Below are 71,518 nucleotides of genomic sequence, written 5' to 3' on the forward strand. Positions count from 1 at the left end.
AAACGGAATTCCTTCAGAATTCTCTGTTAACAAATGAACAGATGAGACTACTACAAAATATCTTTCTAATACTTCACCAGACGCGCAAGCAAACACACAATATTTACATATTTGTTCAGATAATGATTACTAAAGAGATAACATATGCCTCTGAAAAAGAGAATAATTACAGTACCTGCCTGCCTTGGCTGCCATCTGAGAAGTCCCATATCTTTGATTTCTTAAGGGCCAACTAAGTTCTAGCACAAACTGATGAAAAGACAACGACTATAACTATACATCAGCTAAATTACATCCTCAACTTAAGGGCCAAAATAGTGAGAGCAACTAACAAATAAAGTTTATATTAATGATGTTCTATATGTACAATGTTTAGTATTTATTTACAATGACATAAAAAATAGATAAATTACATCTTTCTGGAAATGAAGACCTTGATCAAAACTCAAAAGCTGTCATTACCTTAATAACAAAAGTTCACCTCTAAAAGGACAAAAGTTCATTAGATACTGATATCTGACAAAATATAACTGAACTTATAATTAGTTGTGACTGAAGAAGGTAGTTCACTAAGTGAGTGAAACCCTGGATGATCAATGTTCTTTTTTTTCCATTAGTCTATTTACATAGTTATATACTTGCAGCCTGAGTTTCATTGTTGTTCCCCTGGATGCCGCACTGTCATTTGAGAATTGTAAAGATGAGTTCTCAGATTCATAATATACTTGCGGATGCGGTGCTGATTAGAAGGAGAAAGGGAAAATGGTGGATTTAATGGAAGTGATGCTGCTTCTACCAAAATAAATGTGAGCAAGGTGATTGCTTTTGAGTATGATGTAATTGCTCCATTCCACTGCCTCATTAGCTCATAAACCTGAAAAGAAGTCGATGGTAATAAGAGAAACATGAAACCAACTAGAAATGCCAAAAGTTTTACTTGATATTTAGCTTTAAACAGAATATAGAATAAAAAGTTTAGAAAGGAAGAAAACTGTACTGGATTACTTTTGGCCTTCTTTAGATCTAGTTTGCTCATTTACTTGGATGTATTGTCACAGTTTCCAATAAACAGTGTTTCAAGTAACTAAGCAGCAAACCAGTCGTTCGGACCAATTACCAATAGGTCATACATGAGTTTACTTCTCGGTATTGTTACATGTGGAAGCTATTTTCATTTATGACTACCAGCCCTATCCAAGTGCCATAAATTGAAGCAATGCGACCCTTTTGTCAGAAGTGGACTATCATTTGGTCATACAAACATTTGGTCATACAAACATAACCATATTATAACCCTTTGTCTGTTCATTACTCTCAAAGTTGGAAAATTCAATTAATTTTCAGAAAACTTCTAATAGTGACTACGACATATTGGAATAATATCGATGCAGCAAATAATGGCATACCAAGATAGTGGGATGACTTTTTTCAGGCAAAAACTAATTTCTGAAAAGAACAGTGATGATTCTATCAACCCAAGACAATTATAATGACACATCTCTTATCTGCACATTGACATAGCAAGACAGCTGACTTCCAAGTAATGTGTGCATCTCTAATTACAAGGTCCATTGTAAGTGCATAATCAACTTCATAAGAAAATGTAGCAGAATAATGGTCTCTACATATGGGATATAAGCTATATTAGTGTGGCTGTGTAGCTGAAGTTACAACATAACAAGACAGGACACTAAGACTTGGGCTCATATTTTGAGCTCAAAATTTGTAAGTCATATTATTCCGAGTGTTTACTTTGATGCAATCATTGATATACTATCACAATTTGTCTCTTCAAGTTTCAAGTATCCAACCAAGCCTCATTTACATGTTGAGCATGGCTTGCAGTAAACAACTAAACCTGAACTACTAACTAGCTAGTCAAGCCTGACTGAATCAAGAATAAATTCATACTTCACTGTGCCAATGTGTAGAATAAGCACTAAAAAAGAGGAGGATAGATTCTCACCGCACCACTTTTCCCAGCTGCTAAAGCTGCTTGATAAATGATCTCCATTGCATCCGGCATCACCACATTATCTGGAACAAAAAAGTTCATTCCACTTGAGAATATGTACCATGGAATTTTTAAAATTGACATGAAGGCAGAAATCATCAGTTATTGGCCAAACCATTAATTCCCGGTGAGTTACTGGATATTTCCTCCGCCCGATCATATGCACTAATAAACCCTCTTTCTGCCCAAGAGCAAACAGACAATGGCCTTGTGAAATCTATTCCTTCTACTACGCCCTCAGGCACGTGGTCTTTTGGGTGAAACAAGTTTTCATCAGTAGAAGTAATGAAAGCATCTTTGGCCATGGAGGCCGCCCATAGATTACATATATGAAGTGCCTCTTTCCATAGAGCTAAACTCATGAGTTCAATGGAAAATGATTCCAGATGTGATCCTGCAAAAAGCTGTAGCAAACATATATCTTAGAAGTTTTCAAAGATGCATCTCCGCAAAATCATCTATTTACACATTAGACCATGCAAAATCTGGATTTTCAAATGTATCCCTCAAAGCGTAGTTCCTTACAAAGTTGCCCCTCTCCAGTTGGGGAGTCACCTTCATGGTGGGAAGTTGTTTTGTATTAGAATTAATATTTTTCAAGAGCAGCATTTTTTAAAATATAGGATATTTATGTAAAAAATATTTTTTAAGGCGAGTGAGAACTCAATTGTACATGGGTATAATCTGTAGATTAGGATGATTTTGCAGGGGTATATACATAAATATCTCAATAGTTTATCAGCAGAAAGCTTTTAGGAAGTGATCCATTTGAGAAATTCCAAAACTCAAACAATAGAAAGGATAACAAACTCTATTACCTTTTCCCGAGCTAGTTCTGTCAAAGTATTAATATAGTGATTCAGTAGTTGAAGCCTAGTGGCCGGATGAAATGGCTCCCCCTGTATGTCTTCTGTAGCAACAGATGATCGAGGTAGACAAATAGGAGTGAAAACACAGTTCCCACTGCCCTCCAAGCCACAAACTGGATCACCAGCTTGTAATGGACCAGGCCAGCTCTTGCCAGTAGTCTGTGCATAGCTAGCAACTCTAGTTATAGAACTATCTCGCATTGATGCCTCAAGTGAGGATAATGTCTCTGTTGAAGCAAAATTTGCATGAACAAGAACGTATTCTTTTTCAATCGAGTCCAGCGAATCAGAAACTGCATTGACAAGAATCAATTAAGTTACGGATTCATTTCCACTGCAAAAAATCTCATGCCGAGGATAAGAATGGACCTTTTGAAGTACTTGCATATGAAATGGGCCTAATCATGCTTCCAGTCTTCTTATGCACATCAGAAGAAGCTGATGGATTGCGATCTCCAAAGTCGACATCTACAGAAGTTTGGCACCCAAGAGCCTTTGTAGTAATGCTGCAAAACTAACATTAGATTGTCAAGACTTTCCCATATAATATGCTTCTATGAGGGCAAAATACATCTATCACTAAAGCTGCACTGATGCTTCAATCATCATCAAAGTAGCAATTGTAAAACCTTGATGCCTACCGTAAAAAACTACGTAACAGATCCAGGGAAAAGGGGAAAAGAAAAACTCAATCAAACTCTGTCGTTTCTGCAACTGTGAATATATATTTGATCAAATTTAACTGAACGTAATGGAGATAAAAAAAAAAAAAAAACCTTGTGGCTGCCATGAACTTGTGGTTGAAGAACTCTTCAAATGATAGTCTCTCCACTGCAAAATTACAAATTTTTTTCTGTTGAATGAATTTTTCCTGTCGAGTGCAGAATTTCTAGACTGAGACAGCAAAAGAACTTAGATTAAACCAACACATCGATTTTCTTTCATTATTTTTAAATAAGATTTATAAAAAGATCTCACGGCACTGCACGAATAGAATATTACAAATTTAGAATGTTACAGAAAGTACATGCTCAAGAAATGCAAGCATGCTCCAAAAGAATACAGCCAACATTACTAACATTATTTTCATTTTATGGCTTTAGCAATTAAGCATGTATTTATCCATCCTGCTGGCACTACACTTGGCATAGGCTCGAAATGGAAAAAAGATTACCTCCTTATTCAGTGATCATCCTGATTAAGTATTTAACTGGTTCTACTCTAAAACCAATCAAACAACTAAAAAGAAAGGTGGTTAAATCAACTAAACTAGTAAAACATCCTGGTTATTATCAACTAAGTGGACTATCATCAACAAACTGAAAATGCAATCATGGACTGCAATGGTGTGCATTCACCAAATAGAGCTTACTAGTTAGTAGGTCTGAATTAATCTCGTAGGCAAGATAAAGAGTCTCATTGTATTAACTGAATAGAATGTTCCGCAGATATCATAGTAGACCAGTAAGAAAGGGAAAACATAAAAGGCCTCACACTCCCAAGTGTTGGGAAATATCAGCTTGGACCAGCGAATATGATATTCAAGTAGACAGAAATAAATTACATGGTACACAAGAAACTTAAGTGCATAACAAACTTCACCTGGATTTCGACAGAGAAGTCTTCTGCAGAGGTCAATACAATCAGGATGCAAATTCACCAAAACTTCTGGTGGAAAATGAAGATCACTAGATGCCATTATGTTCTGGAAAAGCTGTTATCAGAAGAAAGCATTATATAAATGTACCAATAGCGAAAGAATAAACTACAAAGATATAAAATGACCGTCAAAACCTGATAATGAGTACTGCCATCAAAAGGTAACTTCCCAGTGACTAGCTGGAAAAGAATAGCTCCAACACTCCACAAGTCAGCCTGCACTAATTTATCAAAAAGTAAAATATAGAGAAAATATAACTGGTACTAAGACGAACAAAAAGAACAATTCTAACTTTGGCATCATATTGCTTATCCTGCATAATTTCCGGAGCCATGTACAGAGGAGAACCACAAAGCGTGTCGGCTAACCCATGAGGCGTCAGATACCTGCCAAAGTTAACTTCCATAAGAAGTTTATATAAACCATCATACAAGAACAGACACAACAACGTGACCAGTTTAATCCACCCACAAGTACTTTTCCTTTGGATCCAGAAGGACAGTTTTGATTAGTAAATAAAACCTAGCGTGGGAATGGCACTGGATCTAAAAGTAATTTAAGTCGGAAACTTATATTCATTCAGCTCACAAAACTAAGCCACATCCTTCAAATGACTGTGAATATGTTTCCAAAAAAAAGATAAAATATAACTGAATATCTATATAATCCTGAACTCATAGAAAATCAAAATCAAACATTTGGAATTTTTTTAACTAAGGCACCAACTGGTCCTAAAATAGACGAAGTAAACTGGCAGTATAGAATTGATTAAAATGGTTAAAATTTATGAGTATCCAAATAAGTTGAATCTTATGTTGGCTCCTTCTTAAGATCTTCAACCTAATATCTTTAAGATTCTCAACTAATATAAGCAGGATATAACCACAAATTCTGTACAGATTATCCAGCTCAAGTATACAACTAAACATCTGCAAAAGAAGGAAATATCCACATACCCATTGAATTGGTGTAAAATACAGCAATTCCTTAGGACACAAATTGATCATCAAGTGCTTATCAAATAATGTTTTTTGCAGTCGTCATAGTCATTAAAAGATTTTTTTTCTTTTTCATTTGTCCATGGTGAAAGAAGGCATGGACGATTTGTCAGGTCACGAAGCCCAAATCCTAAAACAACATACTACTGGGCTTGCATGTAAAAAAACATATCTACAATAATCCATCTGCTAAAAAGGTTATCAAAGAAAACAGAACAACCAGAACAAAAGCCAAATAATATATCTCCTTTTTGCAATATGGTGGAGTAATATAAAAAAAAAGACAAAAGACGGCTCTTCGTCTGAGAAGAGAAAGTAAAATAAATAAATAAATTCTAGTCATCTACTGATGGAGGAAGAGAAAACAAAGGAAAAAAAAGAAAAAAGATTTAGCTTTTCACCTTGCAAATCCAAAATCTCCAATCTTCAAAACAGGTGCTTCATCACTAGTTGACAGTAAAAGATTCTGCCAGTTTAAATAGAGGAAAGTTAGATTCCAGAATCAATTAATTCAATATTAAATAAATATAAGCTGTACATGTAAAATACTCAAAAAATGATATCCTGCATCTGAGCTTGAATGAAAATTTTCCAGTAGATGTAATGCATCAGGAAGTATCGTATTGACAAGAGAAAATATGCATGAGCAAATGCCAAATTAATGTATTACAACAAAAAAATTATAATTACGTGGGCGGGAAATATAATTTTAGGGTGCGTTTGGTTCGCATTATGAAAGATTACTAGGAATGAAAAGATGTCCGAGAATCTTATTCCTATTCATCCTATTACTAAGAATGTGGAATTTCTGTGTTTGGTTCGCACGGTAATATTATTTAGCCATATTATTTAATATTACAAAAAATATACAATTATTTATTTATTTTTAATTAATTTTAGATAATGCTACTAAAAGTTTCAACATCTTTTTAGAAAAAAGGGAGAGAGAGCATAATTTAGAGAGAGAGAGAGAACATAATTAAAAAAATAGAAAAAGATATAGAGTCGAAATTAGAGGGAGTAAGAGAGTTGAGATTTTAGAAAGAGAGAGAAAAAGCTTAGTTTAGAGAGAGAAAAAAAAGTTAAATTTTAGAGAGAGATAAATTTAGAGAGAGATATGAGATTAGAGTGTAAAGAAAAATAATATCAATTAGCCGGCGGATAGGGAGAAAGAAAGAGATTAGACATATTATAATTACCCAAATCCATTAATATGAGGATACCCATCCTCCCTCAAGGGAATGAGATTAGTACTTTGGGGTGAATCTTATTCCCAAGTGAATCCAATATTACCAACTAGATTACTTAGTGCGTTTAGCCAAACACCGTCATATTTTTTTATTCCTATTGGATTACTAGGAATCTTTAAAAGATAGCGCGAACCAAACGCACCCTTAAGGTTAAAAATTTAGGTAAGTTTGGAAATCTCAATCAAGAAAAAAGAGAGATCAAGAAGAGATCTTGCTAAGTGAGAATAAACAACATCTAATTATAATCAGATAAATCCAGAAACATTGATGCAATGTCTATAGGAATATTAAAGATTGATGAGAACAGGACATTGTCTGCCCTAAAAGCAAAATTTACAAAACATGACCAAACACAATGGCATTAAGAAAGCCAATTAAAACCAAATTTTTGACTCAATTTTGACCGACAGATGCATATCCTTATCCATTGAGCCACACAAAATCCATGTCAATTTCAACTATGCAACTTCTATGCCGCGGGGCATACAATGCAGCATTCCAATATTTGCACGAGCTTATGCCAACAAATATGATTTATTTGCATCTACAATCATGACAGATTTATTCAAATGAGAACCCACCTGTGGCTTCAGGTCTCTGTGGATGAGATTATTCTCCCGCAATGCTTGCAGTCCACCAGCTATATAAAACCCACAAAATTCTCAATCAAATCAACAAGAAACAACCAGCAAAAGAAAGGAATTAACGAATTAAAACAGCAAAATGGTTACAAAATCAATCATTGCGAACGCAATTCGACCACGAAGCTGATCGAAGCCCCACCTAGCTGCCTCATGAAGTGCCGCGCGACGGCCTCCGAGACCCTGCCGCGGTAGCCGTGCTGCTGAATGTAACCGGCGAGATCGCCCCCGGTGCAGTACTCCAACACGAGAAATATCCTATCCTCGGTCTAATTCAAGTATAAACAAAACAAGATCGTAAGCGAGAGCATTAAAGAAACCAAAAGATCGAGAAAGAAAATGAGATGCGGAGGGGACCTGGATAGCTTGGTAGAGGCGGACGATGTTGGGGTGGGAGATGTTGCGGAGAATGGTGATCTCCTTGAGGAGCCCCTCCCTGAACTTGCCATCGACCTTCATCTTGTCGATCTCCTTCACCGCCACCTCCGCCCCGCTCTGCCGATGCCGTGCCCTCCACACCACCGCAAACGACCCCGACCCGATCCTCTCCCCGAGCATGTAATCCCCCACCACCCTCCCTCTCTCCTCCATCGTCGTCACCCTCCTCCGCTACCTCTCTCTCCTCTCTGCACCACCGAGGTGATAGATTAGGGTTTTGGAGTTGGTGGAGAAGGGGTTGATGGAGGGAGAAAGATATCAGAGAGCGTCGTACGATGTTCTTGATCTGAGACGAGAGTGAGGAGGAAGACGACTAAACTATTATTATAGGAAATGAAGGGCGAAAAAAAAAAAGGAAAAAATAAAAAGATAGACGATGAAAGAGGAGGAAGTTGTGGGAGAGGGAATTCGAGGAGAAGAAGGAAAAAGGGGCGTGAGTGTGGGCCCCACAGAGCGTTTAGGATTAGGAGTCGTTGGATGTTACACGTGTCGTGCACAAAGAGAATTCCAAGTGAGAAATTATGAGCACCGGGTTTTATAGATCAGAGGTCCTTCGCTTTGGTTCGGTCCACGCTCAGGGCATGTTTGTTTCAACGTAGGTAGATTTGGGGTGAAATTGGACTTTGGGTTGAAGTGAAATTTAGATAAAAATTAATTCATTTTCACTATTTATTTTTAACTGTGAAAGTACAGTTCTGTAAGTTCTGTTGTTTGTTTGGTAGAAAGTAGATGACGTAAAAAGTGTAGCTCTCCACCCCTGATATACTTACCTCCGAAGTGATATTATTGTTTATTTTGTAACTTAGTGAATAATAAATTATAGTAAATAAAAATTAATATAATTATATATGTATATAATTATATATATGTATAATTATAAAATAAAATTTTAAAAAATTATATTATTTGTTTGCATATAAATTATAATAATGCAACAAATAAAATTCTAAAGTTTAAAAATTTTATAATATAATTATATATGTATATAATTATATATATGTATAATTATAAAATAAAATTTTAAAAAATTATATTATTTGTTTGCATATAAATTATAATAATGCAACAAATAAAATTCTAAAGTTAAAAAATTATTAACATTTAACAAATTTATTTTTCATCATTTTCTAAATATACAAATTAGACAAAAAATATATTAAAACTTACCTAATCAAATTTGATTACATTACCTAACCAAATTTAACAAGCTCCTTTGCCTCTTTGTACTTCACCGGAATTGACTTCGCCCCGTGGGAGGGTGAAATCAATTACCCTATTTGGATAAACTGGACTTTCGGCCGTAATAAAATTACAACAAAACAAGCAACGGAAATGATAGTTTACGGCGTAAACAACTTCCCCGCACGGAAATTAATTTTTTTTTTATATACCATATGTCACAATATAATTTTTTTCGCTTATTTTTTCTTTATATTTAATTTTTTATCTATTATTTTTGTTCAAATATTGCATAAATGAAAGAATCGGATTTTTTACTTTAAAGTTCTATTGAATTTCTTTCTGGCAGTTAATGCTATTAATATCTCATACAATAAAATGTCAGTAATTACTTTTGCATTTCCTGTAAAAATAAAATTAATGCTGAACAAGTATAACTTTTCTAAGTTAAACATTTTGTTGTTAATCTTTATTAAAGATGACTTCCACTAAAAATAATATGAGGTACAACGAATTACACGCCCATCAAATATATATATTTTAAAGAGTGGGGCTACTATGCTTCTTGAAGCAGAGAGCCTTCCGTGTTTTCAGAAAGCACGGTTGTTTTCTATGTTGCGATTTTCGAATTGTCGATCGGCTCCGTTAAACTTGATCTAGAGTATTTGAAGTGCCTATAAAATAAATTATACGATTTTTCGATATTATTTGTCTAGTGAATGAAGGGGCTCAAAATCAACGGTTGAAAATAAAAATCTTACAAAACGTGATAATATGACATTAAAATTTTTGATCAAAGATATTGATCTTGTTTTATATAGTATAAAGAATTTTCTATCAAAATTTCACGTATTTTGAATATTTTTACACCGTTAAACTTGCAAACGGCTCACTACGGCCATAAAAATTATTGATTTTGAGCCCCTTCAATCACTAGGCAAATGATATCAAAAAATTATAAAATTTATTTTCTAGGTACTTCAAATACACTAGATCAAGTTTAACGGAGCTGATCGACGATTTGAAAGTCGCAACATAAAAAACGAGCTGGAAGCACAGAAGATTCCGTACTTCTAAAAGCATAGTAGTCTCACTCTATTTTAAATGTCAAAGATTAAATATAACATTGTTCCTTGCACAACTAACTTTTTGCCTAAATTTTTTTGTTACATGTATCTCTTGGCTGAGCCAATGTTAGTGTTAATTAATAAGAGTTAAAGCGTGTGCTAGATTGAGGAGCACGCAATAGGATATTAGCAAACAAATGAGAGCAGTAACTCCATGTGTACACACACACACACACACACACACACACAAATACAATAAAATTGCTTTTGATTAACCAAGTAGTGGAAATTGTTTATTTAGAAGACGACCAATTAATATCTCAGACCCTTTTTGAAAACCCTTTGTTAAGGATCTTTCAACGTCAATGTATCATCATCGTATGCTACTCAAGCACGCTTTATTATTCCGTAAAGAAAGAAAGTCTAGAATGTAATAATTAATTGCACCATATCATTCATATCTCAAATCTATTAAAATATGTCCCAATTGGTTCATTCATTTCAACATAATTTTTTTAAACAGATTTATTATGTTTTTATCTGGAAAAAAATATTTGATTGGTTTGTAACATANACAAATTGGAGAAAACTAAAGGCACGTGTAAGTTTTTTTTTTTTTCTTGTGATTTTTTTTTCTCTAGTAACTTTATTTTGCAATTTGTACTTAAAAAAAAATCTTTTTTTCGACATAGTATTTTTTTTCTTTTATTATTGTTTTTACTTTTCATGTTTTGTTCATAAGGAATGCAATTTAAAAACTTCTTTTTCGTCATATGTCTTTTTTTTTTTCCCCTTTTTTGAAGTTACAGTCAACTAACAAACTTTAAAAAAATAATAAAAATACTCAAATAATTTTAAAAGGCAAAAAATATATGGAACTTACAAAATCTTATATAGATTAATAATAGAATAAAAGAACTTAAAATCCGTGCAACGCACGGATTACTTGCTAGTTTTTCTTTAAATCCAAAACTCTGAAAAAATTACAGCTTTTTCGGTAATTAAATTATAAAATATTACTCTTGAAAACGCGAGCACTGTGGTTTCAATTGAAAAGCAAGAAGCTTGGGAGAACAGGATACGGGCCTGCGGATGACCGATTTTTGAAAAGCCCACAAATTGGATACGGGCCCGCACTAGCTCGACAAATGGGGCAGGACTTGATCCGGCCTACAAAATATCGGGCCGGGTCAGATTGAGTAGACAGGATCGATTTGCTTCAGCGCTACTCCCAATATACTATAGTCTACAAAAGGACAAATAAATAATTCTATCCGGGACATAAAAATGTTACCCGCTGGCCCACTCCCATATAAAATTGTGCACGTAAATTTTACTTAAACCGAGTAACACGCAAAATCAAGCTCCCAAGACATCCACGTGTCCACTTCCCATAGGCAGAGCCGCTCCATGAGCGTTAAAATCGCATTATAGTTCACCCTTTCCCGGCGCACCCGGCGTACGGCGTTCCTCGGAGATCCCCTCTTCGTCACCTCCCAGAAATATTTGAATTCAAAAAATCCATTAAAATACTCCCCCCCCNCCCCCCCCAACTTCTCCAAACCGCGCGCTCCGACATGCCCTGGGCCTCGCTCGCGCGCTCCCACGACGCCTCGTTCTCCCCTCCCTCCTCTCCTCAATGTACGGATCTCCGAGCTCTCCCATTACAAAAAATTGATCCCCTTCCCCCCCCCCTCCTCCTCCTCCTCCTCCTCTCACTATCTCTCTACTGGACTGGATCTCAGTAACCATGTCTCCTTTGATCTTGTATCATCTTATTTTCCTATCCTATCTCTCGGCGGCGGTGCCGCAGCAGCAGCCATATCCGAACCGATGCGGGGAGCGGTGCGGCGGCGTCGTCCTCCCCTTCCCCTTCCACCTCAACTCCTCCTGCGGGCCCGCCGTCGACGCCTTCCGGCTCTCCTGCCGCCCCCCCGACTCCGGCCTGCTCTACCTCTCCCTCGCCCCCTCCGCCGATCTCCGCGTCCTCGGTTTCCTCCCCTCCGGCTCCCTCCTCCTCGACTACTCCTCCCTCGTCAACTCCTCTTCCCCATGCGACCGCTGGTACGCGGATGTCGGCAAATTCCCCGCCCTCGGCCGGAGCCCTTTCTTCGCGGTCACCGCCGGGAACGTCCTCCGGCTGTACGACTGCGAGGACTCGTCGATATGCCGGGAGGGGTGCGAGGCGATCGGCGGCGGGGCGTGCGGCGGGAGCAACCGCACGGACTTCGGGTGCTGCTACCCGCTGTCGGACGGGAGCGCGTGGAAGGCAGGGGACGGGTTCTCGGCGTTCGCGGAGTTCGGCTGCCGCGGCTTCTCGAGCTGGTTTGTGAACCGGTCGGCGGCCGTGAGGGGGATCGAGGTGGAGTGGGCGGTGCCGAGGGGGTCCGGAGGCGGTGCCGTCGACTGCGCGGAGGGGGCCGTCGTCGTGAACGCCACGGCGGTGCACGGCGGGGTGAGGTGCGCGTGCGGCGCGGGGTACGTCGGCGATGGGTTCGCCCAGGGAGCCGGATGCTTTAAAGGTGACTCTTCTAAACACACATCCTGTCATATAAGATCATTTTGGTCCCAATGCTTGATATGGGATCAAATCCTGTTTGGCCTTGCTTATGTTTCTGTTCTCAGCACTTCAGCAGTAGCAACTTCTTTGAAAATAGTTTCTGTTGTAGCGGAATATAGAAATAAAATTAGGTCTCTGTAGACTAATAGCAAAATATAGCAACTTCCTTTAAGATAGTTTTTAACTTGTTGTTCGTGAGCCGACTCGTGTTCAATTCTTTAATAAATGAGATGAACACGAGCTGAATTTTTTAGTTTGATACTTTAATGAGCCGGCTCAAAATCGGTTCGTTTATAGAACGAGCCGAACACGAGCCGGCCCCAGCTCACTCGTGTTCGGCTAGTTGACACCCCTATTTGTAGTTGGTTCTAATTCTACTGTAAAAAGGAGTTAAAAAAAGTACGATACTACTTTTTATGATAATATTTTATCGGCCAATAATATACGAGAGGAGCCCAACATGCCCTAAAACTTTCTGTTCTTCGAGAAAACCATAAGTCCCGAACAAGCAATAACATGAGCAAAACCTGTGGTAGGGTATTATGGTAAGGTCCTTAACCAATGAACCATATGGGAATCATTAAAAATCTCATACTGGATATGATCAAAGAGACTTTCTTTTGGCTTGATGAAACTTGGTGAATGTTTTCTTTACATAAATTCACCTTGACACAGAATATGTTGGTACAAGGATTTCTTTTTTTTGTTCTTGTGATCAACCTTGTTCAAATTGTGTAAATGTAATTGAGGATCCTAGCTAGCAACGTTCAGCTGACAACTTAAATAACCCTTTTATGGTATTAGATTGCAGCGGTGACGGGCAAGTAACTGATAGTAGAGACTGCTGTAAGGGAAGATTTTGCACAAAGAGAGCTGCTGCTCTCGCTGGTACGCATTAATCTATCTTACTTATAATTAAATTGTGCCTTCGACTCAGAGAAAAGCTTTTCTTGTACGTACTCAAGCCATTTATTTGCTTGCTCAGCAATTTCATGATCCTTAAGTTTGCCTCAAGCAGGAGTATCTGTCTCAGCATTCTTCTTAGCTGCTGCGGTTGTATTCTGCTTCCTCCTAAGGCAGCCTGTGAAGGATACCAAATGGGATTTCGACCCGGCTTGCCTTCCGAAGATACTCGGGAAGGCATGCAACACGCGGCAGTTCACATACGAGGAGCTAAACGAAGCCACGAAAGGGTTCGAAGATCAGAAACTCGTCGACTTTGTTGACAGATCAGTCCACACCGGAGTACTCTACGACGGGTCTGTAGTGGCAGTGCAAAAAGTGAACTGCGAGACACAAGAACACCTTAGACAGGTTCTTGAGAGAGTAGAGATTCTCTCCCAAATTTCACACAGAAATATAGCTCGAATCATCGGATTCTGCTTCGACTCGAACAACGTGCTACTTCTAGTACATGAACACTTCTCAAACGGGACACTCCGTGAACATATAAGGCGAGAAAGAGGCAACAGTCTTAGCTGGTACCTTAGAGTTAATGTTGCTTCAGAAGTTGCAGGTGCTCTTGCTTATCTTCAGTCCCAGGTTGCTATTCCCATCAACCTTAATGACCTAAAGTCAAGTGAGATCCTTGTTGATGTCCAATATGCTGCTAAGATTGCTGGGTATAAGCTGATCACGTCTCAATTTGCGAATGGCTCCTGCTCATATACTGTCCCTTGTGATTCAGATGTAGTGCGCAATTTTGGTCGGCTTCTAATGGAATTGATTACGGGATCGGAGCACGAGCATACTCTGGAGATGGTTTCATCCAAGGTGAAAGATGGAAAGGTTCATGAGATTGTGGATTCATCTCTAATACACGGCGAGCGCCAGCTGGTCGAAAATGAAGTAGAGAGAGTGGCGAGCTTGGCTGCTCGATGCTTATCGAGAAGGGAAAATGGCGGGCCTTGTATGTTTGAGGTCGCGAAGGAGCTCCTGGGAATTGGTAAAGAGAACATAGGCAGCAGTAGCAGGATAGAAATCACACTCGAGGAAACTTTTTCAAACTCAAGCCTTCTTCAGATGATATCGATGTCGCCCGAGTCCATGCGTATCCAATGATCCGGTCAGAGAATGAAGTCAGAGAATGAAAGGTTCCTTGCCTCGTGATATCTAGACCAATCTTTGTTTTGACTGGAATAGTAATGAGCTAATGATGTAGAGTCTATGCTGCTTGCTTAACTGATAAATGAAATGAATGTCTGTCTTGTACATTTAAGTCGCAAACTTATTATGGCAAGAACTCATTTCAATTGCCATTTAAAATCATTTACTCATTTGGCTGAAATTGCCTTCTGAAAACATTAATCCTGCAAATTTACTTTTTCTCAGTTGTGATGCAATGTTGGATTAGGGAATCCACTAGTTCCATGCTGAATTTTTATCTGAAATCGAAGGCATCAAATGCAGGAAATGAACAACATAGAAAAAGAAACGAGCCACAACCTACTTCTGCAAAATCCTTCCCTGATGCCTTCTTGGTTTCCCATTACAATATAAGAGGACTCATACCAACACGAAGAGAAATTCACGGCAATGAAATAGAAACAGCACAAGGGTAAAAAAAAAAAACAAAAGTACCTTTTCCTGAACAATAAAAGGGTCGTACCAATTACTAGACAAAAAGGCAAAAGCATCGAATAAACACCTACAAAACTAAATTATAGATCTTCTTATTCAGAGTTTGACAAAGAAGAAACATTAAATGTACTCTTTCCAGTAACAGTTCAAGCAGTGAGCTCCATGATCGCGCTGACGATATCCCCATCGTGAGCTTTAAGAGCCTTGACGGCCTTCACTCTAGACACACCTGCCTGGGTCATAACAAGATCAATGTCCCGAGCCTCCACCCCAGTTTCATCGATATCCTCCTCTTCTTCATCCGCTGCGGCTGTAGCAGACGTATCGGGCTTGGCCATCACAGTGCTAAGGTCTGGCATCCTGAACTGCTGAGCAGCTTGGGCCTGTAGCTGGGAGCTGAAGTCCTCCATCTTCGCCTCACCAAATATCACATAAGTTTCAGAGTTCGGGCTCTTGAAAACATCAGGCTTTGAGATGGCAAACACGATCTGAGGTTCAAAAGTATGAAACAACTTAGAAATGAATCCATTACTACAAATTTGTCAATGTATCCGTTCAGCTTAAATTTTCGGGGGATACAACAATTTCACAACAAAACTAACCTTTCAAGTGCAAAAAAAGACTAGTAGGTAAATTTAGGCTATTTCTAACAGTATAGGTGCAAATTATAACTTTTTAAGGGTCCAAGGGTATTCAAACATTGAGTATATATATATGCAAAAATCCATTCATTGCAATCTCGAATGCAAAGAAATATACTAACATTTTTTGCCCTTTTTATGGTGACTCTGCTAACACCAGAGATAGGTTTCATTCCAAGCTTAATCATTGCCTTGCGGCTCTTCTTCTCACTCCTGCTTTGCTTAGAGCTCTCATTTGCACCTGCTCCTTGCTCACCTACATCCAAGTTATATATATACGTACTTCAAAAATAATCTTAAATTCAGCGAGTTAAAATTGTGATCAGTTATATTCAGCTGGGTTAAAAAATTCTTACTTAAAATTTTCTTACCTAATTGCCTAAAATGCAAGTTGAACTTTGATATCGAAGCCACCGAATATGCAAGAAATAGGAAAACAGGGAAAGGAATTACTTGAAAAGGGCAATGCCCAAAACTGAAGCTAAACTATTGAACAAAAAGTTAAAAGGGTCGCACAATTTCGGCACCATCAGAAGTTGCATCCTATCCATCAAGTAGATCGCTAACCCCGACCACCTATAGATCTAACTTTGTTAGTTTATCATCAACAACTAATTAGCGATGATCAATCTTATTCTCATTCAAATTGCATGTGCCTATATTCACTTCAAATTGCTTCGTGTGTGAATTTGTGCTGCACTTGCTTATCTTCTTATCTGAGGTTTATTAGACTCATGTTAGATCAAAAACGTGACCAAACGCAACGTACCTACCTACTATACATTATTCAGTTAAGAAAGTAAATATTTCAGAAGAACATCCCTATCGCTTACAATATTCAGAAATAATTTCCTAAAAGGTATCAAATCCATTATTAAAAAAGAAAAGAAATTAAAGAAGAAGAAGAAGAAGAAGAAGAAGAAGAAGAAGCATATTGTTATTACCCTCGTCCTCATCGTCGTCGTCGTCGTCGTCATCATCGTTCTCGTCCTTCACATCTTCCACGATAGGAGAGTCATCCTATAGCCGAGGATGAGAGATAATCCAAAGATGAGAAAATCGGAGATTCGAGGACATGCTTTTCTGAAAAAAAAAAAAAAAAAAGGAAAAAAAAAAAAAAAGACCTCTGGTTTCTGCTGTTGCTCGTCCTTGAGGGAGGAGAGAAGCGCTTGCTCTTGTTCTTGTTCTTGTTCTTCTTTTTCGAGTATCGGAGCAGGCATCTTTCTCCTGCACAATTACAGTTACCGCCACTGCTACTGCAGCTTCACGGTGGCGGCTCCAACAAGGATTAGGGGTTTCTCTCTTCCTCTCCCTTCTTCTCCCGGCGCTTGCTTGGTTATTTATATAGTCCCGCGATGGGGAGAAGCGATTGTGTGGAGAGGAGAGACCCTTCGGAGGAGAGAGATGGATAAGGTGTATTTGCGCCCGATAACCCGTTAGCCCTTTAATGGGCCTTTTCTCGGCTCAATAGTTGTGGGCCGCATGAGTGAATAAAAGGCCCATATCATTGTCCATGGGCCAGGCCGTAGATCTGTTTGGGCTCGACCGAAGTCGAGTAACCAAAACGGACCAGCTTAGGAGGTGTTTGATTGCTCCAAAAATAGAGAAGAACTGTTTCCCAAAAAAAAAAAAAAAGAACGTTTTTTTTTTTTTTATAATTATTAGAGAAAACTTCAAATACCATTCATATGTTTCACACTTTCTCACTTTAATTCCCTATGGTTTAAAGTATATCTATTTAGTGACCCGTGGTTTCCTTTTTATCTTTTTATTATTGATTTCACTAATTTTTTTTCGTTAAATTAGTGACAAAGTTAAAACTAAAAGGTACCAGAGTCAATATTCGATAAATCCAGGTGGGGTATCTGAAATTTTTTATATATAATTCAACTAAATATTAACAAAAAAACTGACGAAAAGATAAAAAAAGAAATCTCAGGATACTAACTTATACACTTTAACTCACAGAGTATTAAAATAAGAAAGTAGGAAACCACAGAAATGATATTTGAAGTTTACCTAATTATTATCGTTCAAATAGAAAATTCAGAAAAAGGATGAAAACTATTCAATAAAATCTGAAAAAAGAAATCGGGAAAAATTAATTTTTCCATGAACTAAATAAATGAAAAAAATTTCCAATCAATAATTATTATTTTCAAGGGTTGACCATACACATGCAACACGAGAAAGCTACACCGTAGCTGCAGAGCGAATAGAAAATTATTATCGAATTATCTTGATATGACTTGACAACGCTTCCTATGAAGATTTCTCTATTTCTATTGCACTAAATGCATCACTATCAGATACAAAAAGTGACGCAAAATACGGTATACATGAAAGCAGGACAATGACCAAGTGTTTAAAATTATTTCAAAAATTTAAACCAAATATTTAAAATTATTGAAAAGAAGTGTCTCATTCTTAAAAATATCCCAGTGGAGTCATTTAATTAAACATGTTCCTTTTCATATGGTTATCGAACTGGGATGGAATAAAGAGCATTTCTCTCTGTAAAATGTACTAATTCTCTCCCCAACTACTATGACTGAGTCATTTAGAGGGTTTTTTTTTTGGTTCATTTTGAGGTGGCAGTTCATTGCAGCTTTTCGTAGCTGTAAAAGTTTTAGATTTTTTTTTTTTTGACTGAAATTCGACGGCTTATTTTGAGTAGAGAAGTTAATCGGGTAGTATATTTTAGTGTAGGCTAAGCTACATGAGGTTAAGCCTGTGAACCAACTCATAATACTTGCATATATTTAGCACTTCTTCTACTTCCACACTAAACTACAGCTATTTTTAGAGATTATTGATAAATAAAAAGCTTAAAGCTTGTAGTGCAGCGAGAAAGTNTTTTTTTTTTTTTTTTTTTGAGTTAGAATACGAATTATGTACGTTGGCTTGTCTATTTATGCGAGTTGTTTAATTTATAGCCTCTACTGATTCAACATAAGGGTCGGTTAAGCAAATTGCGGATTACATATATTAAATAGTTCTCATTTTCCATCTCTTAACATAATAATAATAATCATAATTAAAGCACTAAGATTTCACAGCAAACAGCTACTCTGAATCCCTGATCCACATGGTTGTTTTGTGGGTCCTAGGTGAGGAATAATGGCACGTGTCAAGGTGTGATTGGGTGGGCTAAGCTGTTTGGTACGCTAGTGTTGGGTCTAGTTGACCTGGCTTGATCCCAACAACCGTTTGGTTCGAGTACATGTCTCTCTCTCCTCGCCAATCTAAAGCCACTAAATATTGTGCGCGAGTGGTGCAAGTGTGCAACTAGGGAAATCTCCTTCCTTATTCTTGCTTATAAATATGTATTCTATGTGCAAGAGCCCATACAGCAACAAAAGCATTTGAATTTGATACATAGAAGCTTAAGAGAGGGGAGAGATAGAGAGAGAGAGAGGAGAGAGGAGAGAGATGGATCGGGGACAAATGTTGGCAGCTACGGTTTTATGCTTCTTGTTGAGTAATATTATAAGCTCAGAAGCGGAACTCCAGGTCGGGTTCTACAACTACATTTGCCCCGCAGCGGAGTCCATCGTGCACGACGAGGTTAAAAGAGCTGTTAGCTACAACCCAGGCTTCGCCGCGGGACTTCTAAGGATGCACTTCCATGATTGCTTCGTTAGGGTGGGCGCTCTTAAATATCTCGTTACTTTGAAATTAACAACAATTTACTAGCCACATATAGCTTAACTTTCATTTGTGCGTTCGTTGAGTTTGTGTGTTTCTATGCAGCGAGAGACTACTAATATTACATATCATAATCTATCAGGGTTGTGACGGGTCGGTTCTGATTGATTCAACACCGTTTAACGAGGCGGAGAAGGACGGGCCTCCCAACAAATCAAGCCTTAGGGGATTCGAGGTCGTAGACAACATCAAGTCGCAGTTGGAGGCGGTGTGCCAAGGAAAGGTCTCATGTGCAGATATTCTGGCATTTGCTGCAAGGGATAGTGTTGCATTGGTACGGTTTCGATCTCCCCCACACTTGTTACTTGTATAACCCTGTCAATCAAGCTCATCTGATCATCGGCTTGGAAATGGCTCGCGTAGCTGCCTTGCTTGTGCTGTAAATGACATGAGCTTGAGCTTAGCTTAGCTTAGCTTGCTCTTATTCGACTCGATTATGCTTGAAAACAATAAAATGGGATGAGAACACCAAGAATTGATAAAATGAAGTAGGCGATATAACTCTAAATTGTAGATTCATTATAGCAATTTTCCTTGCAAAAGTTATGAATAACCATAGAAAGTGGAAACGCCTTTCTAAGACAAATACCTAAACAAGCTATAAGTCAGACGTATATGTCTCAACTTTTCAAAAGTTTAAAGCAAAAAAAAAAAAATTAATCTTTAAATCCAAAAATTTAAATTAGTGGTCTACGGATCTTGCCAGACAGGAGGGCCTTCCTACGATGTGCCGGCGGGCAGAAGAGACGGAAGGATTTCCCAGGCAGCTGACACCAAGGACCTCCCTGCCCCGACTTTCGGCCTCGCCAATCTCACCGCTTTTTTCGCCAAGAAAAACTTGACGCAAGAAGATATGATCACTCTCTCCGGTACCACATCAACATTCCAAAATACTCTTTTTCTTTTTTTATCATAAGAGAAAAAAAAAACTTAGTTTTGTAGTAAACTGCTCCAACTAACCAAAACATCTCAACTTAGGTGCACATAAAATAGGGCGGTCCCACTGCAGCTTTTTCGACTTCCGGCTCTACAACTTCAGTTCCAACATGGTTCAGGATCCGAGCTTGGATCCGAGCTACGCCGAGTTGCTGAAGCACGAGTGTCCAAAGGACAGCAACGACCCGAACCTCGTCGTGCCACTAAACACGTTGCCGCCTAATGCGTTCGACTCGAGCTACTACCGCGCCGTCCTCGAGGGCCGCGGCCTCTTCGTCTCCGACCAGGCCCTCTTGTCGACCCCTGAGTCCGCCGCGCTCGTGCAGCAATACGCCGCCGACGCGTGCTTCTTCAAGAAGAAGTTCGCGGAAGCGATGGGGAAGATGGGGCAGATCGAGGTGCTCACGGGGAGCAGCGGAGAGATTCGCGCCAATTGTAGGGTGATCAACTCATAAATTTGGTCGGATTAATCCATTCGTGTGTTTTTTCGGAATTCATCGATTAATTTGTTCGTGTTCCGGTAATACATGTATCAGGGTGCAACGCCGTGCGCACCAAAGGGCATTTAATCAATTGTAATGTATTGTTTTTGAATAAGTGCATGCTTTTGTAAGAAGCTGTATCAAAAGGGCTTTAATTGTCATCGTACGTGCTCAAGATATTTGTGATTGATTTATGTATTAATTTGAAGCAAGTGATCAAGTGCAAGTTTCATGTATTCTGTTCCCTGAGAAGTTCATTTAATTAGTTATCAATGTGATTGATTAATGTATTAATACGGCATTTACTTTATACATTTTTCAAAGGCGATGGCCTTTGAAAAATGTGCTTGAAAAAAAATTGTCTGTACATCTATATAATATTGATGTAAATCTTACGCCCCTCAAATCCTAAAATTAACAACATCTGAATAGATTTTTTAGAAAAAAAAATAAAAATTAAAAAAAATTAATAAGACTAATGAGAGAATAAGAGAACTCTCGGATGAGAAGGGTATAAGGTTTACCCTAGATCCATGGGTGCATAGGTAGCATTGCTCAATGTATTTATATCAAGTTACTTCATTCCATCTATTAACAGTGTCTTAAAAATATCAGAATGATATTGCCATCAATATTGAAAAATGATTCATCAAGATTCTATTTAGATGTCAAAATAAATTATTCACTTATAAAAATTTTTCTACCACTGATCGTGACTAACATAGTTGACTAAAAACTTAATAGTTGGTATCGAAGGTTTCGAATTCAAAATTTAATTACTTCATATTTCTAGCTGAGTGTATTTTTAAAAATTTCTATGATTACAACTTAAGATATCGTTTGGTGTTGTTATTGTTTTTTTTTTCAAAAAAAGAATTTCAGAGTGAATTGTAAATCTTACACTGAAAATATTTATTTGACTAAAAAAAAGCGATAACGTAAAAGCAACTTTTCAGATTTCAGTGTTTTATCCAGTTGACCCGGTTGGCCTGATGAACATGATGCACATACAATATGGAAAGAAAATGTTAGCAAATAAAGAAATGAAACGTACAAACTAAACGCCGCAAATTAATTTTTAATATGTTCTTTTAAAAAAAGACCATTGCCGCTAACGCCTTCCTCTTCATGTTTTTTTAACGGAATTGCCACAAAATCTCCTCACCAAGTCGGTGTAATTCAAAATATCACTAAAACGGGGAGCATCATCTTGCTAACTCAACTACCAAATTAATCAATCAATTATATGGTCACATGTAGCACAAAAAAATAATTCTGAGGTCAATCCTAGCTCAAAACCCGCTCCTTGTAATTGACGCGCACATGTGCCGCTTCTGTTTTTTAGCATCGCTTTGCTCTCACTCCTGCATCTTATAAATGCTAAGGAACTCCAAGATGGATACACATCCAAGATGGATACACATCAGAGAGCTAAGAACATGGCACTTGCGAGAGGAGAGATGTTATCATTTATTATTTTGTGCTTAATTTTATTAAGATTAGAAGCCCAACTTCAATTTGGATTCTATGATTCGATCTGCCCTGAAGCTGAGTCGATTGTGAAAGATGAAGTTAGCAAAGCCGTGGGTGCGAATCCTAGCTTCGCCGCCGCCCTTCTTAGGATGCATTTCCACGACTGCTTTGTTAGGGTAATCTCCTCCGTCATCTTCTCCCACATTTTCCTTTTAATTCCTCGACTAGTTCAAGCATCAGTGCATGATTGAGAAATATTGATTGAATGATGGTTGATATCTTGCATCGTATTGGTAGGGCTGCGATGCATCGGTTCTCATTGACTCAACATCGTCTAACACAGCAGAGAAGGATGCTCCCCCAAATACGAGCCTCCGCGGGTTCGACATCGTCGACGGTGCCAAGTCGCGGCTGGAAGAAGTATGCGGCGGGATAGTTTCATGCGCAGATATACTAGCATTTGCTGCTAGAGATAGCATTGTACTGGTATGCAACATTTCTAATTTCTAATTTATTGACTTGTTCCTAGTATGCAATATCTCTCCCTTTGCTTATACAAACCAAAATACAAACGGCAAATCCTTCAACTGCCATTACGCGCATACTTCTGACATAATGTATACTGAACATTTCTTGTGCGCTAAACTAGAACCATCTAGAGTCAGGTCTATTTTGAATCTAATACCTATTCACATAAAGGATATTGAATTATCTTTTTTTGAGAGAAACTAACAAGCTACTCAGTTTCATTTATTTTTTTAACAATGAATTCAGGTAAAAATAAACAACAACTAGATTTCAAACTTAAAATCTTTACTATCGACTATCAAGTTCTCAGTCAACTGCGCTAGATGAGATCAGTGCTGATATGGAATTATCATGTGCATTAAAGCTTTGATTCAACGGATATAGTAATTAAGCACTCCAATTGTTCAATCATCATTTATCGGTTAACAAGTATCCAATAGCTATTTATTTGCTCCTTTGGTTATCTTGGCTAATTGAATTCTCGAAGTGAATAATCAAGCTGAACCAACTATTGAGAAAATTGAATAGATTAACCGAGTTCAGCTGGCTCAATCTGATAATTCGGTCTAAACATAACAGTTTTTCTCCTTAAAAAAAAGGGGTAAAAACTGTGTTGAGTACAAATATATTTGTCTTGGGCTTTGCTAACTATAACTAATCGTCTCAGCACCAGTGCCTAGCATAGTCGACAGGTCGGAGGTTTGATCCTCTCATACGCATCTATTAAAAGGCAATTTAGCCTCTTGCTTCTTAGAGAATAAAGATGTATCTAGCTATAGGAGAGTTTCCTAGGATGGGGCGTACAAAAATAACCTATTAATTAAGCCTAATTGCCGCAATAATTCATGCAAATGCATGGCACCCATGCGACATGTACCCATATGCCCACATGCGATAAATGTAACTTACGTTGTCTCTACGTACAGATATACGACAGATTCTTCTTGTGCCTAACTACCATACTTCTAACAAACATGTGGTAGCAGCTACCAAACCCAACTTCTCTCCCTAGCAAAGGTCAAATTTCAATTGAACATGATACAACATTACATAGATAAAAAAATAAATAATTTTGTCGCAAATAAAACAAGCCAACTTCCCTTTGGAGATACACACTGCATGTGGCACTGTCCTGCGCACAAATTACACAATGTGCTATTATGTGTTTTTATTAAGATTTTTTGTCTTTTTCACTACTAATTCCGTCGCCTTGTTTTCACACAGAGTGGTGGACTCTCGTACCAAGTCCCTGCAGGAAGAAGAGATGGAAGGGTTTCCACCGCACAGGAGACAAATGGAAATCTCCCACCCCCAACATTTAATATTGACCAACTCATCCAAATTTTCACTCTCAAAGGGTTCACCCAAGAAGAAATGGTCACTCTCTCAGGTAAAATCTCAATGTAAATTTCACATAACAATAGCCGTAAACATCTAAAACATCTACAGAAATTGCTGAGTGAAAAAAAAGAGAGTAGATTTCATTTAGCTAAACATTTTCCTAATGTTGATTATCCCGTAGGAGCACATACGATCGGTGTGTCGCATTGCAGTTCATTCAGCAGCAGGCTCTACAACTTCAGCTCCACCATGAGCCAAGACCCTGACCTGGACCCGACCTACGGGGCGGAGCTAATGCAACTCTGCCCACAAGGGAGCACCACCAACTCAGGCTTGATTGTGCCTATGGATCCTTATAGCCCTAACTCATTTGACACAGCGTATTACAACAATGTTCTTGCAAACCAGGGGTTATTTACTTCGGATCAAGCCCTCCTATCAACTGACATCACTGCAGGGCAAGTTATCGAATATGCAAACAACACCGACATATTCTATGCTGATTTTGCAGCAGCAATGGTGAAGATGGGGCAGATCGAAGTCCTTACGGGTAGTCTCGGCGAGATAAGGTCCAATTGTAGGGTTATTAACTGATGCACGGTTGATCGAGTCGAGTGTAGCATTAGATGTTTTGTTTGTCCGTAGTTATTCGATGAATTAATTCTTTTCTCGGTAGAGAAATGTCTATTTTCACTTGTAATGCAAGAAAGAAAACCTGGTTTAAAACATTAAGGTTGATTTAATATTGACATGTCAAACTCCTTTTATACTATAGGTGCTAGAATTTGATCACAATTATTTGCATGCGTTTGCTAAAATCCTTTACTACTTATCACCCAATTAACTTCAACAAAACAACGTCTCATACACTTAGCTTGGTACAGATCCCAAAACTCCACATTTTACTAAGCCAATAGAATCACAGTGTCTCACAGAAAAAGTTTGTGAACTTAGAAATGTGGAAGAAGAACCTATTAAGTGCACCATTCACCTAACTTCAAAATTTTTGTTTCGAAACAATATGCGCATTAGCAACAGAGTTTCGGTGGTTTCAGCAGAAATTGAAGCATTAATTAAAAAGCTAAAGAAGGAGATCATGCATATAATAACTCGCGAGGAATGTCCCAATCAGAGGATGGAGTTAATTCAGAGATAGGAATTACCTCCAAAAGCAACCTCAATCTTCTGCAAACGGCAAACTTCTGATAAACTTGCGACAAATGGCAGAAAAATATTTCCAAAGGGTTAACGAAACTAACGAGGGGAACTAAAAAGAGCTCTGCCAATAATACCCGTTGCCTCAATGTAGCGATCCACGCAGCGGGAGATGCAACTGCTCTCGCTTCCACTCAAGCTCGTACCTGGCTTCGTGACGCACTTCGCAAAGCATTTGTTTCCCACGGTCTGCGGCATTGTGCAACGCAAAAAAACAGTTGTAACATGAATTGCTAAAATTGAATATATAGGATATTTTTGAGAAATTAGATGACGATATACAAAGCATACAATACAAATAACATGATATGATCCCTTCTTTTTATACCAAAATTGTAGCCAAATTAGGTCCTGTTTGAGCACAATTGAGGAATCCTAAATGTCATGTTCGTGCATGAACGATAAGCTTCAGAGTTTGAAACTGAAGGGCTATGATCCCAATAATGTTTCTACTATGAACTATTTATCCTAGAAATTTGCACTTCTTATCATCTAAAAGAGTTGATAATTTGAGAATGATTTACAAAAACAAGAGTTCCTATCTAAAGCTAGAAAAATTAAAGAGATGATCATATTCAAGGAAACATCATCAAAAGCTCCACACATTTGAAGTACAACCCCTAGAGCCATACCTCGAGGAACTCTTGGGCGTAGGCCTGGGCGAGCTGGGTCTTGATCTGGTCCATTAGGGCTTCGGTCGACACGCCCGACGAAGACGAAGACCCCATCGATGGCGAAGACGAGAACGAATCCATTTTTCTCTCCGCTACGATCGCACCAATTCCTATCACCGCAGGGTATAAGGGCGGTGCGCGGCGGTAGGGGGGATAGGTTGAGAAACCCTAACAGGGGATTAAACCGGAAAAAATGAGGTCCGGCCCGGCCCAGCTCTAGCCGGCCCAGTTACAAAAGCGATGATCGAACCGGATTTGGTTACTGTCTTTACGTAGATTCGGCCTACGGGCTAATTATAGAAAAGACCCAACTAGTGAGCCACTTTTCAACTTAGCCCATCAACAGTGGGTAAGCCTAAGCCCAATAAAATACCGTTTGTACGCAACGCCTCCCATCGACCAGTGAATCCAGTGGTTAATTATTGCTTTCCGATTTTTTTTTTTTTTTTTCCTTTGAAATATAAAGTAGAATTCAAACTTATAATCGTGAATATTAATTATCAAGTTCTTAGCCAATTGTGCTGTATATATATGGCCGGTAACATTCATAGAATACAAGTTAATTAATATGGAAAAACAGGCGTGCCAATTCAATATGTGCTCTATGGCTTCCGAATATTCATTCATCTCATACTTTAAACCTCAAGGGCATGTTTGTTTGAGCATGTTTGGTTCGCCGAAAGTGAAGCATCGAAAGTGATACTTTTAGAAAGTGACGTCTTATCGGTTGTTTGGTTTACGAAAGTGAATATGAAAGTCACTTTACGAAAGTGGGCCGACAAAGTGAGTTATAACTAAATCTCACTTTTTTTATTTCGGCTCAAAAAATTCAAAAGTCACCGAAAATGAAGAGCTTAGTTAAGAGGTTATATTTGGTCTTAACTTTAATATTTAAATTTATTTTTAAAGTTCAATTTCACTTTAAATTTGAATTAAAATTATGATCACATTTTGAATTTTATTTGTAAATTAAAATTCAACATTAAATTTTAAATTNTGTTTTCGTCCTAAATGATTACTTTTATTGTTTGGTTTGCCGTAAAAAAATTATGGTCGAAATTCGAGTTAACCTCAAACGGTATAATTAACTTCGGCCTATTGTGGGCCGAAATCAATTACGGTGAAGAGAGGTGAAGAAAAATAATAAAATAATATAATAGTTAAAGATAATTCTATTTAATTATATTTAAATATATTTAATTGTTACTAATTACTCTTTTATTCAGTTGGCATATTTAAAATATAATAAAAATTGATTAGTTAAGTTTTAATATTTTTTTTATTTAGTTCGTATAATTAAAATATGATAAAAATTGATTAATTAAGTATTTATTTTTTTTTACTTTATAATTTTATTGTTGTATTACTACAATTTATGTATAAAAAATAATTTAGTTATTTTAAATTAAATTTTAATTATATAAAAATAGAATTATATTATTTTTATTTATTAAAATATTTATTATTTAGATATAAATTTAAATTTATATCATACACTTTCTATCAAACAAACAGTAGAACTAATTAAACTTTACTTTCGTAACTACGAAACAAACAGCGAGAAAGAAATAATTTTCATCGAACTCCACTTTAATCCAAAGTCTACTTCAACCTAAAGTCCAGTTTCGGTGAAACAAACATACCCCAAGTGAACGACATGCTTTTCTTGATTTAGCAACTCTCCGGGATAAGTTGAACATTATTTCCACAGTGTGAGATAGGATGAATAAATGAGAAGGTGCACTAGTAGTGTAAACTGCGCCAGCTCTAAATCAAATGGCTTGTGAATTGTAGACCTTTTTTTAATGGAAAAATGAAGCACCTGGTCCATCGTTCTACACACCGTCGACACTTTCTCTTCGCAGCTAGCTATGCTTCTCAACAAAAATCTACGATAAGTCGCCGACCAAATAAAGTAGCTACGTACAAATCTAAGTGCGCACGTGGCTTTGTTCCCAAATTCAAATCTATGGACACTTACTAATGAACCGACTAGTTCCTTTTTAATCTTTCCTTCGTTGAATACGCACCACCATAAGATACAGGAAAGCGAAAGGTATCTTTCCGTCTCTGCACACCGAGCTATATATATATATATATAAGCTGGAATGTTGATTACACGGAAGCATCTTATTGCTTGGGCTTGTTTTGAATAGCTGTCGCTCTTTGCGTGGGACCATTTAGAAATTAGAACCCGGAAAGGTACGAGTTAATACTATTCCAAGTGTCCCTTTTGGCCCCACACACGGATATAGAGAAAAAGATTAATTCGTGTAAGCTGTTGTTTGGTCCCAATCTGAGAGCTTTTGAAATCTTGTGAGCTTAAATATTTGTCCACACTCGGAGTAGGATGCGCGTACGTACATCAGTTTTTGGAAAGGTTTGGATTTTTTTTTTTTTGAAAAGGTTAAAGACGATTTAACCTGATCAAAAGCTCCCCGTAGATATCATTTACGTCCAGTACTAAATACAAAATTTTAACGTGTTAATTTCTAAAATGGAATAACATATTAGCATCCAAGCCATATTTTTTTTAATACAATAAATAACTTTGTAGGTAAAATATGTGGCCTATCAAATTATAGACTTCAAAATCTTTCCAAAAACAAAAATCAAACTTTTTATTTCTAGCCATGTAAGAAAATTTTCAAACTGGATTGCTGGAAGCGTTATTAATTTGCTCGGATACGGCTCATTGGAAGAAGAGGAGTATTGTAGCGAATGTGTTATGTGCAGAAAGCTCCTGTAAACTTAATTAGGCGGAATTGATCTCCGCTACTGTTGTTTTAGTAAGATCCATTATCGGTCACTCAATTCAACAACAAAGATCCACGTTGCTTTCAAACGGGTATCACAGTATGAATATAAAGTCTTGAAAATTTCTACACATTCGATCTGTGGAGGTCGATCTTCAAAGAGACCAATGTCTTTCAATGCACGTGCTCGCTACTTTTTTCTTTTCTTTTCTTTTCTTTTTTTTTTTAAGTGGGGAGTCCCACTCCACCACCAGCCATAATAATTACAAATAATCATGCAGATTAATAAATGGGGCCTGTAACACCTGCCTCATTTGCCCGCCCTTGCACGTAGCACCGTCCACGTAACAAAGGAAGGCCCTAGATGATCATTTCTTTTTATATTTATTTATATATATATATGATGAAAAGCTTATGTACCATATCTAGGAACTGAAAAGCAACATGGCATGCATGGCGTGCTGCGTTTCCTTGTACTACACATGCACACCATCTGAGCTCCCACATATAGAGAGAGAAAAATCTAGAGAGAGAAACAGAAAAAGGCTATCAACGAAATATTGCCCGCACCTGGTGTACATGTAAAGTGCATTTGCATGCGTAGCTATGGCATGATTTTTGATGATAACCAATAACTCAGAAGTTAAAAAATAGCATGTTATCTGTAATCTAAATCATTTAAAAAGATTGCACATGAAATGTTACATATTTGAAAATTTCGATATTTAGATATTAAGTGGTCTTAAAAATTAACGGCACGGTAAATATTATTGTTTACTTGTAAGAAATCAGCGGAAAACTAGAAATATCATAAAAAAAATATCCCACACATGTTATGTTAACATTAAAAAAAAAAGAAAAGTAATGCTGTACTTGTACACCAGGTGTAGGCAATAATTGTCTCCTCTTCTTCTACATACGGCTATTTTTGTTCCCTACCAAGAGGCATTGAATGCTGTCACAGGTGGTGATCGTATGCGGACGGCTCTTGTGGTGGGCCCCACAGTCAGGCTTTTTTGCAGATGGGCCCCCACACTCCCTTTCGTTGAGAACTCCACCCCCACCCTTTTTGTCATATGCGATCGTCCCTTCCCCCCGTACTTTCCCTTTCAAACAAATAGGAAGCATTACTAGTGCAATATTTCTCCAACTTACTTATTTNACTTAAGTTGCAGTTTGGTGCAAAAATATTAAAATATTTCATGATTTTCTTTTTTCTTTTTTTAAAATCAGGTTATTATATATGACCTGCAAATTTATTCTATGGTACCTACCAAGTACTCAAAAATTATCTGCGCTAAACAAATTTTGAAGCATAATCATGCCTTTTCCTTTTTATATGTAATTAACTTCACTTTTTAGCTTCTACACTTTACTGCTGAGGCATTGAAGCAAATCATCGTTTATGAAGAGTTCCTTTCTCATCTGATATATGATACTTTATTAATAATGAGTTTATGGGATCGGATGCCCCATTAATTGCTTTGTCGCTATTATTGTCAGAATAGTTTTAAAGTGAAAACAAAAGGCGCATACAAATGGCATGTGGGAAACTTTTATGAGTTTTTCTTTTATTCTACAAGCAATGTTCTCTCTTACGGCATTAAGAATGATTAAATAAGATGATCGATCAATTGACAAATAAAAAGATACAAGTATAAACTTGGTGCTGCGTTTTTTTGCTCTTTTTTTTTTTTTGTTTTCGTATTGTATTGGTAAACCATTTAACTTTTGATCGATCGGGACTTGATCTAATTGTGTTAATTAAGCAGTGATTGGTTAACGCATTAGAATTTGTGTTCTTGGTTAATGCATTAGAATTTGTGTTAAGCAGTGATTAGTCTAAATTTTTACATGTCTGACGGAAATGCTCTTCTAAAATAGCAAATATTTAGAGCTATATGACACATAAATGATGCAAATAAAAAAAAAAAAATCACTGATGTGAAAAAATGGGCTATACCATATATGTAGGAGGAGAATAGGAAACCCCTTTCCAATTTAATTATCAAGGCTAAAATAGGAAAAGGATTCTAAATTATAAGATCAATAGTTCTTAAATTAAAGGCCTAGATTATACACCGCGGATTCGAATAATTAATATCAACTCAATTTCTGAACTTCTTCTAGATAAAAGTGCTCATAGAACTTGACACATATATATTGCAATACGCATGAGGAATAGAAAAGTAAAAAGAGAAAAAAGATTAAAAAAGAAAAGAAAAAAAACAAAGAAGCATCTTAAATGGTCCCGTTCCTAAGGTTCCAACAAGAATAGGGAAATTAGAGTGGACCAAATGCTAGAACAGAAGAAAAAGTTAGCCTATTAATGATAAAAAATAGAATCCCTCCAATTGGAAACCAAACACCATATAATATTGAAAGCTACAGATCATCTGCTTAAGGTTCATAACCATGATCGATTATTAACTGTGACAACATCTTAAGTTTTGCTAGATTATGATGAGTTTGTCATAGCAAATATTATTATGTTTAATATATATAGAGTGAAAAGTTCCCTGGGTTTCATTGTATTATTATGGTTAACATTAAGTGATGTAACTGAAAATGATCCATGTGGATAATAATTTTCCTATGGCCCTATCTTGATGACGACTTTGGAATTATTTCAGAGATTTCTCCTTTTTCAATAGTATTAGCGTTACCCAAGATAACATTTCTGTGGACAAAAACCTCTATATTCGAGACTTTTGGATTACTTTAAAATTTTACTTTAGGTTTCATAAGAAGCACTCCATTTTTAGCTAGATTGAGAAGTTGGGTAGGGAGGAAAGTGAATGGATAGGTTGAGTTTCACTCGTTTTACTCCAAAATTACAAAACTCTTTGACAATTTACTCCTAAATTACACAGGATTATAGTTACTTTGTTGTATCGTGTATTTCTAAAAAGAGCGTCCAAATATGATTGATCGAAAGATTCTGTGTCGAACAAACATCTCATCTTACAAGGTAGCCAAATAGGGCCTAATTATATATAGGACGGTTATAACTATAAAGTGGTGTAGAACCAATATTTCTTTGATATAATATATTACAATTTATTTTTTTCACTGAATTGTAAATACATTAATGTGATTTCTGCTAGTAGGTTCTAAAAACCTAGTTTGGGATTCTGAATCAATTGGGTCCGAATTGAGCATCAACTTGACTTAACTGTCTCCAGGTGTAGCCCTGCTCATGAATTAAATAGCTAACAGTAGAATTAATAATGTCATNCTGGGTTTCATTGTATTATTATGGTTAACATTAAGTGATGTAACTGAAAATGATCCATGTGGATAATAATTTTCCTATGGCCCTATCTTGATGACTTTGGAATTTATTTCAGAGATTTCTCCTTTTTCAATAGTATTAGCATTACCCAAGATAACATTTCTGTGGACAAAAACCTCTATATTCGAGACTTTTGGATTACTTTAAAATTTACTTTAGGTTTCATAAGAAGCACTCCATTTTTAGCTAGATTGAGAGGTAAATGAATGGATAGGATGAGTTTCACTCGTTTTACTCCAAAACTACAAAACTCTTTTACAATTTACTCCTAAATTACATAGGATTATAGTTACTTTGTTGTATCTTGTATTTCTAAAAAGAGCGTCCAAATATGACTGATCGAAAGATTCTGTGTCGAACAAACATCTCATTTTACAAGGTAGCCAAATAGGGCCTAATTATATATAGGACGGTTATAACTATAAAGTGGTGTAGAACCAATATTTCTTTGATATAATTACAATTTATTTTTTTCACTGAATTGTAAATACATTAATGTGATTTCTGCTAGTAGGTTCTAAAAACCTAGTTTGGGATTCTGAACCAATTGGGTCCGAATTGAGCATCAACTTGACTTAACTGTCTCCAGGTGTAGCCCTGCTCATGAATTAAATAGCTAACAGTAGAATTAATAATGTCATGTCAATCACTATGACCCTGTAGGTGCACATGTAGCATTACTCATTTCACAAGAAATATGCTAACCAGGACACTCTATGCATAGTTATAAATTTTACATCTCTCTTATCCTAGGAGTTTACAAAATTTTTTTAGATTGTAGTATGAAAAGGAGAAAAAAATTGATAAGACAAATTAAAAAAATATAACCCTATGGATGTGTGGAATATAACATTTATATCACTCTATGGATGTACATATAGCATTATTCTTTTTTCATAATTATAACTTTATGAAGTTTCAAAGTGCAAAAGTATGGCATGATCCGGGATTTTTTTTTTTTCCTCTCCATTTTTTGGGAATTTATGATGTGTTTGGCATTCAGAAACCTAAAGTAGAAGTCTAAATTTCCAGCGAAGTTCTATCTTCAATTACGTACTCGGTAGAAATAGGAGACACATAATTGGACTAATTAATGCACATCCATAACATAAGCCCCACCTTTTTTATGGTCTTGAAGTGCGACTTCGTTACCAACCGTCCCTGGAGCGAGTGGCAAAGGGCTTGGTGGATAGTATCCGAGACCCAAGTTCGAATACTAGTTTATTCATATTTTCAGCTAAGCTTATTTCTAAATAAAATTAACGAAACGGATAGCATACTACCTATCTCTCAAAAAAAAAGGTACGACTTACGCTTGTGTGAGTCCATTACACTCGCACACACTATCTTCCAAACAGCCCCCTAACAAGTAAAAAGAAGGCGTTTGATTCCTCAGAAAAGCAAGACAAATTTATTTTTCAAAAAAGGATTTTTTATAATTATTTTTTAGTTTTCATATTGCAATTTATAAATTTGAAAATACAAAAACACTATTTTTTTTCATAAAATATGAAAAAAAAAATTCAAAAAAATTATTTTCCCTAAACTTTCGAGCCAGATAATTATTTTCTAGAATATTTACTGAAAAACTAAACACCCTTTAAAGTGGATGTAGATAGAGGACGGATTGTTACCAGCAAATAAAGAATAATCATGCATATACAAAAATACACTAAATTTAGTCAAAATTTTCATATAAATGTTGATTTGATCTTTTAACATGCTTTACACATCTGCCCACAAAAGATTCAATTCTGTTAGGATTATTTTTTCTTAAAAGCATAATAAATAAAAGAGAGTAACAAGATTTTTTTTTTTTTTTTTGAGAAATAGATAGCACGCTATCCGTTTCATTTATTGAAAAGATGAACTATATAAACTACACAGGTGAGGCAATATAGGCCTCGAAGGCAACAAGAAATTATTAATCTTTTCTTATGGTTAGCAAAATGCTATAATTTGTCATTAATTTTTTTTTCCCCGGTTAGAATTAGGGCACAAGCAACGCAAAAAGCTTTAGACACCGCGAAAATATTGATGTGGTCCAGCCCAGCATGTATATATGGTGATAATACAATGGATTACAGGCCATTCTCTCGATTGCCCCGAACACAAAGAATTTTTTGCAGAGCTTGATTAATTTTGAGCTGTGTGGGGACCGATCTATTTATGCAATTTGAGGTAATAAAAGGGGGGGAAAATAAGTGATGGTACAAAATTTTGCAATTAGTGCATCGGGTTTTAGTTTTCAATGCTTAAGTCCAGTTATTATTACTAGCGTGCGAGACCTCATATAAACTGATCGAAATCAGTATCTCATCTATTGTGGGACTATTGGGGGCGTTACAGTTTCTGTTTACTCAAATTACTTTGCGAGACCAATTTATATCCCTAATGGTGAATGAAATGGACGCCGATTTAGTTGTCCCATTATTACCACAAAATTATGTGACGCTCAAACGATCTGCTGTGCCATCTCTAAAAGTTGGCAATTCACAATTGTCTTTTAACATGGCATGGCAACTATATATCTATATCATCGACACATTATTCATTGTAGATGAGATAATAATTAAGCACAATTAATTGAAAAGGTAAATGGAATATTAAATTGTGAACCATACAATGAAGGAGTTATATACATGGTTGAGAAAGCTAGGGAAATGGAATATGGCTACTATGGTGAGGTATATTTACGAAATTTCTGAAAAGAAAGGCTCGTTAATTTCAGGTAAAATGGTTCACATATATTTGCTCAAGAACCAAAGTTACATTACCCATTCACTGGAGGTGTGTGATCGTAAGTAATTAAGGAAACATCTCAATATCTCTAAAGACAGCTATACCTAATTCCAAGAATTTAGTCGGATGAGTTTAAGGTTTAGAGCAGAGAATTTTGAGAATCTGATAAAAAAAACTTACTCTTTTGCAACTATATATTATAACTTACTCTTTTTGCAACTATGTATTGTATCCAGCGTGCTATAGCTGTGAAAATTATCTTGGCGATGAGCTAATTGGGTGCTTAATTATCACAAAATATCATTTCAAGAGTCAAATAGCTTATGATCACATTAGTTCAGCCATCAAGGAGGAAGGTTTTGTATATCATTTGTTCTAGGAGGTGTTGTTAAACTTTATAAAAAATTAAGATAGTACATTTTGCCATAATTTCGATTTCTATACCTGAATTGTAGATGGCGATTTTTGCTCTTGATTTGTCCTCGTTCACGATCTGCTAAAGAGCGAGACGTTTATTTCGAGTCTAATTTCCTTATCTCCGAAGATGGAGTCGTCAAATTAAATTAGGATTAGGATTAGACCATGACTTCCGTATGTTATATATTATAACTTGATGTAAGGATGTTAAATTACATCTGTCCATCAATGACGTGTCCAGATACATCCTAATCGTTAGATGTATCGTACCTTTATAGATCGACTTAAATAGATCCGCCTTGAATTAAATCATGTGGGCCACATCCAACAAGTGTAACTCCCATATTGGTATGTCTCATGACTCATGATTTGTTTGATAGAAATAATAAAGCTGGGACTTGAATAAATCACGTGGGCCACATCCAACAAGTGTGACTCCTACATCGGTATGTCACATGACTCATGATTTGTTTGATAGAAATAATTAAGCTGGGACTTGAATAAATCACGTGGGCCACATCCAACAAGTGTGACTCCTACATCGGTATGTCACATGACTCATGATTTGTTTGATAGAAATAATAAAGCTGGGAATATTTTTCGTACAAAAAAAAGAAAAAAAGGGAATAAGAGAAATTGGATTTCAAGGTAGCAATTACGTACAAACAAACTATTTGGAATTAATTAGTTTCAAGTGAAAAGGAAACATAATTTATTCCTGCCGACACTATATATCCTCCGTTTTAGTTGGTGCTGAGACAACTAAGTTGAGGGATCATATATACCTGTCGGATATCACAACTAATTACAGGGACATCTAATTTGGTGATATATGAAATTCCAGAATTCGACTAACAACTAATCCTCTACAAACACCATATGCACGCTGATAAAAGCCTAGTGAAAAAAGCCCAATAGATGATCTAATTTCTACGAACAAGTGGTGGCGGTGGCGGTCGAATTCAAGTGGTGATTGTCTCGATTCAAGTTTGACAGGTGCTCGGCGAAATGCTCAGATCACATGGACTACAGCGACGTTTCCTTGCGATGGACGGCATGGGCATGGTGGTGGGATACATATGAGTGAAAACAAAGTGGTGCTTATCGAAGTACCGCGCGGAATAATGTTATAGACTATCCCCTCTCTATTCCCTAACTCATTTTGCATGGACCACCACTGTGAGGATCCACATCCTCACGACTCACCCAAGTTGGCCCAGGCTCATAGGACCTAGACATCTAGTTGGCGTGAAGATTAGGCATGTTAGGCCTTTGGTGAGAACCGTTCTTGCCACACATGATCAAAGCATCATCTATTAATACCATTTTCCTCTTTATTTGGGAACTCTCCTTTACATAGCTATAGTCACAATTGGACTAATTAGTATGAAACTTGAATATTGAGCACATGCAATTTCTTCTCTAGGCTACTAGCTAGTAGGCTTAATTAAAGGCTATATATGCATTCAAATTGAAATTAGTCTTTAATTAGCCCTAATTTAATGTACTAAGTGTTGGGAATTTGGCACTCACCTTGATACCAGATTTTGAGAATCTGCTACTCGAACTGATACCGAATGCTATTGACACTCGCACATGATACTGAATGTTGTTGACACTCGCACATGTACCGATTGTTTGGGTTTTGTAAGGGATCGATAAACCCAAAAAGCTATTTATAACACAACCATAAAAAGAGAAAAAAATCAAACAGAAAATACAAATGAAGTAAGATTCACTAGCCAAAACAATAATCATACTTGATTCCTCATCTACATAAAGTAACTTCAACTGAACTCTCTTTCTAAATCTCTTATCCTTCTCTCGTCTTCTATAAACCTAAAAGACTCTCGATCTCTTTATCCACGCAGCCTGCACTAAGTGCACTAAACATTTGACCAAGTTTCTCTCTCGTTTGGCACACCAAGGACTTAGCTGTACAACACCTCAGGCTTTAGCACTAAAATTTCGCCTCTCCCTTTCAATCTTTTAGGATCTTTAATTGGATGTTATGGAGCTATATATAAAGCTCTATCAAAGATGTAACCAAATTCTCATATAATTAGAAATCCTACTCTAATTAATATCTAAATTTAAATTTACTTTATTTACAATGAATTTAAATATTTATCCTAATTTAACTAGTATTTTACTATAAATCTAATCAAATCCTAACACTGAGTTTGAAAGGAAACTATAAGATGCTAATAGAAATTAGTATGTTCGCTGGTTTTTAATTCAAAATATATAGCAGTAGTTCATCAGTACAAATAAGAAATTGAATAGAAACTTCTAAATTTCCATGCGAACTAGCTAGTAGGGAATTACAAAAATCTTGCTATCACTTGTGCATTAATTCTAGCTAGGTACTTTATTATGCAAATGGTTTGATCATTTAGATATGACTTTGATCCTTGAGTGATACGAAATCTCACGGATCACGGATAACAACTGAAAGGGAAAGCATTGCTTCCTAATCGCATTCCTTTTGATCACTTTTAATCTTACCTACACAGTGAAGGCCTCATATAAATATCTTTAAGGTGCATGAACTAATATGTAACATTCATTCAGTGCATGAACTAATATGTAAGATTCATTCAGTGCATGAACTAATATGTAACATTCATTCTCAGTGTCAGATAAATAAACTCATTACAATAAATATCTCTCCATTATACCAGAAAATTGGTCCAGCTTCTTTGAAATATGAGGTGCAAAATTAGGTTGCGAGGCTTTGTTTTCAACTATAAGTTGCTAACCATCATTGTTTTGTGGCCACTTTTGGTGTCCTTTTACTGATAGGCACATGCAGATTGAGGCCTTGCCTGATACTAAACCTTTTTTCTTGTTCATTAAAAGTAATGTCTTGCAGGTGGCAAAGAACTTGTTCGTTGGTACTTGAAGTCTCAAGTTTCGAAGTCTAATTGTTTTATATTTTCAGCTAAGTTTATTTTTTTAGAAAATAAACGAAGTAGGCACCATACTACTTTCTCTCTCTCAAAAAGAAAAAGTAATGCATGCGTTGAGGAACAATTGTTTCCCAAAAAAGAGAAAAGGAAAATTAGGAGCCAATATGATCTCCAACGAATCAGGCATCAAATTAAATCTTCTATCACAGTAACATATCTAGAGCCGTCTGGCAATGATTCCGCCAATGTTAGAAATCAAGACTCAAGGTATATGCATATAAACTAAATCATGCATAAAGATAATTACTTAATACAAATTTATGCAAATGAGAAGTGTAATAACCTAAAGTTTTATTTTAGGTTGCAATTTAACGCCGCACTCTGATCATTCCAAAAAGAAAAAGAAGGCATATATATATATATATATATATATATATATATAGCAAGCTAGAAATTTTCATCGCAACCTTTTGTATGAAATTCCACAGCAACAGCTAGCTAGCAAATATGAGGACCAACTGAAACAATCCCTTGCATACCATTGTTGATCAAACACCAATACTAGAATAATAATTAGGAAGATCGATGACATTGCGCACTACATATGATTTGATCTAATCACGCACCTAGCAGCAGGGTGTTGAGAGTATTGTTTAAACTTGCTATTTGAAATTTGTAATTGGAATAAAAAGCGAAGTCATTGTCCAAAGTCAACTCACCGTCAACACTCCTCTTTTCGAGCTTGGGCACCTATCCTTCTCAACGAAATCTTGTGGCAACCAGATAATAAGATAGAAAACCCCTTCAAAAAATTATAATAAAAACAAAATGTATATCAGTTTGAATACTAAACATTGATAGAAGTAAAGTGTAGTTCAACATTTATTCACTCAAGAAAACATTGTAGTTCTATCTATTAATACAAATCAGTGATCGGTGATAACTTCTATCAACATCAATGAGAATAACTAATCATTGACTTATGAGGAGCCATCTCGAGCTCAACACAAAAAGCAAGAGGATAGTGTATGTATATGAACCAATTTCAAGATATATACTAAATCGAGAACTGAAACATAGTAATTTGAGTATCTATGTATGGTTCCATATTTATAGTACACTCGAACATTCATAACTCTTTTCATAACATCTTTATATGCTTTACACAGTTAAACCATGAATCAAGAGCAAAAGAAAAGCAAATAAATCACGACAAATATACTTTGTTTCAGCCTAGCGATTGTCATCTAGATGTATCTTTATGCCTCATGTATCTCCTTTTAGGAGGATAAAAATGTTTCCTAGTGTGAAAGTTGAGCCTCATATATCCCTTTTACTTGGCATCCTTTTTTTGGGGTCGAGGCATGGAACCTTAGACAACACTTAGACAAACATGGGTCTTTTATGTTATTTCAAAACTGTTTCTCATATTACTTCAAAAATATATATATATTCTCATAAATTTTGCTACAATTTGAACTTCATGATGCATCTCATTATGATAGAGAAGGAATAGTAGATAAAAGTGGAATAAGTTAAGCACACATAGCAAAAAGTTAATGACTTGTTTCTGCAATTTCACGATGAGAAACTTATTTGACTATTTTGAGAAAAATCCATCCATCAGGGTAGGATGTTTGGCGGACCCATATATACCAGCTCTTTTTCAACCTCCAAGAAAACACAGAAAGATATTTATTAGATAAATAGAAAAAATCCACTTAATTTTAAATGACAAATTAAGAGCTATTTGTATTGGCATTTTTACTTTATGATAAATTGGAAGTAATGAAATACTTTGCAAAATGAGGAAATTAAGAGAAATATGGCATTTCATGATCACTGTATTTCTGATCTAATTGACAAATTTATATCTCAAAGTTGTGTAATTGACATTGCAAATGACAAGCTTACGGCAATTTGGTGAAGGAAAAAAAAAAAACTTCAATAGCAAACAAAATTAAGCTATATTGAGGAAGCTAACTTTGCAATCCATATGACTAGGATTGTGCTGAAAGAGTAAATTTAAGTGTATATACATAATAAGATCTTTATAGCTAATTAGATACTAAAAGCAGCTATATTTACATAGTCAAAACTATGAAACTCAAATGTTTATAGAGGAAACATTTATCTAATAAGTAGATACTAAAGTATGTATACATGTATATGTAGTCAAAACTGCAAAACTAAAATGAGTTTAGTGTTCACAAAAGCTCTTCCATCATTACTGTTGCCATGTAGTATGTCCACATTGGTCTATCCCGTTTATCCTTATCCACATAAGATGTGGATTAATATTTTTCTTGATATATAAAGGACAAGGATAAATTATATATTTCTTATTAGTTAAGAAACGTATTCCCTAATATCTTAACGAATATTCTTATCCTTATTTTTATGTGAAAATTAGGATATTTTAAGAGGTCCTTATAATCTATAAATACAAATCCCTTTTCTCTCGTATCTTATACATAAGAGAAAATAAAGGAATTTCTTCCTTCTCTCTCTACTTTCTCTTTGAGATTTTCACCTACGTTCACAGAGTTTTGAAGAGTGGACGATTGTGGAGACTCTAGTAGCCTTCCATAACGATCAAGCATAGAGATCCTGACAAGACATTCGTATCCAGAATGTTGTCGCAGATTCAGCAGGCTGTAAGTCGAGTACGATGTTCCGACAAGTTTTTTCGTTGGAACTACTATAAGTATGAGGTTTTACGTAGTCATATTTTGTCTATTTTTTAGCCAACAATTACAAAGGATCAACAAAATCCTGCCTCATTCAGTTTACAACGAGAAGTTGTTTAATCCTTAAACAATTTAGAAAAGATAATCAACAATTTAAATTCAATGAGGCTAGGAGTTTATGCCTTAAAAGTCATCACTACGTATAATTAGCAGCAGTAAAGTTCATTTCCATAAGAGAGACTGCAAAAAGGACCGAATACTTGGTTAAAGATGGTTATACCAATTAAGTACCTAAATTCATGTAGGTTTTAACATAGAATGTACAAAGTATTGGCAATATATAATGCTTGAATTTTATCAGGTGAAAACATTTCAACAAACATTTTATCTACTTGAAGGAACCATAAACAAATAATCCAGTTACCTTAAACCAGTTAAGTGCGTGATTGAGATACTTTATTTCGTATTTGTCTTGCTATGAGTCTTTCTTAGTCGTAAGATTAGTTTGCGACTGGTTAATTGTAATCTCTCAACTGGCTTACGATGTTATAGACTATATATAGGTTTTGAACATGCTTTTCGTGTTGAGCATATATACTTGGTATACTTAACAAGTATCTAATGTTTACTTTATATATAATTAAGCCTCATGCTGTCTTCTATATTGTGTAGCTTTAACTCAGCTACAAATTAAATACTCCTCTATTATCCTCCTAATTGACCTAGAAATGATACATGATTCTTTTTCGACTGTAAGAAAAGATAAATTATTAATGTCAAGTGAGACCCTAGCAACCCTTAACCTAGGGACATGCTTATCATTCCATATTAATAGAGCTTTAGTGTTTTCTCTTCAAGAGAGATCACCTAAAAATCAGTGGTTTTAATTTGGAAAAGGTATCTAGAATACATGAGACAAGGGTAATTAAAAAAAGATATTACGATAGCAAATTCGCGAGATAACAACTGAATCATAAATAAATAGCTCATGTTAATTGTCCTCATAAAGTACTTCAACCAAATGAATTAACATTAAGTGTCTTTTAATACTAGAGCACCTTTTGCATTGGGCTTCTGCAATTCGCTAGTTAGTGCAGTGTATATAGTAGACCTAAATGCACTTGAAACCTTTGTGATACAAATATGATGAAGAAAAAGATAACCCTAAGGGCAAAAAACAAAAAAGGCATAAAAAAGAGACGAGAGTTAATAGTAATGGCACAATTAACAGGAGCTAGCACTCGATATGTCCGATCATTCCATATTTAATGGGCACTTAATTTTATTTTCTCTAAACATGTATAATAATAAATAGGTAATAATCACAACTAGCTACTTCCTATGATCCTCTTTGCATTTTCTTTTAATTGATGCCCTTTTTAGGGTAGTGTGTTCTACGTACGAATAAACCATACACCCCTTTTAATGAAAATTCCATCCTCCACATTACTAGTTATGGTAGCTCTGACACCTCCTGTTGTCAGTGCTTCCAAACAGCTTGGCTCATGTTAACTATAGCTCAGTATAAGGGATAAATTTACATGACATTTAAATACCACAAATGTAAATTCCACTTCTTTTACATATATATTTATATATATATGTATATGTATCCCATGTTCCTGAACATATGAGTATACACCTATATTGTTTGCACTCCCTTTCCGCCATTAGGAACTTTTAGATGCCATATACCACACATATCCCAACAATCTAAATGACATACATATGCCCACTGGAAGAGAGAGTGTTAGCTCTTCATTGCTTGTAAATAAAATTATTATCGAGGAAAATTAATGCCCTACATTTTTAAAGTTTTTTCATCAATCAGGAAAAGTATAATGGCTCATGCATGGACGACATACAGCATACAAGGTGCTGTGCAGAGCGGGCAAAAAACAAATACTCTCTCAGTAAATGTATAACAGATAAAGGATGAACGGAGAAGGATCAAGATCTGACCTGTAGTGCTCAGTAATTAAGTGTCTGTCCCTCCCATCTTTACAACATGTTTCCAGTGCTTTGGAGCGATGTGAAGAGAGGACCGATGAAGCTGATACCCGGAACAGAAGCGCATATAACATGGACACTATAACTGTATTTTGAGAAAGATACTATAACTGATGTTCATAGAACAAATTAGCATATATAAGAGATCTCTAGATATTGAGAGCACAATTCCAAGGAGGAGAAAATCTTAATTTGAACTAGTTAAATGTTGGTTCTACATACTGGAAATATCATCATATGTATGGCAAAAGGAGCTGCCTTTGTCCTTAATTATGAATATATATACAATTGGAATAAAAGGCCGGCCGTGGAGAAGAAAAACGAGATAAAGATGGAGAAGCTAGAAGAGAAGAGACCGAAAGAAGGAATTCGAGTTTGGATACATCCTCGGAGTGCTTTTATCTTTTATGAGTCATCCCAAAACCTTCCAATAATATCCGATGCGCCAATTGAGTAAAATGATTAAGCACAAAAATGAAAGAACCTGTGAATCTTCATCTCACATTCCAGAATTGGCGTCGATCTGCGCCGATTGTAAGAAGAGCTTGCTAGAGGACTTGTTCTTCTTTTTTTCTTTTTTTCTTTTTTTATTCCTTTTTTCCCCTTGTTTTTGTGCTTCCTCATAAATCAAGATCCAGTGATGAATGCGGTTCCTTTCCGGACGACGAGGAAGGCGAAGGCTCCGCTGATTGGGCGCCGCTGCCTCCGTGCGGCGGCAGCTGGAGGAGAGGAAGCAAAGGGCTCGGCGGCCAGCGGAGATTGTCGATCCCTAACGATAGAGCGTCAGGGTCGTTGTAGGCGGTGCCGTCGGAATCGGGGCAGTCGAGGTCCACTCCGAAGAGCCTGACCCGTTTGGCAGCGGTGGTGGGGGTGCTGTCGACCAGCGGCACGGAACCGAGAACCATCGGCGGATCGGCCGAGCCCATCATCTGCGGCGGCGGCGGCATCGGCTGCGTCGGCGGCGATCGGAAGAAGAGGATCTGCCTGGCGGCGGCATTGTAGTCGTAGGCCTGCCGATGCTGGTGGTGCTCGAAGAGCGTGGCGGCGGCGGCGGCGGCGGGGGTTTGGTGGTGGGGGATGAAGACGCGCCCGGCGGCGGCGGCGGCGGCGGCTGTGACGGGGTGCCAGGGGCGGGAGAAGGTGAAAGCGGCGGCCGTTGGGGGGTAGGGGAGCGCGGGAGGGGCCGCGGGTGGCCTAGGTCCTGGGGTTCGGGACGGCGCTTCCAGTCGATGAAGAGCGGTCGCGGGCGGCGTCGCCGACGCCGCGCCGAAGGAGAGGTGTCGCCGGCGTCGAGGCGCTTCTCCTTGACGAAGCGGCTCCAGCCTTTGGTCATGACGTAGCTCTGGCTGCTGTTCCAGTAGGAGTAGCGGAAGCGCCAGGGCTTGCCCGTGCGGTCTCTCGAAGCTCAGCAGCAGCCCCTTCTCGTTCGACGACGCGTCCAGCGGGAAGTACTTCTCCGCGTGCTGCTTCGGTATCACCAGCCGGTTCAGCTTCCCCACGTCGCTCGGCGTCACACCTTGTCGAACATGTGCTCCTTCTCCACCACTGCCAATATCCCCCCGCCCCCAACCGCCTCTCCTCGCCGCCGCCGCCGCTGGCCGATGCCCCCCGTCGACGACCACCGAAGCAGCGCCGGCTGTAGCGGACGACGAAGAGCCCTGCAAAGCGGCGGACGCGGCGCCGACCCCCGAGGCCGAGGCAATGAACTGCATCGGCCGCCTCGACCCGCCTCTGCTAATAACCGCTCCTCCTTCCTCCTCTTCTTCTTCTATGCGAACCCTCTCTCTTTCTCCCTGCGAGAACTGATCATGGATCTCTTTGACTCGAAAGTCTCGCCAATCAAAGCACAAACTAGCTAGTAAGAGGTGTACTGTTGTACAGGCCAATATCTACGTATATATAATAACTATTTATATCTATATATATATATATATATATATTATATATATATATATATGTATATATATATATATTCTGTGTGGTGTGGTGGTGGTGTGTGCGTGTGTGTGTGTGTGTATCTTCGATCCAATCCCCACCTGTTGGGTGTATGTGGGGTGCTATTTTTCGTCGGGTCTTTTGTCGATGCTGGTATCTCTTCGGAGATCTGTGAGGTAGTGGGGATGGAATCAAAGGAAGGAGTCGGTGCCTTGTGCTTTGACTAGAAAGAGGGGAGAAGAAGAAGAAGAAGAAGAAGAAGAAGAAGATTAGGCAGGTTCCCATTGACCCCCTTGATATGTGTGTGTGTGTGTGTGTGTGTGTGTGTGTGTTGGGGGTGGGGGAGGGGGTGTGGGTGTGTGGTTTTGGTCTCTTTCTTTAGCACTGCTAACAAAAACTGCCCTAGAAGGTTCCGAGAAGAAGGCTGTGTGGGTTTTTTCTTTCGATCGAGCTGTTCTTTCGATCGAGCTTCTAACACAAGAAATGGGAAGATGGTAAGAAGCCCGGATTGAGAAGAGAGAGAAAGAAGAGAGAGAGAGAGAGAAATGAAAGAGAGAGAGAGGGGAAAGGTGGGAATAGTGGAAGCTTTATAAAGGAGTTGGAGAGAGAGAAAGAGACAGAGAGAGAGAGAGAGAGAGAGAGAGAGAGAGAGAGATAGAGAGAGAGGGAGAGAGAGAGAGAGAAGAGGTAGGGGAGGGGGGGACCCATGAATATTATCTGGTTGGGCTCATTTGGAGCTTGTCCTCGTCATCATACAGTGGTTTTTATATGATTTAAATATTTATAGATTGCTGGCGATAAGCCCCCGGTAAAAGCCAGTTGTTGTAGAGAAGAACATTAGCCAAAGCCCGATCTGCTACTGTAGGATAAATATTTACGCACACATGTTTAATTATATTTTATCAATACACTGGTTATATAAAATATAATGGCAGTATCTTATGTCTTATTTACCTATTATTTTAGTGTGATGGGGCTCCGTTAGTTGATACACAGGGAAAGGGAGGGTACATGGTCTCCTCTTTATTGTTGAGCAGTAAAAACACTATTGGTGTGGGGGAGAGAACACACACACAGAGAGATTGGATTGGTTAAGCTTTGACTTTTGAAGAATGAGCACGGGCGTTTTGTACTAGTGCGTAGTGGCCCTATGGTAGCCCAAGAGTGGAGGATGGAGGAGAGTAAAAAAAAAAAAAACATTAGGTGTGTATATCACTGTACAAGAGAGAGAGAGAGAGAGAGAGAGAGAGAGAGAGAGAGAGAAACTTATACACATATACCTTGTGCGCTCGTAGAGAGAGAGTAAAGAACTTATTGCATGCACCCGGTATGTTCATACATCTCAGTTATCGTGCTCCCGTATCAACATTATAGCGCTATTAAAAAAATTAATTAATTTATCATAGAGTATGTCCTATGATATTTGAAGTACCTATCCTAATGAAACTTAAATAGGGTTTAGCTAGCCCCTATGACTTTTTTAGATTAAGGAAAAAACAAAAAAAAAATGTAAAGTGTATGTACATCGAAAAGTACTATAAATTTTATTATTTTTTTTTTACAAATCGAACAATAGCTCATTCCATAATGTTGATTTTTTGATCAAATTATACCTACTTAATAAATTAATTTTCAAAATGAGCAGAATTATTATATATTAAAATTTTGAGATGATGAAAATTACTATCAGATTAGATTTTGAATTTTAGACATTAACATCAGTTATGTTACAACGAGCGCACAAACGAAAACGAAAAAGACGAACACAAAATAAACAAACCACAAATAAAAATAAAAGAACACACAGATTTACATAAAAAAAATTTTGCAAAAAAAAATCACGGTCAGAAGAGGAGAAAACTTTACTATCGAAAAGAAAATACAATGTTTGAAGTACAACCAATCACTATCTATCGCCTCTAGAGCCTGTGGGATCGAGCCCTCCGCTACCCACCACAAATATTTATTTTTTCTTTACAATTTTATTTTTCAATTTGATCGCACGATAAAATTGTCGGCGAGTCAAAATTCCGAGCTGAAGTCGATTATCTAACAAGTTATTTGGTATGGTGCATGAAACGTAGGATACAATGGTTGTAGCAATAGTTTCCAGAATGAGAGAGAGAGAGAGAGAGAGAGAGAGAGAGGAGAATAGGAGATAAGATAGTATGCTCTTACCAACCTGACCCTTTTCTCTCCTAAAACCCAATGGGAGGAGGATAGATTCCTTAAGGCGAGGGGAAACATGCGGTTTGCAGTTTATTAATCTGTGATGTGAAGGACATGCTATTTTGAGATGCCCACCACACCAAACAAAACAATTTAAAATACTATCAAGTACTAAATAATGGTAAAAAAATAATTTTACAGTTGCTTGGGTTAGCAATGGACGGTTTCCATGTAAGAACGCTGTTGAGGTTTCACATCTGGGAATGGGACATGGTCTTAGTCATAATGAAAGGCCTAACGAAAGAGATTTTGTAGAATCAGATATATTAGTTTATTAATTCATCAGGCAAAGCGGATTCTCTAAGTTGAGGAGATGCGTTGTTGGAACTAACATAGCTTTTACCTCTGGTTTTTTTTCTAAAAAGAGTAAGTTAACAATTCTACTTGATCCATTTTGTGTACCCTTAAATTTTAAGCTCTTATATGAAATTTTTTTTGATTAATTTGAATAAAGAATAATATATGAAACTATGAATTCTCCATAAACACTACAACAGAATTAGTTAATAGAAACATATTTTTAAAATATTTTTGTGTAAATATCTCATTTATGCAAATTTTTTAAAAAAAAATCTACTAAAGCCTAAATATAAAGCTCAATCCAACTAAAAACAAAAAATTTATTTACTCAACCAATCCTACCCAGTCCACTCGGTTCGATTATAAATAAAAAAGAAAAAAAAATTGATCACCATCTCCCTTTCTTCTCCTCCACCGCCGCAGCCGATGAGATACTATTCTGACGATTGGAATTCGGCAACGAAGATTTCGCAGGAACCGTGGAGAATTACGATCGCCACATGTCCCTCCGTCATAGATAGCTAGAAGAGTGAGTGCCGAATATCAAAGCGGCCTCACATATAGCGACCTTACATATAACAACACTTTTAAAAAGTGTCGATAATTTAGTCAGCAGTATTTTTTTTATCTGTACCGATATTTAAAAGTGCCGCTATATATTATTTTTGTTGCAGTCAAAATATAGTTCCTGTGTAACTAGTATTATTTAAAGAAAATAAATCATACAAAAATGTGTTCGAACTAACAAAAGTTACTTGTAGAAATTTGGTTCGCGTTCCTCCCAATGTAAGGCGAGTAAAGTAAAATTCCACTCCAAGTTCGGGCATTAACACATATTATTATATTCATCTTTTGCAATTAAGACAATTGGGTTAGCATTTTAAGGAGACCCCACGAAAATGGGGATATTCTTACACAGTACAACCACGTGGCTATGGACGGAACCGATCAAATAGCAATCATGCGCCTGTAAATTACAGTTAAAAGCAGGGAGGCTTACTAGGGGATTGAGACCACACTTATTGAACGAAGAGAGAGAGAGAGAGAGAAAGAGAGAGAGACCACACTCAAAAAGTTTTGCTTAGTTATATTGGTATAACATTGAGCCAGCTCACAAATTAAGTAAATTTTGACAGCATGATGTAGAAGTCGTTACACTCTACGAGGTGTTCTTTTTTATTGTTTTTAATGCTGAGATAAGACTTTACAAAAATAGTATTATATTTATAAATAAATTTTACAATAATTTACAAATTATAAAAATAATGATCGATGAATAATTTTACAATTTTATAAATTATACTAATATTTTTTAGATATTACATACTAAAGTAATGCAGTTCTAACTCATTCTTCGTTTGAATCCAAGATATATATATATATATATATATATATATATTTTGAGATATAGATAACATGTTACTCGTTTCGTTTCTTGTATTTAAAAAAAAAGATTTTGGACTTGAAATATACAAGACCTTACATTATTAAGCTTAAACATTTTGATAAGCAATATAAGTCCGACAAATTATTATTATCAGCGGGTCAAATCGTTAAACTCTCTTTCCCAATGTGCTTCATTAGCAAGAAGGATTTTTGAGCTTTTATGCTGAATAAAGCGGTTTTTTCATATTTCTCTTAAAAAAACAGCTTCACATGCATGGACTCTGGTTGGTCCGATTATCTATCTAATATGTAAGGGTGCAGGTTTTTATTTGAAAATATTTGACCATGAATCTGTGGAATCGTTGGCATTAACAATTAAAATACGTAAGGGTGCAGATTCCTATTGGAAATATGTAAGGATTTAATCATAAACGTGATCGAATTGTTAGCACTAATCATTAATTCTAAGAACATAGCTCCCATAGATCTTAATTGTTACTGCTTCCCCCCCTCACCCCCCTCAAACACCTATACAAATTCGGAGCATGCGGGAATCAAATGTATAATCTCTTATTCTCATTAATTTCAAAAGTTTGAACCATTAAAAATACACAATTAATTCACTTAAAGCGCAAAGACACAACGCCGATAGATTTCAATTGTAACTCAGCCCAACTAGTCTCATTTTATTTGGAACATGACTCAGTCAAACTTAGCCTCCCATCACAGAACAAAATGCTGACCTTTCTAAGCTAACAGAATGTACCCCAAATATGTATCAAGTAGTGTATGTCACCTAACCAGTTTGCTGTCGAAATGGGTCGGGTTAAGTACTTAAGTTGACCTAAACAAATAGCTGTAGTAGAGGTCAATTAAAACTAGACGCACGCAATGCAACTTTAGTACGGGCGAGCTTTTAAAGCTTAACACAAACAATATTTGATTGAGTTTGCACATCAAGTTAATACTTGTCTTCGAAAATGGGTTAGGCACATCGTTTGTCAATGAACTTATCACAAAGATTTTATTTATATCACCAAATTTACTTTTGTTTCATTTGATGCGGTGAGCTTCATTTTTTTTCTTCGAATTGGGTTGTTATATTCAAACTTTATTTAATTTTGATACTCAACTCCTCTCTTGCCTTTAAGCTGAAGATTTAAGTCAGCTAAAAATTTATTCTGAAATTTATACTGCTCAACATAATGTTGTAACTAACACAATAGTAATTTTATTTTATTAAATCAATTTAATTACATCAAAAATCAAATTATTATAAAATATATTTCATTACAATAATTTGTACCATTGTGATAATATTAACTATGATAATTTGCTATTTATTACCCTAATTTTTATAGTAACAATTTATAACACTTCTTGTTGGTTGCAAAAATTTTGTAACTTATAATTATTAATTGCAACAGTATTTGTTATTGGATAAGAATGAATTTTTAGTAATCGAAAGCAATTGTCATGTCGTCATAGTATATGGAGCGGTGATGCTGTGGCAAGCTTGATCAATTACTATAACATATCTTCATTGCCAAAAAATAAAATTGATAAACAACAAATAGTGTGAAACAAATTAAATTTGAAGTTCTGTGAATTCTTTCGATATATAGTGAACTGTTTTTTTTAGACAAAAAAAAAAAAGCAAGTTACCTAGCTACTTTATTCATTGAGAATAATAAAATTAACAATAAAAGTGAGGCACTCGAGACCCAAAAAAAGAAAAGGAAAAAAATATAAAAAAGAGAAAAGCCTGAAAGTCAAGAATGGATTAGTGAAATAAGAGGGAGTAGAAAAACAAGAGGAATGACGATTGGCGAGATTCAATCTAGAATTTCATGAGTTGCCAGGATGCCGAATAGGATTTGCACCCGGTTCATAGTACGGTCTTGGAATATAACATTGTTTCTTTCTAACTAGATCGTAAACAAAATAGTCAATAATAAGATGTGCCGATATTCCTTTTGAACTATCGGTTAGTTGGATGGTCGGTATTTCTGCCGCGTGGTGGTCAACTAAGCAGGACAGCAAGAATCTGAGATATATATGGATACTAGGATTTATTCATGTCCTAACATGTGTTGCGATTCTTCGAGGGATCATGATGTCTCCGATGATTATTTTATTACTACTTTTACGCCTATTTTATTACTAATTAATTTCCAGAACTTTATTAATGCTCTAAAACTATATTACATTGAAAATAGAAACCTCGTATTTATTGGCCACATTACAATTATTCTAATATATATGATAAGAAAACTAAATAAGAATAACATGAACCAAAAGATATTTCTAATCTAACAAGATATTTAAAGTGTAAGAATTATTCTAATTTAATTAAAAAAAAAAAAAGTAATCTTAATCTAATAAGAAAAAACTGGATAACCAAGATGGGTAAGGATTCATCCCCCTCGAGTCACACCTTATCCCGGAGATGTGATTTTGTAGAACGTAGGTCATTACTTTGTGGCACTGTATCATCTGGGGTATTGATATCGAATTTCAAATTAGCAGTTTTGGACTTATGATTGATGGCCCGAGCTGCGCCTTTCTTTCATTTGGGAACTTATCTTTTGAATTTCTGTATTTGAAGGAAGAGATTGCTTTTTAATTTATCTTATCTTTCATTAATTCTCTAGTCAATAACGCAAGCCTCATCAAAATTCCGAGTCCGTTTGCTATCACTCTAATCTTTATATCTTTCCAAAGACCTCCGACAAAACAACCCCATCAAAGTCTCTTGCAGCCATCCAGTCACCATATTGTTAAGATTCTCGAATTTGGCTTAAAAATCATGAACGAAACCAATTTAAGATACCACCATATAGGGTGATAACAAGCTTTACAAATTGAGACAATCCGAACTTATTCATGTCAATTACAACATGAATAAGTTTAGTGCCCTACAAGCAAAATTTTATGATTAAGTTCCGCAACATGCATGTAGTCTCATTTGCCTCTTTGAACTACAAGCAATCGGAACATGTTGCTCGCCCTAACTATTAGGAATCTGTGACTTACACTAATACCGGATTATCTTTGATATCAGTTTGTTATAACAAAAACAAAAAAAATTTAGTTCGTCGGGCATAAAAATACTAAAAAAATCAAGAAAGAGAAAAAAAAATAAAAAATACAAATATTTATCTCATTTGGCCTGTGTGTACATTCATGTAGTGGTGTCAACGAGCTGAACACGAGCTTATTCGTTAAAATATCGAGCTAAAATATTTAGTCCGTGTTCGGCTTGTTAATAAATTAGTCGAACATGAGTTGGCTCACAAGCTGACCAACCAACAATAAGTTAAAAAAATTAATTTGAATCTACATAGAAAATAAATTTATAAAATCTTACCGATTGGACTTTCGTCTAATGGTTGAACTTTACATATAAATGAGTCTTTTTACAATTGAGTTCGGCTTTATATTTTGATTTTGCTAAAAATCAAATAATAAAAATATTATATATATAATATATATATAAATATAAATTATATAAATATAAAAAATATATATTCGAGCAGTTATCGAACCGAATACGAGTGAGCAGACTCAGCTCATGTTGGACTCATTTATCAAATGAGCTGAAAAATTCAACTCATGTTCGATTCGTTTACTAAATGAACAATTCGAACTCGAGCTCATTTCCAAGCGAACACAAGCTGGCTCGCGAATAACGAGCTGGATTGCCACCCCTATATCCACGGGAGAAAATGTAGTTAAGATTTTCATTATTATCAAAGTTGCGTATAAAATATATTTCTCTCACAAAATCATAATCCCAAAAAAATATGAATATTTCTCATTTGCCACACCAAATCTATAAAATGAAGGATATATTTATAGTAGTAGCTAATTCTAATATAATTAATAATAAAATATCACTAAAATTAGGAATAATCTTAATACGATCAGACATAATTTAAAATTAATTTAATGGGATAATTAAAATAAAAAAAGGGTTAGAAAATCTTGCATTGCCAGAATTCGAGATATATCTAATAATTACCATCTTGACTTTAATTTTCTATGTTCTGCATCAAAATTTTAAATGCTCCTGTAGTACTACCGCTCATGCAAACAAAATTTACCGATGAACTTGATTAACGACAGAGACTCAATAAGTAAATTTGCGGGGTTCTCTGCCGTGCTAATCTTCTCCTTTTCTAGTTATGCCTTTTGCGACATCTATTGCATTGGAACGATAACTTGTCGTAAGGCAAAACTATTAGAGCAATCAAACTTATAGATCTCAAACTTCATTGATGTTTTAAACACCCAAACGAACAATCCGGCTCCGATATCAATTTATTAGGAATCCTAAACTTACTCTGATACCGGATTTCCACTAATATCAGTTAATTTGTTATGACAAAAATATAAAAAATCTAGTTCGTCAAGTGTAAAACAATTAAAAAATTATTGAGAAAGAAAAAAGAAAAATAAAGCTCACAAATATTTACGTGATTTGGCTACTAGCCTACATTAACGGATGTATAAAAGCGTATAGAAGATCTTTATCTATACTATCTATAATATATATATAAAAGCGTATAGAAAAAATCTTACAATGACAGATGGAATAAAAATAAAAATAAAAGAATATTCCCTACTTTTATGATCAATTTGTTAGAAAATATTTCAAATAAGAACGAACTATTATGATCAATTTGTTAAAAAATATCTTAAATAAAAATAAATGGTTATGATCAATCAATTAAAATAGCATTCATATACATCTATTTTACATTAAAACTAAATTTATTTTTAAAATCATAATAAAATCCATCAAGTGGGTATAAAATAAATGGTCGAAATTGCACGACCTCCTAAAAATTAAGGATTAGATTCTATAATTTAAGATCGGAGTTAGAGATCACTCTCTCGATAGTGAATAAAATTTTCTAGCAAAAATTCAATCGATTTTAATTCTTTTACACCGTTAAACTAGCGAGCATTCCATATCGACCGTTAAAAAATGTCAACTTTGAGATCTTTTGATCGTAAGGTAGATAATGCCGAAAAATTATGATATTTAATTTCTAAAAGTTTTAAATGCTTTAAATTATGTTTAACGATAAAAATCGCCAATTCAAATACTCTATCATTGAAACAACTAATGAGTACGAAGTCAATCGTACTCATAAGAGTATATAAGCTGAACTCATTGCAGATATTTCTAATAAAATATAATATACAAATTTATAAAATTTAATTTTTATTATAATTTTTTGGATAAATATGATTTACAAATTTATATTGATATGAATTAAATTAAAATAATTGTTACGTACATTTGCACGTAAACTCAATTAGTTATAACTAAATTGGGGTACAAAATATGCCTCTATTACAAAATGCTAGTCACATATATCCATACTCTTCTTTATTTGCCGCACATGGAATAAAAGTATATTTATAATAAAAATATTGCCCACGAAGCGGTGGAATTATGATAGGTAGAGTGCCATTATACGGGAAGGTAACCCTATATATGAGTGCTTGGCTAAATCGTAATACAATTACGAATATCGTTTCACTAAGCCTAGGAATAATTCTAATACAATTAAACATAATCTAAACTTATTTAAATAGGATAATTAAAATAAAAGAGTTAGAAAATTTTATGGTTTTAAATTTAAAACATATCTAATAGGGTTAATTTCATACAGGCCCTTGTAAATATAGTGAATGACAAATATATCCCTACGAACTTCAATTTTTATATGTTGTCCCTACAAAAGTTTCAATATTTTATTTTAATTATCCTATTTAGAAAATTTTATGGTTTTAAATTTAAAACATATCTAATAGGGTTAATTTCATACAGACCCTTGTAAATATAGTGAATGACAAATATATCCCTACAAACTTCAATTTTTATATGTTGTCCCTACAAAAGTTTCAATATTTTCAAATATATCTCTCTAGTTTGCTACCGTTAGAGAATTATTTATATTTTTAATTTTGTTATCATAAATATGCACCTCCAAAAGACATGAGGGTAAAAATATAAAAAACTAATCAAGATTAAGTATTTAATCTATGGTTAACTAAATTTTTCTAACGGATTCTAACGGTAGGAATATATTTGAAAAATCATGACTTTTGTAGGAATAACATATGAAAGCTGAATTTTGTAACGATATATTTATCATTCACTATATTTATAGGACCTGTATAAAATTAACTCTATCTAATAATACCCAACCTAAACAAACCGTCTATCCATTACCCAAGTTTTAGGAATTCCATTGAGCAGAAGCCATTGAAGATATGCACTCTTCTAAACAATGACCAAGTTTAAAAAGAAAAAAAAGAAGAGGAAGATGCAGATGACAAATTCTTATTCGTAATTAGACAGCTAATACAAGCTGGCAAATTCTAATCCGCCGCAAGACAGCTAGCCTAACAATTAATGTAATTGTACTAAGGTCATAACAAATGTTTTTGATTGATTGGGAGTTTTAGGACCCATTTAGTATTGAGATACGTCTGATACTAATATAGAAATATACTTTTGTGTTTTCAAAAGAGATAGCTAAAAAGATATCATAATAGATTTATTGCAAATTACGATATACAAAATACGATATTATATATAGCTATTTATTATATTTTTTTTATCGCACATAACGTAATTTATCTGTAATCTCAAATGGAATCTTAGGCAATATGAGAGATTTGTGAATTTGAGCAGATTGATTTTATATTTGATCGATGTATGGTGTTACCCCCAGCGTTTGAAGTAAGAGAATTTGATCAATAATTAAATGGACTTTCCACAAAAATCAATAATTGAATAAAATATGTGATTTTAAAGTATCCGAAGATCCTTTTTTAATCTTAACAAAGAAAACATGCATGTATGCCTCATCCCATTCAAGTGGTGGCATCCCATTCCAAGGAGTGGGAACATGAGTTAAGGAACAAATCCTACCTTACCTAACTAATATATATTATTTAAGTAAATCTATTTGACCTACTAACTGGAGCAACTCTAATGCAGCAACTTCTTTTAGCCAAAAGTAATGAGGTTGTAATGCTCTAAAATTCAGGCCAAACCGACTGGTTTGACCGTGACCCAGTTAATAAGACAGTTTGGTTCAATTTTTTGAATCGAACAAACTCTAAGTCCGTTTTGAACTATTTGAGCCACAATTCAATCAACGAACCGATAAACTAATTATAATCTGGTTCAAAACAAACCAACTGATTTTCTTTTTCTTCATTAGTGTAATTTTCAATTTTATTTATGATTATTTTTTTAAGATTTTTATTATAATAAATAAATTTTGAAAACTTATATCTGCTTAATTTCGTCTAAAAATCAATATTTTATAATTAAGTATAATATTAAAATAAAAATTATATATATATATATATATATTTATAAAATAAAATTAAAAAATAATTAAATACATAGGACCTCATGTTGACTTCAGTGATGCTTGACCTAGCAGCATTTCAGGTCGCTATTCGACCAGATTTTAAAACATTGGCTTTAACCTCTATACATGATAAAAAGACAATATAGTTCAAATAAAAAGAATTCGTGGGAACTCAAGTGTATACAACTGCACTAAGGAACTCTTTGGTTGCACATATATAATTGTAACTTAATTACAGTTGTAACTATATATAGATTCAAATCCAGTATTTTGTTGTAATTTATTTGAATTTAATTATTGTAGTTGCAACTGCACAATAAAGTTTAACTGCAATAGTTGAAATTATATTCAAATTGACTGCAGTTCCAACTATAGCAGTAGAAGAGAATTAGTTTGAACAAAGATAAACTTGTCTTCCTAATAGCATTTTAAGTAGATTTATTTTTTCTTTCATATACATGGCATATATAATTTCACCACTCCATATATAAAATGGTAGAAATTCATAAATACGTTTCTGAACTATATGTAATTAAATAAAGTATTTATAATTGTACTTTCTACTCAATCATTGCTACATATTTAACTGCATGCGTCTTCAACTGTACTATTTTTATAATTATTATGTTGATCCAAATGACCCCTAAATTTTCTTAAAATTAAATTTTTTTTAGGATATATATTCGCAAACCATTTGATTTCAACGGTTAGATACAGAGAGGGGTTGTCTTGGATTAGAGAACTCTCTTAGTCGGAGGGTTGGGAGCACAGTTCATGATTTTAAAACAAAATTAAAAATAAAATAAATATTAAATAAATTTTATGAATATAAACAGCTCGTACATATAACACATTCCAGTTAAATAGATGTTTCATAATGTTATGTAGATGTATATGTGTGCGTGCGTACATATATATCAAGAGAAGATATATATGTAATTCCAGTAAGTACCATAAGAGAAAATTATATATATCAAGAGAAGATAAATGCAAAATTTATAATTTTAATGGTCGATATGGTGTGTTTACTTATTTAACAGTATAGAAGAGTCCAAATCAACTAAGTTTTTATTAGAAAATTATTTAATAAAACAAGATTAATTAGACTGTAAATCTTAAATACAAAAATTATATCATCACTGTTTGAAAAATATTCATTTTCAGTCGTTCATTTTTTGTTCACATGATGGACAAAAGAACAATATCGAAAAAGTGTGAAATTTGATTTCCAAATAGTTTAAATAGTTTAGATCATATTTAACAGTGCTGAATGTCAATTTGAAAGCTGTATCATCGAAAACAAATCGGTAATAAACCGAGCCGTCTATTATCGGTAGTATTCTAGAAAAACTCTCTCTCTCTCTTTCTCTATAGAGTTGAGCTAGAATACTATCGATAGCAAACGGGCTCCGTTGCCACCCATTTGTTTTCGATGATGGAGCCTCCAAATCGACGATCGGCACCGTTGAATATAATCTATACCACTTGAAGTGTTTAGAAATCAAATTTCATATATTTTCGATATTGTTCTCTTATCCATCGAGTGGACACAAAAATAAACGACTAAAAATAAATATTCTTTAAAAATGATGATAGGAGTCTTGTAATCAAGATCAAGAGTATAGATCTTGTTTTAAATAGTTTAAAGAATTTTCTAACAACAAGTAATTTGGATATCTTTATACCGTTAAACGAGAAAATGCCTCATATCGACCATTAAAATTACAAATTTTAAAAATCTTTGATCATTCGGTAAATAATGTTGAAAAGATTTGAAATTTGATTTCTAAATATTTCAAGTGGTATAGATCATATTTAACAGTGCCGATCGTCGATTTGGAGGCTCAATCATCGAAAACAAATGGTTGCAATGGAGCCCGTTTGCTATCGATAGTATTCTAGCTCAACTCTCTCTCTATATATATATAGTAGGAGTTGAGCTGGAATACTATGAATAGCAAACAGGCTCTGTTGCCACATATTTGTTTTCGATGATGGAGCCTCCAAATCGACGATCGGCACCGTTGAACATGATCTATACCACTTGACAATGATCTATACCGTTGAAAACTCTCTCTCTCTCTCTCTCTCTCTCTCTCTATATATATATATATATATATATATATATATATATAGTAGGAGTTGAGCTAGAATTCTATCAGTAGCAAACAGGCGCTGCTGCCACCCATTTGTTTTTTACGATGGAGCCTCAAAATCGATGATTGGTTCCGTTAAACTTGATCTAGCATATTTGAAGTATCTAGAAAATAAATTTTGTGATTTTTCGATATCATTTACCTAGCGATCGATCAAAAGGGTTCAAAATCAACGGCTGAAAATAAAAATCTCGCAAAAAGTGGGGATATAGCATTAAAATTTTCGATCAGAGATATTGATCTTACTGTAAATAGTATAAAAAATTTTCTATTCAAATTTCATCTGATTTGAATACTTCTATACTGTTAAACTTGCAAGCGCTATACTTCAACCATTAAAAATTGTTGATTTCAAACATTTTTGATCGGTAGGTAAATGATATCGAAAAATCATAAAATTTATTTTCTAGATAGTTCAAATATGTTAGATCAAGTCTAACGGAGGTGCTTTTGCAAATATGCTATTTTCATAAAATTTTTGATCGGTAGGTGCTTTTGAGTTTTTAGCCATTAGATAGAGACATGTGAGGTTGAGATGATGGTAGTAGGTGGTGATAGGTGGTGGTAGGTGGAATAGTGTTTGATCCAAAGGCTATTAGTAATCAAGGAGTAGATCCAAGGGCTAGAACTTAGAAGCACAAAAGNTATATATATATATATATATATAGAGAGAGAGAGAGAGAGAGAGAGAGAGAGAGAGTTGGTCTTGTGTGCTATTAAGAGCACAGAGGTCTGCGTGCTCCTAAGCCATTTTCGATGATGGAGCTTCCGAATCGATGATCGGCTCCATTAGACTTAATCTAGCGTATTTGAACAATCTAGAAAATAATTTTTGTGATTTTTCTGTATCATTTTCCTAGTAATCGAAAGGGTTCAAAATCAACAATTTTTAATGGTCGATGTATACCGTTTGCAAGTTTAACGGTGTAGAAATGTTCAAATCAGATGAAATTTTGATAGGAAATTCTTTATACTATTTACAGCAAGATCTATATGTTTGATCGAAAATTTTCATGCTATATCAGCACTTTTTATAAGATTTTTATTTTCAGCCGTTGATTTTGAATTCTTTCAATCGTTAGGTAAATGATATTGAAAAATCACAAAATTTATTTTCTGAATACTTCAAATATGCTAGATCAAGTCTAACAGAGCTGACCGTCGATTCGGAAGCTCCATTATCGAAAACGCCTTAGGAGCACGAAGGCCTCCGTGCTCCTAATAGCACACAAGACCTACTATATATATATATATATATATATATATAGTTGAGCTAGAATACTATCGATAGCAAACGGGTTCCGTTGCCACCCATTTGTTTTCGATGATGGAGCCTCCAAATCGACGATCGGTACTGTTGAACATGATCTATACCACTTGAAGTGTTTAGAAATCAAATTTTATACATTTTCGATATTGTTCTCTTATCCATCGAGTGGACACAAAAATGAACTGCTGAAAATGAATATTCCTTAAAAAATGATGATAGGAGTCTTGTAATCAAGATTAAGAGTACAGATCTTGTTTTAAATAGTTTAAAATATTTTCTAATAAAAATTCAATTGATTTGGATATCTTTACGCCGTTAAACTAGAAAACGTCTCATACCGACCATTAAAATTACAAATTTTGAAACCCTTTGATCATTAGGCAAATGATGTCGAAAAGATTTGAAATTTAATTTCTAAACACTTCAAGTGGTATAGATCATATTCAACAGTGCCGATCGTCGATTTGGAGGCTCAATCATCGAAAACAAATAGGTGGCAATGGAGCCCGTTTGCTATCGATAGTATTCTAGCTCAACTCTCTCTCTATATATATATAGTAGGAGTTGAGCTGGAATACTATGAATAGCAAACAGGCTCTGTTGCCACATATTTGTTTTCGATGATGGAGCCTCCAAATCGACGATCGGTATCGTTGAAAATGATCTATACTATTTGACAATGATCTATACCGTTGAAAACTCTCTCTCTCTCTCTCTCTCTCTCTCTCTATATATATATATATATATATATATATATATATATAGTAGGAGTTGAGCTAGAATGCTATCAGAAGCAAACAGAGCACTCCGTGCCACCAAGTTGTTTTCGACGATGGAACCTCAAAATCGACGATCGGCTCCGTTAAACTTGATCTAGAATATTTGAAGTATCTAGAAAATAAATTTCGCGATTTTTCGATATCATTTACCTAGCGATCGATCAAAAGGGCTCAAAATCAACGGCTGAAAATAAAAATCTCACAAAAAATAAGGATATAACATTAAAATTTTAGATCAAAGATATTAATCTTACTGTAAATAGTATAAAAAATTTTCTATCAAAATTGCATCTGATTTGAATACTTCTACACCGTTAAACTTGCAAACGGCTACACCACAACCATTAAAAATTATTGATTTCAAACATCTTCGATCACTAGGCAAATAATATCGAAAAATCACAAAATTTATTTTCTAGATACTTCAAATACGCTAGATCAACTCTAACGGAGCCGATCGTCGATTGCAAAAATCCGAACATCGAAAAAAACTTGGAAGCACGGTAGGTGCTTCCGAGCTTTTAGCCATTAGATAGAGACATACCAGGCCCACATGATGCTAGTAGGTGCTGATAGGTGGTGGTAGGTGGAAAAGCATGTATGATCCAAAGGCTATGAGTCAATCAAGGAGCAGACCCATTTTTCGGCGGAAAAATTAGCGCCCATTTTTCTCTTTCCGTACGAAAAATTTTAAATATAAGAATAAAAATAGAAATAGAAACAGCAATGAATACGTAAGTTCTCTATAACAGATTATTGATGTGAAAATTCTAAAATATAAATTTTTCTATTTAATTTCAAAAGTAAATTTTCTATAACAGATTACGGGTATGAAAATCCTATAAAAGATATTTTTCTATTTTATTTTAAAATATCTTTTTTAGATATTATCTATTTAATTTCAAAATATATTTTCTTTTAAAGATAACTGATTTTATTTTTCTATTTAATTTCAAAAGTAATTTTTGCATTAGAGATTATTGTTAATTATTTATCATTTAAAGCATATCTTTGTTAATAGCGTGATTTATTATTTTAAATTTTTTAGATACATATTTGGCAATCATATAAAATATGGCCTAAAATTAAAAAATAATTTAAAAAAATTATAACTTTTTCTAATAATTATTACGTGCATTTGCACGTACATTTTACTAGTATATATATATATATATATATATATATATATATATATATATATATATATATATATTGAGTTGAGCTAGAATACTCCCAAAAGCACCAAAGAGCTGGTGCTTTTAAGTTTTTAGCCTTTGGATGGAGAGATGTAGGATTGTGATAATCATGGTAGGTAGTGGTAGGTGGAATAGTGTTTGATCCAAAGGCTATTAGTAATTAAGGAGTAGATCCAAGAATTAGAAATTTAGAAGTACCATGAAATTGATGCTTCTAAAAGTATTCTACCTCAATTATATATATATATATATATATATATATATATATATATATAGAGAGAGAGAGAGAGAGAGAGAGAGAGAGAGTTGAGCTGGAATACAATCGGTACCGTTGAAAATGATCTATACCACTTGAAGTATCTAGAAATCACATTTCATGTTTTTCCGATATTGTTCTCTTGTTCATCAAGTGGGCGTAAAAATGAACGGCTGAAAATGAATATCCTCTAAAAAGTGATGATAGAAATTTTGTAATTAAGATCGAGAGTATAGATCTTGTTCTAAATAGTTTAAAGAATTTTCTAACCAAAATTCAATTGATTTGGATAGCTTTACACCGTTAAACAAGAAAAGGCCTTATATCGACCATTAAAATTACAAATTTTGAAACCCTTTGATCATTAGGTCAATGACGTCAAAAAGATTTGAAATTTGATTTCTAGATACTTCAAGTAATATAGATCATGTTCAACGGTGCCGATCGTTGATTTGAAGTCTTCATCATGGAAAACAAATGGGTGACAACGGAGTCCGTTTGCTACCGATAGCATTCCAGCTCAACTCTATATATATATATATAATTAATGATGAAGTGCCTGCGCGTAGCATTACTGTGTTTTTTTTTTTTTTTTTTTTTTCTTTTCAGTGTCTGCATTTGAGAATGGATGTTTACGTGTCATCACTATCAAAGGCGAGAATATAGGGACCATTAATTTTAGCTAGGATCCTTGGATCCATTAATTGTCTCCACTAAATAGGGAAGAGGCTGGGGCACTCTAGGGCCTACAAAAATTTTATTATTCATTGTAATGAGGTGTCTCAATCATCTAGGTAGGAATTAGACATAAGAAACCCTCCTGTTATGAATATTCTTAAAGATTTTCTTAAAGACCGCTGATGCGCAAACGAATACGCATAACGTTTGTTGATTGATTACACGTGTTTTTGGAGACACCGTCGGAGTGTTAGTAATACTTTGGGAACCGCATAAGGGGTACCCATAACATAAAACCATTGTATATATATATATACTATGTGACAGGTCCTTATCATCCGGACAATCCGCAAAGCATCCGTTAATTTGAATGTGGAAATTGCAATCCTAGATTTAAATTATGGATGATATTAGTTATGAGTTTAGTAAATGTTTCATTACTAGGTTAGTTAACCTAATTGTCTCATCCTATGGGTATATATATATAGGGAAGCACAAATGAAACCGCAACATATTCCGATCTCAAAATCACACAATTTCTCCGGAGTTTTTATTACTACTTAAACAATCTACTACAAAATAATTAACTGAGAGCAAAAGAAAAAAAAAAAATGAGGCGAAACAATTTTCTTGAGCACTTTATTTTTTATGGTGAAACTGTACAAATTAAAGTTACTTGTGCTATGAACCATTTTTCTTTCAGGATTTTAATTTTACTATCCAACCATTTGATTTATTTGAGACAAAACAATTTTCTTGAGCACATTTCTTTTGTGTGGTGAAACCGTACAAAAGTTACATGAGCTACGTGCCATTTTTCTTTCAGAATTTTGATTTTACCATCCAACCATTCGATTTGTTTGATTTGCGTCAGTCAACAGTACATTGATTTTGAAATTTAAATATATCATTTATCTTCACAGATTAATTAATTAGTTTGTACACGTACTTCATGTAATTCTCACAACTATAAATTCACTTAAGTAAAAAATTTAACTTAACTTTTATTAGAGTGCCATATAACTTGAAAAATCAAAGAGTCTGGCTACTATACTTTTATGAGTGAATATAGAGCTTCTTCTACTCAAAAGTTTTAGGCCGTTTGATCTACCTTTCAATCATCTTCACCCATTAAATTATACTATTCAACCAACCACCCACTCAACCCTACGGATCCCACTATCAATCTAACCGTAACCACTCTCATCATAACCACATATTTTTTTCTTCCAAATGACCGAAAAGTTATGAGTACAAAAGGCTCTATACTTATATGAGTATAATAGCTCCAGCCAAAATCGGATGGTAAAATTAAATTTTAAAAAAAAATCAAATAACAAATTTAGAATAATTCATAATTTTGATAAGTTCTATTTATTTTTAGGGAAAACTTCAAAAACCCCCCCTGTGGTTTCGTGCATTCTCACTTTGCTACCCTGTGGTTTAAAACGTATCAATTTGCCCCCCTGTGGTTTCGTTTTTATCTTTTTGTTATCAATTTTATTATTATTTTTTTTTAAAATCAGTGACAAAGTTAAAATTAAAGGATACTAAAGTGACTATTCGACAAATATAGATGGTTATCTGAAGTTTTTTGTATATAATTTAACGAAATATTAACGAAAAAGCTTCCGAAAAGATAAAAATGAAACCACAGGGGGGTAAATTGATACATTTTAAACCACAGGGTAGCAAAGTGAGAATGCACGAAACCACAGGGAGGGGTTTTTGAAGTTTTCCCTTATTTTTACTAGTCTTTTTACGGACCAAAGCATGTACATACAGTTGGTAGTGATCCAGATAGATCTCTTTTTCTAATTTTCTGCAGTACTCAGAAAAGTTACTAATGAACTCAGCTACGTACTGTCACGGACAAAATATTTTTCGCTGATTTTTTCTTGACAGTGGCCCAAATCTGCTAGCGAGTTCGGGTTGGTAACGGATTGAATCAGGTTGTCAATACCCAAACCAAACCTGCTGTGGAAAACTCAAGGGTTATGAAACTCATGGGAGTTATGGGTGACTCTTGAGCTTTTGGTCACTATGAGGGTTCATTACTATGAAATAGTGGGTGAGTTAATGTGTCTCATAATGAGAGAGTTAGTGTGTGCTTAGGTTCAATGTATCTTTTAGCTTATAAGTAGTGGGGTTTGGTTAAGGCCAAACACACAAGAGAGAGTGTGTATGTGAGTTGTAATTCTCATTTTCTAAGTAGTGTAGTACTTAGCTTTATGAGAAAACTTCTGACTTTCTCTTTGTCATTCCTTTTGCATACTTAGTCGTAGGACGCGAAGGTCCGGACTAGCAATAGGGACAAAGGCTTGCCCATCTTCGAGCAGGAAGACGGACGCTGCACGGACTTTGCGAACAGAACTGCTAAAGCCGTGACAGTACGCTCATTTTTAACTCTTTTGTCATGTTTTCTGTGCATTTTTTTTTTTTTTTTGAGAAAGGTAGCATGTTAGCCGGCCGCTTTGTTTATTATTTTAAAAAACTAACTTAACTGAAAATATGAATCAACTAGAATTCAAACTTAGAACCTCCGGTACCAACAACTAAGTCTTTTGACACTTGCGCTACAGATAGTCGATTTCACTCTGCAATTTTGAGCTTTCCAATGTTTAGTTGTTTAGTACTAGTGTTAAAAAATGTCTTCAACTGTGTACTCATTCCTCATAAAATATATATTACAATAATAATATATGGTACGTACGCACAGACACAGGTTTACTGTTTTGTAAAATAGTACTTTGCACGGCACGCAGAATCTGGACAGGAAGTCCACTCACAGTAGATGGTTGGGTCCTTCTGGCCCATCAACTTTGAAGAGACTATTCACGCACCAGCTCCTCCCCGCACGATCTTGTACTCTTTTTATCATAAGAAAACGAATAGTAGTAATCGTGTCCTCTAGCAAAAATACTTTTTTTGAAAAAAAAGTAGTGTAAATTAATTTTATACCATTTATAGAAGTCTTTTGTTGAGGTTTTAGTGCTCTTTTGATTAGTTCTTGCGTAAGATTTAGATCTATATATAGGTGCATTGATAACATCTTTTCTTACAACGAGCGTACAAATAGAAAATAAAGTGAACACAAAAATTTACGTAAAAATATTTTGTAGGAAAAAAATCATGGGTAAGAAAAGAGAAAACTTTACTGTAGAAAAAAAAAAATGGAGTATGATGTTCTGGATATCACAATACGCTGCATCGCGTCTGGGATAAAAGAGGAGAAGAATTAATAGGTTCTTCATTATCGGATCAGATTCATACCAACCATAGGCATCTATTTTTTCTTCATAATTTATTTTTTAAAAAAGAAAATCTGTTGCACCGCGAAACTGTCGACGAATCAGGGGCCCAGCATCAAAGTCAAGTCAATAACCAAATTTTTAGGCATCTCTAACATTTTCAATGTTTTTTTTATTAGTTGTTATTGTGATGTGTGGGTTTCTTATTAGCTAATGTGCAGGGTCTTAAAGTATCATGTAACTAAATTTGCAAGTACTGATATATTAACAATGCATCCAATGCATAGAGAATTAATCCTTAAACTGAGAAAATCTATTAATGGTACCAAAATACTGAAATTTTAGATTGTTGGTATATGGTTTACTCAGACAGCCCAGTAGGTCTATCAACAAATAACTTAGCAGACCATAGGAATTAATGTATTTCCAAATGTTGATCAAATGTCAATTCACCAACAATATTTTGGGATGATTTATGAGGTTCATATACATGTGGCACTATTGATTAAAGGTAAGAAAAGCTTAAGTATTTTCGAAGAGGAATCTAAATCTATCTATCTATCTATCTATCTATATATATATATATATATATATATATATATATATATTTCTAAGTTGGAGAAAGGGTTTTTAAGTCGAGTGTATATATATGTTTTCTGTTGGTGAAAAGATTTGCGAAAACTACGGTTACATTTCACCATAAACACATGAAATTTTTTGTTTGGTTAAGATGCTAATTTGTAGGCCACAGACATGCACACGTTTCCTGTTTGAAGTAGGAATTAGATCCTTATTGCCTTAAACATGCATGAGATCTTTGAGCTTCTCAGAAAATAAAACTCAGTAGTTTCATTCTAGTTTCCTTTGTAAGTGTTGAAAATCTAAAACCATAATAGTAGAAGCTATATATATATATATATATATATATATATATATATATATATGGCCCAGATCAGGCTTGGCCCGAGTTAAATTCGGACCAGTTACGCTTCTCCGATTTGGGCTAACCCATTTAGCCTAACCCAGTTTAAACTTTATTTTGGGCCATGCCAACACAATTAAGCACTTTATACATTATACCAGCCCGTTTTCCCACGGAGGTTGACGCATGTAGAAATATATACTTTTCGGGCCCGTTTGATTCCGAGATAAAGTGACGATAACAAAAGTTATTCTCGCAATTCCATGAAATGGAGTATTTTTTCAGTTTTATTTTCGGTTATCCTGGAAAAGTATGGGATAAACTATTTCCACCCTTTTGATGGAATAGTGCTATTTCAAAATTTAATCCAAGCTTTATTAAGATTATAAATTAAATTAAGGCTACATTATATGAAAACTATATCTTATTTATTATATGAAATTATTTTTATTATAAAATTGTTAATTGTACTATATTAAAATATATTTAAATATTAAAATAAATTATTATAATAAATTATTTTTTTATCAAATTTAAGTTTAAGTAGAATTTGCAAATATAAAATTATTTTTATTAAATAATAATTTATAATAAATTATTTTTACTAAATATTATAATATATTTTCTTTATAATAAATTATATTTTATATCAAATTCAACCATCACTTTTTTCCACTGACCTCTACTATAATCTTTATAACAAATTATTTTTAATAAACTATTTTTTATATCAAATTCGATCATCACTTTTTTCCACTGTCCTCTACTATTCTATAAAATTAACCAAACACAATTTCAATAGTTTCTGAGAATAACAGCTTTACATACTAATTAAATACCAAGGAGAATGATAGATCACATGTTAACCAAACCCATGAGATATGTGCGAGAGGTTACGATTTACAAAAACAAAAGATAAATATATGCACATTTCATTCGAAGGGCTAGTAACTAGTTTGGGAGTGTGGTGTGCTTGAGCACCCCTTTTTGATACTTTAAACTTAATTTAATGCCTGTACATATCTACAGCTACTTAGTAGTTAGTACCACGAGAAGAGTTAAAATTAATCATTCTTTGGTACATTATTGTTCGGCCCCTAAGATGTGCATAAATTTGTAGCATCTACGAAGAATCTCACCAGGGAAAAATTAATGAACATAGATTTGATTTTGCACCTTGTATCCAACCTAAGAACAGCTTAATTTGCAGGGACTACCTAAATTACATGATCATTAATTTAAGATATTTCTTTGTCTTTTATCCTACTGAAAATTACATCCACACCAACCAACGGAAAAATAGGGAGGGTTTAATTTAACCTCCACAACAAATCTCGCATTTAAGTATACTTTAAATAATAACTAACGACGCTTTAAAGCATCGGCAAAAATAATTTCGATGCTTGTAAAAGCGTCGAGTAAAGAATCGTTAAGTACATAAGTCGGGATAAATATACCGATGCTTTCATATAGTGTCGAAACATTTTTATCAATATTTGATAAAAATGTGTTTATTTGTAATGCTTAATCATAGTATCGATATATGCCAAATATTAAAACGCTAAAATACAGCGTTGTCTAAAATATATTTTACTATAGTGAATCCAACAGGAGAGATTTTGATAAAGATGTTGAATTTAGCTCTTGCCACATTATTCGTCGAAAATGAACAGAGGGGTGGAATTAAACAGAAAAATGCAATTTGGATTTTGGAATCAAGGTAAGAAAGTAATTTGAAGCTACATTACCTACTAACTCAACTAGGAACTATACATTTAAAGAGGGCAAAAGTTTAGCCTAATGGAAGCCAAATTTAAATCTGACCGAAAGATTAGCAGTGTGGATCGTAGAAGCTAACCAAATATCTCAAAAGTACATCATGATAAAAAGGATACACCCCTCGCATTTAAGGGCTCAACCACAATATATGTTCACAAGTTTCGACCTAACTGAATGCACCTAAATATTAGGTTTATTGTTGAGCCTTTAACAGACTTATTTTTACGGGATAGAAAATTAGACATATTTTAGCCAATAATAAAAGGCCAACAAGCAAACACAAAAAGGGATTCTAGCTTTGCGGGGGAATTTCTAGCCCTAGGACCTATTTTAACCTACTTTCTTACTACCTTTTGTCGCAATGATCTTGAACAAAGCATTTAGTACTCAAATATAACCTAGAGCTTCTCTTGTAACGGAAAATTAATGAAAATAACTTTAATGTTGAGAAGCGTAATTATTTTAATTTTACTTCAGAATTAATAAACTAATAAGGCCTTCTAAATATCATTTTATTAAACAGCTGTACACCCTACAATACGACCAAATAAGCCGTTACGTCTAGAACTAGACGTGACCAGTGTTTTCCTATTTTTCGCTTTCCCTTGAAACGTCAGGACTAGGCTTGGGCCTCTCATTCACTGTCTCCACTTAAACCTAACCTTGCTGGATTCATCCTAATTAAACAATTTTGTGGCTTTATTAGTTTACTCAGCTCTAATTAACCCTGATTCGAAAAAAAAAAAAGAAAAAGAAAAAGAAAAAGAAAAAGAAAAAAAGGGGTTCATGCGTTTCTCAAACTATTTTTGATCTTGATCAGGCCATGCATGCATGCTTGTTGGGGCCCCGTTTGGTCCCATTAATACTTGTCGCAGAGACCGACCGTCCCTAGCGCAAGTGGCAAAAGCGCTTAATGGTTGGTACCTGAGACCCAAGTTCGAATCCTTGTTGATTCACATTTCTAGCTAAATTTATTTCTAAATGAAATAAACGAAGCGGGTAGCCTGCTACCTATCTCTCAAAAAAAAAATACTTGTCGCAGAGATGACACTACCTTAGAACATGTAGGTCTCTATAGAGAGCCTCACTAATGGGGGAGAGACATTCTCACCTGAATTATTCCCAATTAGGTATACTGGTGTGGGCTCATGCTATCAATATACATATATAGAGAGAGAGAGTTCGGCTATTATATATATACTCTTATGAGTACGATCGACTTCATCCTCATCAGTCATTGAGGATGATAGAGCTTCCGAATCGATTTTGACCGTTATTTTATGCCCACTAAAAGAACTTTATTATAATTTCGAAAACTTCATGAAATTTATTTTTTAAAAGTTTTAAATATTCTAAATCATATTTAATAATATGCATGAATCGTCGATTCGGAGGCTCCATCAAAAAAAAAAAATCATAAGTACGAAGAACTCTATACTTATAAGAGTCTAGTAGTCTTATTCTCTATATATGTATATTATATTTCTCAAAAAAAAAATGTACATATATATAGTTGCATGCATGCATGCACTGATACGTATTTATTGCTTTACCGTACGACGTGAGCCATGCACGTACAATGGCCCCATTTGGTTTTGTGCTCATTTTGCTTAAGTTAATAATATTAAGTTGTGGCAAAAGTGGAATAATCATTAGGAAATAACCTACCACAAAATGAAAATATTTAAACATCCTTCCACTACATATCTTCTTCACTGTTTACAGATTTTAATTAAACTAGCTTACGAAGGAATGTATTATTTACACAAACATTTCATAAACCTATGAATTAATACACTATCTACCATATCTTCACATTAATTACTTCCTACAACCACTCCATTCAAATCCAATCCGAATAATCTTTTACTACTTAAATAACCCTAGAAGTAGAACTCATGTTGATTCTCAAATCCCACATCAAACAAGCACCCATAATGATCATCTCCGCCAAAATTATTTCTCAAGCCCAACCCCATCATAGATGTGCAACTCACATCTTGTGTGTGGTCAAAGAAGCCAGATTGAACCGTCGCCATATTTGGAAAGTGGTTTGAGGTGTTCCCACCTTGGTGGGGTACTAGTGATGATGAACTCATTTGATCATAGAAGCAACCATCATCATCCCTGGAGTGGTCCACCATGGGAGGAGGGGATGAACCTAAAGCTGGAGAAGAGGAGGAGCCAATGAGCATGTTCTCATTCTCTATCTTTCCTTTCCCTTTGTGGAACACTCTACAAAGAACCCAACCCTCCTGCCATAAAATGAGTGTGAATCCCAATGAGTACGTACACACACACACAGAGATATATAGATAGTAGGTCAAAAAAGAAGATACAGTACGTGCATATATATGTTGTGAACTAATAATTAAGCTTCTCCTGGTCAAAAAGGAATATATATGCAAAAGATAAGGTTGAGGTGCATGTAATTATCATGCCATCAACGAACGGATATTCTTGCCCAGGTGGAACATGATAAACTTCATAATATTCCAAAAACAATGATTTGGATATACAATGGGGTATCCCCAATTATGCTAACTTATGCCATACGAGTCAATTTGCTACATGTGACACATACGGACAATATTTGATCAAACCACTTTTGAGTTCTCACCTCCCAGAACATGAGCGTAAAAATTGTGAAAACATCAATTTGCGTTCGATGATTAAATTATTTAAGATATATATCTTTGATTGGGACATCATCTCGTTCGTCAACTATGAGAATCAATTGCTCCTTCGTTTTATCTAGGTTGTGGAGAAGCTTTAGTTAATAATTTGAGTTTGCGTACAAAAGAAAAGTTTCATTTAGTTACTACTGACATTCTTTCTTTCTTTTTTCTGTCCATGTGTGCACGTACGCTAGAACTACTTTTAATTGAGCTCCTATACT

The 71,518-nt window shown here is 35.1% G+C and overlaps 8 protein-coding genes across 11 annotated transcripts in view; 3 read left to right on the top strand and 5 right to left on the bottom strand.

Annotated features, from left to right (window-relative positions):
* On the bottom strand, positions 316–8,263 carry LOC109707962 (serine/threonine-protein kinase ATG1a). 2 transcript variants are annotated; one of them, XM_020229509.1, is made up of 14 exons: positions 7,790–8,263; positions 7,575–7,701; positions 7,373–7,431; positions 5,943–6,007; positions 4,836–4,929; positions 4,678–4,758; positions 4,486–4,597; positions 3,660–3,714; positions 3,253–3,389; positions 2,833–3,176; positions 2,130–2,418; positions 1,967–2,037; positions 797–874; positions 316–678 (listed from the first exon to the last, which is right to left on the bottom strand). In XM_020229509.1, the coding sequence occupies exons 1-14, from the start codon at positions 8,021–8,023 to the stop codon at positions 631–633; spliced, it is 1,794 nt and encodes a 597-aa protein (XP_020085098.1). In that variant the 5' UTR covers positions 8,024–8,263; the 3' UTR covers positions 316–630. The 2 variants fall into 2 exon arrangements, with proteins under 2 accessions (XP_020085098.1, XP_020085096.1); XM_020229507.1 differs by having other exon boundaries at positions 316–874; positions 7,790–8,058; positions 8,145–8,261.
* LOC109707896 (probably inactive receptor-like protein kinase At2g46850) lies at positions 11,732–15,075 on the top strand. Its single transcript, XM_020229424.1, has 3 exons — positions 11,732–12,638; positions 13,481–13,564; positions 13,695–15,075. The coding sequence occupies exons 1-3, from the start codon at positions 11,867–11,869 to the stop codon at positions 14,735–14,737; spliced, it is 1,899 nt and encodes a 632-aa protein (XP_020085013.1). The 5' UTR covers positions 11,732–11,866; the 3' UTR covers positions 14,738–15,075.
* On the bottom strand, positions 15,126–17,228 carry LOC109707899 (nascent polypeptide-associated complex subunit alpha-like protein 4). Of its 3 annotated transcripts, XM_020229427.1 has the most exons (5): positions 17,022–17,164; positions 16,842–16,917; positions 16,269–16,293; positions 16,020–16,153; positions 15,126–15,744 (listed from the first exon to the last, which is right to left on the bottom strand). In XM_020229427.1, exons 2-5 carry the CDS (start codon positions 16,875–16,877, stop codon positions 15,403–15,405), a joined length of 537 nt encoding a protein of 178 aa, XP_020085016.1. In that variant the 5' UTR covers positions 16,878–16,917; positions 17,022–17,164; the 3' UTR covers positions 15,126–15,402. The 3 variants fall into 3 exon arrangements, with proteins under 3 accessions (XP_020085016.1, XP_020085015.1, XP_020085017.1); XM_020229426.1 differs by lacking the exon at positions 16,269–16,293 and having other exon boundaries at positions 17,022–17,228; XM_020229428.1 differs by lacking the exons at positions 16,842–16,917; positions 17,022–17,164 and adding an exon at positions 16,414–16,463 and having other exon boundaries at positions 16,269–16,276.
* LOC109707898 (peroxidase 5-like) lies at positions 19,263–21,266 on the top strand. Its single transcript, XM_020229425.1, has 4 exons — positions 19,263–19,542; positions 19,688–19,879; positions 20,312–20,474; positions 20,584–21,266. The coding sequence occupies exons 1-4, from the start codon at positions 19,330–19,332 to the stop codon at positions 20,994–20,996; spliced, it is 981 nt and encodes a 326-aa protein (XP_020085014.1). The 5' UTR covers positions 19,263–19,329; the 3' UTR covers positions 20,997–21,266.
* LOC109708326 (peroxidase 5-like) lies at positions 21,999–25,123 on the top strand. Its single transcript, XM_020230038.1, has 4 exons — positions 21,999–22,672; positions 22,794–22,982; positions 24,249–24,414; positions 24,547–25,123. The coding sequence occupies exons 1-4, from the start codon at positions 22,436–22,438 to the stop codon at positions 24,957–24,959; spliced, it is 1,005 nt and encodes a 334-aa protein (XP_020085627.1). The 5' UTR covers positions 21,999–22,435; the 3' UTR covers positions 24,960–25,123.
* On the bottom strand, positions 25,358–26,414 carry LOC109708327 (mitochondrial import inner membrane translocase subunit Tim13). The gene is made up of 2 exons (XM_020230039.1): positions 26,213–26,414; positions 25,358–25,769 (listed from the first exon to the last, which is right to left on the bottom strand). Exons 1-2 carry the CDS (start codon positions 26,333–26,335, stop codon positions 25,620–25,622), a joined length of 273 nt encoding a protein of 90 aa, XP_020085628.1. The 5' UTR covers positions 26,336–26,414; the 3' UTR covers positions 25,358–25,619.
* Positions 38,846–45,008, bottom strand: LOC109707162 (B3 domain-containing protein Os02g0683500-like). Its single transcript, XM_020228273.1, has 2 exons — positions 43,029–45,008; positions 38,846–39,178 (listed from the first exon to the last, which is right to left on the bottom strand). Exon 1 carries the CDS (start codon positions 44,786–44,788, stop codon positions 43,697–43,699), a length of 1,092 nt encoding a protein of 363 aa, XP_020083862.1. The 5' UTR covers positions 44,789–45,008; the 3' UTR covers positions 38,846–39,178; positions 43,029–43,696.
* The window catches only part of LOC109707247 (NAC domain-containing protein 21/22-like), a 4,102-nt gene continuing 2,863 nt past the window's right edge, over positions 70,280–71,518 (bottom strand). The window contains exon 3 of the mRNA XM_020228391.1: positions 70,280–70,874. Coding sequence (XP_020083980.1) covers positions 70,503–70,874 — 372 coding nt within the window. The 3' untranslated portion in view covers positions 70,280–70,502. The remainder of the gene's footprint in view (positions 70,875–71,518) is intronic.

Source organism: Ananas comosus, linkage group 3 (genome assembly GCF_001540865.1).
Source record: "Ananas comosus cultivar F153 linkage group 3, ASM154086v1, whole genome shotgun sequence".
Lineage (NCBI taxonomy): Eukaryota > Viridiplantae > Streptophyta > Magnoliopsida > Poales > Bromeliaceae > Ananas > Ananas comosus.

Coding starts and splice junctions, on each gene's coding strand:
- LOC109707962 (XM_020229507.1), bottom strand. CDS start 8,023: ATGGAGGAGAGAGGGAGGGTGGTGGGGGATTACATGCTCGGGGAGAGG. Junction 7,432..7,574: donor GCACTTCATGAGGCAGCTAG/GTGGGGCTTCGA, acceptor GGTTTTATATAG/CTGGTGGACTGCAAGCATTG. Junction 3,715..4,485: donor ACTTCTCTGTCGAAATCCAG/GTGAAGTTTGTT, acceptor GTAATTTTGCAG/TGGAGAGACTATCATTTGAA.
- LOC109707896 (XM_020229424.1), top strand. CDS start 11,867: ATGTCTCCTTTGATCTTGTATCATCTTATTTTCCTATCCTATCTCTCG. Junction 12,639..13,480: donor GGGAGCCGGATGCTTTAAAG/GTGACTCTTCTA, acceptor TTATGGTATTAG/ATTGCAGCGGTGACGGGCAA. Junction 13,565..13,694: donor GAGAGCTGCTGCTCTCGCTG/GTACGCATTAAT, acceptor TGCCTCAAGCAG/GAGTATCTGTCTCAGCATTC.
- LOC109707899 (XM_020229426.1), bottom strand. CDS start 17,117: ATGCCTGCTCCGATACTCGAAAAAGAAGAACAAGAACAAGAACAAGAG. Junction 16,154..16,841: donor CGACGACGATGAGGACGAGG/GTAATAACAATA, acceptor ACTTGGATGTAG/GTGAGCAAGGAGCAGGTGCA. Junction 15,745..16,019: donor CCATAAAAAGGGCAAAAAAT/GTTAGTATATTT, acceptor TTTGAACCTCAG/ATCGTGTTTGCCATCTCAAA.
- LOC109707898 (XM_020229425.1), top strand. CDS start 19,330: ATGGATCGGGGACAAATGTTGGCAGCTACGGTTTTATGCTTCTTGTTG. Junction 19,543..19,687: donor TCCATGATTGCTTCGTTAGG/GTGGGCGCTCTT, acceptor ATAATCTATCAG/GGTTGTGACGGGTCGGTTCT. Junction 20,475..20,583: donor AGATATGATCACTCTCTCCG/GTACCACATCAA, acceptor ATCTCAACTTAG/GTGCACATAAAATAGGGCGG.
- LOC109708326 (XM_020230038.1), top strand. CDS start 22,436: ATGGATACACATCAGAGAGCTAAGAACATGGCACTTGCGAGAGGAGAG. Junction 22,983..24,248: donor CTAGAGATAGCATTGTACTG/GTATGCAACATT, acceptor GTTTTCACACAG/AGTGGTGGACTCTCGTACCA. Junction 24,415..24,546: donor AGAAATGGTCACTCTCTCAG/GTAAAATCTCAA, acceptor ATTATCCCGTAG/GAGCACATACGATCGGTGTG.
- LOC109708327 (XM_020230039.1), bottom strand. CDS start 26,335: ATGGATTCGTTCTCGTCTTCGCCATCGATGGGGTCTTCGTCTTCGTCG. Junction 25,770..26,212: donor ACGCCCAAGAGTTCCTCGAG/GTATGGCTCTAG, acceptor ACAATGCCGCAG/ACCGTGGGAAACAAATGCTT.
- LOC109707162 (XM_020228273.1), bottom strand. CDS start 44,788: ATGCAGTTCATTGCCTCGGCCTCGGGGGTCGGCGCCGCGTCCGCCGCT.